The sequence below is a fragment of the Ceratotherium simum genome, chromosome 12, assembly GCF_057802395.1.
Source record: "Ceratotherium simum simum isolate JZ-2026a chromosome 12, ASM5780239v1, whole genome shotgun sequence".
NCBI classification, from domain to species: Eukaryota; Metazoa; Chordata; class Mammalia; order Perissodactyla; family Rhinocerotidae; genus Ceratotherium; species Ceratotherium simum.
In genome coordinates, this window is record NC_141911.1 from 33,332,228 (window position 1) to 33,404,316 (window position 72,089).

Here is a 72,089-nt window from a genome sequence, read left to right on the forward strand (position 1 = left end):
CACTACTAGAATTGAAATTCAAAATTGATGTTATAATAGAAAAATAGACTTACCATTTTTCATACCTGAATTTGTGACCTGTGAATTTTGTACCTACCGTCTGTTGGCAGGATAGTAATACCAACTGCTAGCACTGGAAATGAAAGTAGGAGTAACACTGCTAGCTAACATGTATAGAAAAAGATCTGGAAGGATTTAAACATGGATTAATTTTGTTTTGCTTATATGCATTTTTAACTTTTTCACGAGAAAAATGTACTGTTTTTGTAATAAGAAAAACATATTATTTTATTTTTAAAACGATCACCTCCTACTCTCCACTATTCTCTCCCACCTGGTACAAGTCCTCTCAATTTTCGCTTATTTTTGGCACTACCCACATACCCTGGCACTGGAGTTGTTCCTCCTACCGTCTTTCCTAATTCTGTTATAATTTACTATTTCCCCAAAACCTTTGTGCCTTTGTATTTTCTGGTTTCATTGGTGTTGAGGATTTAGTTGGCCAGGACACCATCACCTGTGGATCTGGAAAGTCAAATTAAACAGAAAAACAAAAGAAAAAGCCTTAGACCACTAATATGCATTTATGATTCTGAAGTGGACTTTGGTACAGATATTACGTATTTATGGATGATGTATGTCCTACTTCAAAAATACTGAGGAGACTTAGAAAAAAAAAAGTTATCAAGATATGATTTGATCAAAAACGAAACAGCAGTGGAAGGAAGTTGAGTTCCTTTTAACAAGTGTGGGAGGCCACAGATGAGTAAGACTGGGGCGGTCAGGTGGGGAGAGGAGACCGGATCTTCTTGGTATATCTGATGGGCGTTGTGGGGGCAGATGGAGGAAGGGAACTTAGCCCAGCCTGGGAAGGCTCCCTGGTGGAGATGTCTCCTGAACTAAGTCCTGAAAGATGAGTTAGAGTTCACCAGGGAAAGAAATGTTCCTAGAAATGGTAAGGGATCTGGGCTAATGAAAGTTACGTGACCAAGCTTTACTTTTAGTTCAAGCCTTCCTGGGAAACAAGGGAAAAAAGGGAAAGATGATGTGCTATTTATTTCTTACTATTTGAAAAAAGGGACATACCTTTCCAGGAGCTAAGAATGAAATTCTAGGATGGTGATTCTCAAGTTCTATCGTGTATACATATCCCCCCAATCATTAAAAATGCAGAGTTCCGGACCTCAGCTCCAGTGATTCTGAATCAATAGTTCTGGGGTGAGGTCCAGGGCTCTGAATTTAACAAGCTCCCCAAATAATTCTGATGTAGGTGATCCTTCTCACTTAAAAAATACTGCTGTCAAAGGAATTTTTATTCATTCATTCGTTCATTCAAAGAAATATTAAGCACTGTCCTATATACTGGGGATAGACTGGAGACAGAGCAGCTCCCAGCCTCCAGGGAGACTCTGGTCAATTAGAGGAGGACCACTGAGTCTGAGGTCCTGCCTCCTCTCCCCACCTGCTCCCCAAAGGGACCTCCAGACCAGAGCTCTGCACCTTGTCCCCCATGCCAGTTGTCACTTCAGCTCCTAAACACAATCTTTCTCAGTTTCATTTTTAGTGACTAGGCCATCTGCCTAGTTCCTGGAGACTCTGTCATGGAGGAGGTCCAGGCTGAGGCCTGTGGTGGAAGCCCCTAGGATTCTCCAAATCCTGCAGCAGCTTCCCCAAGTGACCAGCTGAAGAGTGTGTGACCAAGGTTGGCAGCCAGGATGCAGAGATAGAGACCACTGAGGGTTCTGACTAGTGCAGAGGGGCTGGTCAGGATGAACCTGGGTGTGTAGGCTCCCATCTTCAAAGGCAATATGAAACAAGTGGCCCTAAAATTCAGATGTTGAACCAATATTACCAATATGATGGTAATTGGAGATGGGGCCTTTGGGAGGTGATTCAGGTTAGCTGGGGTCATTAGGGTGAGGCCCTCATCATAAGATTAGTGCCCTTATAAAAGGAAACTCCAGAGAGCTTACTCTCTCTCAATGCCATGTGAGGACATAGCAAGAAGGTAGTCATCCATAACCAGGAACATGGCTCTCACCAGAAGGCCTAACCATGCTGGCACCCTGATCTCAGACCTCCAGCCTCCAGAACTATGAGAAAATAAATGTCTGTTTAAGCCACCTAGTCTATGGTATTTTATATGGCAGCTGAAGCTAACTAAGAAACAGAATTGCTGTCAGCCCCTCTCCTGGCTGTGGCTTCTCTGCACACTCTGGGATTCAATTTAATCCTTCTGTCCCCACCCCTGCCCTACCCACTTATCTCCTGGGCACTCCTTCAGAACCTGGGACCTTCACCTGCTCCCTGTACCCTCCTAACTGGCTTCAGAGTGATTTACAGGCCCCACCTGATGTTACCATTACCCTGTCTGAGGGCCAGCCCCATTGTTGAGCAAACACTGCAGAGCCATCAATTGCCACCAGCTAGCATTTAAACAGAGAAAGAATCCCCAGAAAGTGTGTACAAGTGTGCCATTGTGGGTGTGAGCACGTGTGTACATTTATGAGTATGTGGGTGTGTGTTGAGAGACTGAATATACGAAAGGACAATGGCCAGATGATATATACATAAAAACAGAACTCCGACCCACAAGCTGCAGCAGACAACCTGGGAAGCCAGCCTGCTATAAATCAAACTTGTAGGAAGTCAGACCCTATCTCCAGCAACTGGTCCAGGAAGCTGAACAAGAATTCCTGTAACAATCGTCCCTACTCCCCCCTACCCCCGCTGCTTCCTATTTAGGAGAAGCAAATATGTACCCCTAAGCAATCCCTAGAACCAATAACTGGAACTCACTTCTAGCTCCCCATGCCAACACTTCTCATCAGGGCATACCTGAAGCCTTCCCCTTTTTCCACTGTAGAGCTTTCCCTCCTCTGCCTGACTTTGAGGCTCTGCCGAAAGGTAAGTGATGGTGGCTGTCTCCCTGTTATAGCAAGCTCAGCATAGATAGCCTTTGCTGTTCTCATTTGGTTGGTCTTCATGTATTTCCCCAGTGTACATGAATGTGTATGAGCATGTGTGTGAAAGAGAGCTGTGTCTACTTGTGTGAGCGTGTCTGTGTGAGTGCGTGTGCCTGTCCCTGTGTGTTGGGAATGGCAAAGTTGGGGGCTCAGGGGGAATGCAGAGGGGGAGGCTCCTCTCACTCTAAGATCTTATCACCTCTGGGTTTGCTCCCGTGGAGTCCCTCCTCCCTTGGGGCTGAAGGGGAGGGAGGAGAGGGTGAGGAGGAGGCAGGAGGGAAGGGAGGAGGAATTGGATTAGAGTCATTTCTGTAACACAGAGAGTTGATTGTAAAAGCCAGACTCTTGTGTAAAGTAATAAGGAGTCCCTAGACCCAGTAACAGGTTCCTCCTCCTGCCTTCCAGAGCAGGAGCATGACGAGGCCTCAGGGCATTTCCTAGGCTCCATACTTCATCCCTTCCCTTCCTCCTTTCATTGTTGAAAGCCAGTGGCAGGGCCGAACTGACATCACCCCTGCCTGTGTGCCTGCCATTCGCTCTAGAGGCTCCCCGGGGCCTCGTGGTTGTGACTGGGGCCCTGACTTCCTGCCACGAGTGTATCAAGATTTAATCTGAGGCCAGGCAGCCACTTGCCAAAATTAATGGTTGGTAAAATTAGAACAAACAGAGGTAAATAGCCCTTTACCTAGCACACAGTCTCCCTGTGGTTTTAACTGCAGCAAGATCACTGAGGTGCTACCATTTTTTGATCCATGATGGTAATTTTCTGCCCCCTAAGATCAGCTTAATCATGCTAAGGGTCTTAGAGAGCACAGGGGTCAAAAGCAAATTACATGGTTGTGCAGAATTTCTCCACGGCCAAGATTTATTCTGCACATCATTCTAACTGATGGAGTGTTGCGCTGCTCAGAAGCAATGCATGGCACACTTGTAGAAAGTGTGAGGAATGGTGTGGCCACACCTCAAGGCTCCATGGAGGACTATAGAGTAAGACGGTCTGTGGTCCAGCCACAGATACCTACTCTGCAAAGCCTCCAGCAAGCTGCAGTTTTAAAGTCAAAGAAACGGAGGCTGACACCTTGCCCTAGCCAAACCCACATGTCTCAAGCCTGAAATCCAACAATGGTCATAATAGGGAATAAAGGATAAAACAAAGAGAACTTCCAAGCCCTGGACCTTCTCTCTTGCATGTGTGTTTCGCAGCTGGAGAAATGCATATTAGTACAGGAATAACTGCCAACCAATCTCAGAGCTAGAGGGTCTCAGAGCCAGCGGTCTATTGACTTGCTCAGTGAGAGTTTGATTAATAATTCTTGCCCTGCTGTTTTCCAATCAATCATCCAGTTTTGAACTCGTCTTTTTTCTTCCACTGTATGTTCCGTATTGTCACCTAAAGTGCAAAAGCATATTTTATCAGGAGTTGACTTAATCGCCAGTTTAAAACATTAAAGTGCATACAGTAAATCCATTAACAAACTGATCATTACATGAATCACCAACCTATTTCTTGTGGATAAGGACTGAGATAAACAGTGACTAATGACCTTGAAAAGCAGCAGTGTGCTCAACAAAAAATGAACGGCTATGTTAGAGGCTGAGGAATTCCAGTCGCCTCGTGTGTTTACGCCAACCAGACCACTCAAGATGACACCTTCCAGTTGGTGGGGACTCATGGGGACCTGCAGGCAAGCAGTTGGAGATGAGATGGGTGTCTGATGCCTCTATTTGCTATCTCTCTTGACACCACAACAAGCAAGATTATGAAACTGCATTCTGCAGTGCCTAGGCCCTAAACCTAAACCAAGGGAAGGACTTCAATTAAAATACAAAAATCTAACACTCTCTAATCTTCCCTGCATACTGGTCTAAACAGACACCTCCTTCCTGCGTTGTTTCAATTGGGTGGGATTTCTACCCCATTCTAATCCAACTCAGTACTATTCTGCTTGCTGTTAACAACCTCTGAGAAATTTATTGCCATGCAAGAAGAAAGAAAGGTGAAATGCAGATTTTTTTCCCCCTGAGAGCATATTCTGCTTTGGAAATGGGCCCTTTAAAAGATCATTTCTCTCTTTCTTCTCTTCTCTTTCTCTCTCTCTCTCTTATCTTTCTCTCTTGGTAAGAGAGGTAAGCTCCCTCTGTCAAGCTCTTTGGTATTTTCCCAAAGGAGTTGAAAACTTATGTCCATACAAATACTTTCACACGAATGTTTATAGCATCTTTATTCATAATTGTCAACGTTTGGAAACAGCCAAGATGTCCTTCGGTAGGTAAATGGATAAACTGTGGTACATCCAGACAATGGAATATTATTCAGCACTAAAAAGAAATGAGCTATTAGCTATGAAAAGACATGGAGGAACCTTAAATCATATTACTAAGTGAAAGAAGCCAATCTGAAAAGGCCGTATACTGCATGATTCCAACTCTATGACATTCTGGAAAAGGCAATACTATGCAGATAGTGAAAAAATCAGTGGTTGCCAGGGGTAGGGGTCTGGGGAGGGATGAACAGGTAGAGCACAGATGATTTTTAGGGCAGTGAAACTATTCTATATGATACTATCACGGTGCATTTGTATCATTATACATTTGCCCAAACCCACAGAATGTGCAACATCAAGAGAGAACCCTAATATAAACTATGAATTTTGCATCATTATGATGTGTTAAGGTAGGTTCATCGATTGTAACAAATGTATCACTTTGTGGTGGATGTTGATAATGGAGAAGGCTGTGCATGTGTGGGGCAGAGGGTCTATGGGAAATCTCTGTACCTTCCTCTTAATATTGCTGTGAACCTAAAACTGCTCTGAAAAAAACTGAAGTCTTTATAAAGAAAAAAACAAAATAAATAAAAAAAACCCAAACACTAAAAATCTTTTTTTTCTGGGGAAGTGGAGCACACCTTCAGGCACGGTGTAGCATTGCCCTTTATCTTCCTATGAGCCTTGTAGAGAGGGGGCATTCAGGGCCCAGGGAGGAGGAGGTGCCTGGCTGGAGGGAAGTGGCCTGGCCATTTTCCGATGGTGCGGGTGTCCCTGCCATCTGGGCCTGCACTGTCCAACACACAAGCTACTAGCCACACAGAGTTATTCATATTTGAATTAATAAAAATAAAAACTAAAAATTCAGTTTGCACCAGCCTCATTTCAAGTGCTCCTCAGTCTATGTAGCCATGGACTGTGGGTTTGGACAACCCCAATCTGTGGGTTTGGCTACTGTATTGCACAGCGCAGCTTTAGAACATTTCCATCATCTCAGAAAGATCTACCGGATAGCACTGCTCTCGACTCCAGGCAGCCCCGGAGACTCACCTGGGGGTTGAGTAAATCGCAAATTGAGAATTCGTCCAGGACCTCCAGTGGCAGATCCTGAATGACATCTGAGCAAGGGATACTGTTTCCACAGGGACAATTTCAAAAGATGGAGGCCCGTGGCAGGGCCGGGACTGAAAAGGGCTGGAGAGGCGTGCTAACTGAATCAGTGCTTGAAGAGCAACTTCTCTTTTGCAATCCTTGCTGGTCTGACAGGCTCCTGCAGAATTACATCACTTCCTAAAAAACAGGCAAACACCTCTCCTTCAAGTTAGCACCGACCCAAACAAGCAGGAAACAGGAAACGTTCACGTTTCAGGGAGGCTGAAGCCCAGCGCAGCATCATGCCGGAGCCGCGAGAGCCCAGGGGAGCTGACATGAAGGCTCCCCGCGCTGCCCTCGTCCTCGCCCTGCTAATCGCGCTCCTTCGCACCCGCCCGGCTCAGGGTAAGCTCCCTCCAGGTTTTCCACTCCAGGGAAGGAGGATAACGAAGGCTTGTTTGGTGCCCGAGGCTACACAACTCTGCCGGGGAGGGTAACACCCTGAAAAATCTAATCCTTTCCATGAAAGAAGTGGAGAAAATTAGAACTGTCTTTTTTGGAGGGGTGCGGTGGGAGGGTGGACGTGGCTTTCCCTGCAGCTGGCTACTGGCGTTCCAGCCCGCTCACTTAATTTAACCTTCCTGCGGTCTTTGTCTTCCAATATACGTGGGTCCCTGTCTGTAGTTTACCAACTTTAATGGGCATATTAAGAAAACTGTAAACTCTTTGGCAGTTCATGTAAAAGAACCTTTCAATCAGCTGAAACAGAGAAATAATGAATTTGCTTTTAATAATGTGGGCTGAGAAGTCTGCCAGTTCCAAAAACTCCTGGAAAAACTCGGGTATGGAAATTTACTACTGGAAAGTGTACTAAAGAAAAACCATAAGTTAAAAAAAAACAACAACGTAAACAGGAAATTATTTGAGGAGTTACCAGGCATCCACTCTAACTTATCAAGAAAGATCTTTCATCTGCTTTTCTTTGATCTTGTTACTTTGGAGGACAGTTTCTTTGCATTGATTGTTACTAACGAGGCTTTGTTGAAAGAAACAATGTGATTGTAGCAAATCAAAGGTATTGGAAGAGACAAAGTATTAAATCTTGTTATTTTGAGCTAAGAGCAGCAACTGATTTATACACTTTACTGCAGCTTCAACAAGCACAATCACCCGCAATTGCCTCTCAGGTTTTGTTGACTTGCCCTTGGGTAAATAAACTCGTTGGCCATGGTTTCTGTCAACGGATGCTCTCTGCTTCTAGTGTAGGGCAGCGTTTCAAACAGAAGGAAAGTTCTCAAGCTCCAGTTCTTTAAATAGGATGGGGGGCGTAAGGCACTGACCTACCAGATGTGGCAACTTCCTGGAGATTAGCAGTCAGCACCCAGTCACCCCCACCCACAAAGTTCTCTTTCCCTGGATGCTCTCCACGTGGTCTCTCCAGGCATCTGAGGTGGAAAACGGAAAGTGAAAGGCAAACCATTCCAACTGGAAAGATGTTCCGTTGAAATTGAGATTAACGTTCAAAATTAGTTTGGGGGGCGATGTGTTGTTTTATGCACAAAGTTTCGGAGCTGGAAGGGAACTTAAAGATGATGCAGCTCAAGCCTTACCGGGGGAACAGGTGAAGAACTGAGGTGGAGGAGGGTGGGATGTCTGAGTCCCACTGCTAGTCAGCTCTTCTGACTTGGACTCCAGGGTTCTCTCCTCTCCCCTCTGGGGACTGACCACACCCCCTGCAAGACCTCTAGACCAGACTCCTTTCCTCAAACGGTGTCCCTCAGCACCCAAGGCAGCGGAGCCCACCCATCCCACTGCCACCTCTTTTAACACTCTCAACGCGACTACAGGTGCCTCAAACACATCCCTGAGAGTAATATTTAACTTTGCCTGAGTGTTATCTCGAGCTTCTGAAAAATGATTGAATCCAGTGTCTGCAATTCAGAAGATGCAAAAGGATAATCTGAAGAGACTCAGTAAAAGTTCTCTTTCTGATGCTCATGTCTGATCATGTGAGTCTTCCTCTTAAAGACCTTCGGTTGCTCCTCATTTATGGCCCTTAGTCTCTCACTTCAATCTCCTTTCCAGTGGTTTCTCCTTCCATGTGCCTTCCCACTCCCCAGCCACAGTCCCCTCTAGTCACACTGAATGCAGCTACAGGCCTCTGTGACTCTTGTTGAAAGTGAGCGACAACTTCTCTTTTTTCTACTTAGTGAACTCCTATGCAACCTTAAAAGGCTCAGACTGAATGTTACCTCATTCTTGATGTCTCCTCTCACTTCCCCTTCCCTGGTGCACTGCTTTTACCCCCTGTTATGCCCCCGTAGACCTAGACTTCTGTAAACACAGCTAATTGCTTTGAATCATCATTGTGTATATGTCCATATCTCCCACCAGGCTGAGAGCACCTCCAGGGAAAACCGTCTTTAGTTTATCTTTGACTTCCCCAAACCCTGTAAAAGCTTAGCATAAATTAGGAACTCAATAATTGTGGCTAAATATTAAAATCATCCTAGAATGGATATGAAGCTGATCACCAAAGACTGCTGAGCCCCTGACAACAGGTAGTGTTAGAATGTCAGGAGAAGTCAAAGACGAAAAGCTGCATTTCAGTAAAGTGCAGGAATATTGAGCTAATCCAACATACTTCCTGGGGCCTGCCTGAATTCCCAGTGTCTGAAAATACACAGAAAGCTGTATAATCAAAGCTTACTACTTTGAGATTAGTCAAGGAAAAGGCTATTCTAAATTAAAGACCAAATATATATTTTTAAATTAATTAATGTATATCTTTTTGAGCTAATGGTGCCTAGGACATTAAGATGTGAGTTAGTTTATGGGTGTCACACTTGTATTTCCTTGAATTCTTCAAAAAATATCTTGGAGATGTTTAGTAGAAGAGTCCAGTCCACTGAACAGCCTGATTCTCTCCCTTGCAAGCATATTCCAGGATATATCTCAAATCAAGCCTTTATTAACCAGAAACAGGCAACATAATCTAATACCTGCAGTTACCTGGACCAGCATCGTTACCTCTGAGTCAGCATCTTTTTATATAGATAGGGAGCCAGATGCAGAATTGATCACTATCCCAAGTAAAATAATCCACTTAGTCATCACCAGGAGAGAAATGAGAAAACAGCTTTTCTGGGATTTTGACCAGACAGATGAGCATAGTTAAAGAAAGGATCTGGGCCTAGGTATCTTGGCCAGTGTAGAACAGTAAGAAAGTTCAGCCTCAAGGTGATATTCTGCCCGTGGAGTGGAATGGAGGGAGGCACTTCCATCTGGTTCTTCACTCCGTGCCCTGTCAGTGTCAGCTTACCACTATCAGAAAGCTAAAAGCAACTTCCCAGATGCCAAAAGCATGAGATTCATTAGCTGCTACAGCAGAATGGTTTGTAGAAATGAGAACTAAAGGGCATGAGGCAAAAACAAGGAGGCTGTAACTGTGCTGGTGGCCAGAGTCGAATGCTGGGTTTCACAGGAGGACTGGGAGGTTTTCTGGGCTATTTCAGAACAGTAAGAACCGTATAATTATTGGATGAACCTTGAGAAGGAGAGAAAGAATAGAAGAAAATACTAGTTGCATCAGTGAAGTTGCACTTTCTGATACTGTTCTTGTTTCAATGAATGTGACTTCCATCTGCTATCTCCTGGGACAGTCCCAATTTCAAGTAGTAATAATGATAATAGCAAACACATTCAGTGCTCACTATATGCCAGGCATTGTTCTAAACACTTTACATACACTAACTCATTTAATTCTCATAACAACCTTATATAGTGGGTACTATTACTCCTGTTTTACATATGAGAAAACTGAGGCACAGAGAGGTTAAGTGACTTACCCAAGGTCACATAGCTAAGTAGTAGATGTAAGTAAGATTCAGCCCCAGGAGTTCATGCTCTAACCATACCCTCTATTACTTCTGGGTTTTCAGGCTCTGCCAGGCTATATGTCTACTTTTAGGTTTGGAAAAATATATATTTGATACCTTCCCAACCATAGATGTATCACATAAACTCTTGGCCGGGCTCTAAGGTTACCATATGTTAATAAAAGAGCTGTATTTATTTGGTTGGGTCAGAGACTGGCTGACAGGAAAAGGGATGGTGAGAGTTGGGTTAAACTTCGGCCTGCAGAGGGGGAAGGGAGGGGCTGAAAGGTGCAGAGTGAGCCACAGAGAATCTGGGGATTAGCATAATTAATACCAGAAGCAGGAAAAACAGAATGTTGAAGTCACTCAGCTAGAGGCGTCAGGGTGTGGGAACCAGGGAGAGAAAGCACAGCCTTCTGTCAGGCAGAGTCGCTGTGGGAGAGCCCTGCTGAGAACTGACCCTGAGGACCAAACACCCAAAAAACAAGAGAGAGGGATTTATTGAGGCTTAAAGTCCCTCTTTGTCTAAAAGGGTGACCCAGGAAACCAGAAGAGGGCAGGATCTTGGCTGGGATCAGCTCAGTTCTATAAAGAAACAATGCAACCTGCAATTTGCCTACCTGTGTCTTGTTTGCACCACCCTCAGATGTTGGCAAAGATGTGGAGCAACGGGAACTCTGCACTGCTGCTGGGAGGGTGGATTAGTGCAATCTTCTATTCTATCCTGCTGCTTAGCCTGTCCATTGGGCTTTTAATTTCAGTTATCATATTTTTCATTTCTAGAAAATATTTTTTTCATTTCTCGAAAATCCTTTTATATGTATATATAGTGTCTTGGTTTTATTTTTTTCTTGTGTTATTTCTTTTTCTGTCTTTTTTTTTTCTTGGTGAGGAAGATTGGCCCTTAGCTAATATCTGTTGCCAATTTTCCTTTTATTGCTTGAAGAAGATTGTCCCTAAGCTAACGTGTGCCAATCTTCCTCTATTTTGTATATGCGATGCAGCCACAGCATGGCTTGATGAGCAGTGTGTAGGTCCACACCCAGGATCTGCCTGCGAACCCCGGGACGCCGAAGCAGAGCACGCGAACTTAACCACTACATCACTGGGCCAGCCCCCTATTTATTTCTTTTTTTATGTTGTTATTTTACACATATTATTATCTATTTGATGACTTTAATCTGAAGTTTATGCAGATCTTATCTTGCATCTGTGGACTCCTGTTCATGAGGGAAATCTTGGGGGCACTGAGGGCAGAACCTGGCACACAGAGGATGGCTCACCCTATTTAACAGAAACCCAAATTTTCTGACCCCATCATCAAGCTACTGTAAATACTTTCCCAATACGGCCTCAGTGCCGTCACCACAAAATAGCGTTTGGAAGAAACGCAGACAGGGATGTGCTGGTCAAGTGCTTGGACCTCAGGCTTAAAGCCCAGCCTTGGGATGGGGAAGGGGACAGCCTCAAGGGTCAGCCTCCAAGAGTCGAGTGAGGAGGTGCCGAAACCTCATTAAAGGTGCTGGTCAGCAAACCAGAGTGAGCAGTGGAGCCAAGTCGGTAACCAGAAGCAGGTAACCAAGGAGACCAAAGTGATTGCCAAGGAGAAAGAAGTAGACAAAACCAAATGCAAAATCAGAGAAGGAGCCAGGGTCCAGATGTCAGAATGATGGTGAGATCAGCCTGGGCTTGGCGCACCTGACTTTGACTTTGAACTTTGCCAAAGTCATTGCAACTGCTTTTCTTTCTTTATTTTTATCCATGGCCTGTGTTTTGACCCAGTAGATGGACAGGAGCACCCTGAAACCATTATATAGCTTCTTACACTTCTGAAGGCCCAAAAGCCTTGTTCTAGGAAATCCCCGTAGGTAGATGAGGCTCTGAATTTGAATTTCCTCTACAATCTTTTTTTTAAACTGTTTTTGGGGCCCTGGGGATTTCCTTCTTTTGTTGAGATTTCTTTATGCATTTAAAAAGTTGCCTCATATTTCATCCACTATTTCTAGGTGTTGCATATTGGGAGAATTTTTCAGGTTATCAACTATTCCAGATTACTGAAAAAGGAAATTTTTCTAGACAACCATTCTGAAGAACAATTTGGAAATATTTAGTTAACTGAAGATGTTCATACCCTACAACCCCAACAATTTACTCCTAGGTATACTACTCCCAGATCACTCACAAATGTGCAGCAAAGAGTCATGCCCGAGAATGTTGATTGTAGCGTTGTTTGCAAAAATGGAAAAAATAGAAACAACCTAAACGTCCATTAGCAGAAGAAAAATGCATGAAACTTGGTATAGTTGTAGAATAAGATATCATAGAACAGGTAAAATTAATGAACTAGAGCCAAATGTGTCAAGATGAATCAGTCTCAAATGTGATGTTGACCAAAAAAGCCAGTTGAAGATTATTATGCACAGAATAATTAAATTTATTCAAAGTTTTAAAGACATTCCAAATTATGCTTATATTGCTTAGGGTCATAGGCATATTTGAAAAGTGTGGGACTGATACACGCTAACTTAGGAGAGCAGTTACCTTTGGGGAGAGTGGGAGAGGAATGAAATCGGGGAGGGGTATGTAGAGGGCCGCAACTATATCTATAATGTTGTGTTTCTTTCAGAAAAAACATGGTAGTCCAGGGGTCAGCAGTCTAAGACCCATGGGCCAAACTCAGTCAGCTTCCTGTTTTTTCCGACCCTTGAGCTAAGAATGGTTTTTACGTTTTTAAATGGTTATATTTTAATGGTTATATAAGAACTTACACAATAGCCTGTATTTTGCCTCTTGGCCCACAAGATCTAAAATATTTACTCTCTGGCCCTTTAAGAAAAAGTTTGCCAAACCCTGCTCTAGCCAATATGGAAAAATTGAGGACGATTAGTGGTGGGTACCCTGTTATTTGTTACATTATTCTCTATTCTTTTTGGTAGGTATACGTGCATAATGAAAAATAATGAGAGAGCCTATGAGTTCTGTTCTGGCTCTCCGGAGTCTCCCTCTAGCCTTCCTCCATCTTTCCTTTCCATAACTCCCCATCTCTTTGAAAGACAGTCAACATGTCTTCATTTTCTCCCTTCCCATTCATTTCTCAACCCACTGCAATCTGCCTTCTGTGTCAAGCACAGCACTCAGATTGCTCCATCTGGGTGACCAGTGCCTCCTAATAGCTAAACCCAAAGGACCCGTTTCTGTCCTTATGTTTTTCTCTGTAACGCTTAACATGGTTAGTCAATTACTGGAACTCTCCTCTTCCGTGGGTCTTATGACGCTATTTTCTTCTTGGTCTCCTATGCCTCTATTTCTTTCCAGTTTTTGGTTATATATCTTTCTCTTCCATCTGCTCATTTCATATAATATTTATCTTTTCTTTTCTCACTCCTTACATCCTTCCTGGGCCATGACAACTACTTTCATGGCTTTCATCTTACTCCTCCGCCAGTGATTCCCAATCAATCACCTCCAGCAGGCCTATCTGTCCAACTCTAGGCCTGCATTTTCATCATCAGTTCTCCTTGGATTTGTCACAGGGGCCTTAACCTCAGCAAGTCCCAAACAGAACACATTCTCTGCTCCCTGCCAGTTTAGACTCTTGTTAGCTGTCACCTAGGTTACTTCATTAACTTTTTGACTAGTCTCCTTGTCTTTAGTCTCATGTCCATACATTTTCACATAACCTTTAGAGTGATCATTCTACAACAAAAATGTAATCATTTCCCTCCTGTACGTATCCCTTCAGTGGTTTTTCATTTCCTTGCGACAGATTCCAAACCCCTTGGCATCATTACAAGGCCCCTTATGAGCTGGTCCTGAGTTCCTTTTCCACTTAACCCTTGACACTTCCCACCGTGTGCCCTATGATACAACTACCTGAATGTGCCAAGCTCTGTTGGGCCACTAAGCCTTTCCATGTGCTGTGCTTCAACTGTAATGCCTTTCCTTGCCATTTTCTTGATGAACTCCTGAGATTCAGTTCAACGGTCACCTTCTCTGTGAAGATTTCCCGAATCCTCCCCCAGATGCGATGAATGCCTTCCTCTCTCACGTCCTCATGGCACTCTGTACACAAACCATTATGGCATTTATTAAAGCTGTATTATATTTATTGATTTGTGTGCCATTGTACCTGCTTAACAGTCACTTCCCTGGGAGGCAGGGGCCTGGTCTCATTCACCTTTATATCCAGGGCCTAGAATAGTGCCTGGTATATAATAGGCACACAACTGACTGAATGAATGAATGACATAAAATTTATCCTGTAGCCGAAGACTTACTTGTATTCATGACAGATTATAATCAGTAATCCTTTAAATAATGAAATGAAAGTATGATAATACCTGGATAAATGTGATTTTTAATTAACTCAGTTTTATTTTATTCCAAAATGTTACCTATCCAAATCTTTTTACTGATGAATAGTTTACTTCTATCTCCTCAAATCAAAACAGGCAACAATTATTGTTCCCCCTTTCTGTAGAGAATACCACGTAGCTGTATCTTGAGTGGCGCCAACAAATGTTATCCATCTTCCTCTCAAAATATAGATGGCAATTTGCATGATAATTCGAAGAAAGGCGAGGTAGTTACATTTTGGGGAGACTTTTGAAAAGAAAACAAAGGGTATACAGTTTCCATAGACACTAAATTTCAAGCCAGTAAGAGCTGATTTGAAAATTTGAAAAAGAAATAAAATTTGTGTAACTTAAAGCTACTGGAAAAATCTGCCTTAGGTGGTAAAGACAACACAGAAACATTTCCTGAGAAATTGAAGATGGTGGTTCAAAAGGAGAGTTATTTGCTAGAGCAGGGTTTGGTTGGTCATGTCGTTTGGTTTCTTTTCCTTAAAACAAAACCAATTAGTCTAGTTTGTTTTCAAAATTTGAAATTTTTTCTGTTTCTTTGTTTCATATGAATTGAAACCATCTTTATTATTTCCTACTTCCCACCCCATTGGAGTTTTTAGAAACAGGAGTCCAGTGGTTACTAGGGTTTGCTGATATGTTCTTTATTCCCCCTGACAACACTGTTTACTAACTTAAAAATTTATTTATTCTTTTCTAAAAATTATGATTGTTTATTTATGATTAAGATTGCCAGATGTAGCAAGTAAAAATATAGGACACCCAGTTAAATGTAAATTTCAAATAATTGTTTTTAATGTTAAGTACATCCCATACAATTTAATATAAGTATAGGACACACAAATATTGCATGGGACATATTTATACTAAAAAATTATTTGTTGTTTATCTGATGGTCAAATTTAACTGGGCATCCTATATTTTATCTAATAACTCTATTTATGATTATGATTATCTTTTGTCAATCAAAGACCATCCCTATACTGGTTCATCACTAAGACCTCAGACGTATTGACTATGTAGCCAACTATCAAATATTAGAAGAATATTTAGGCTGAGTCCTAGATCATTCAAATAACAAGTAAAGATATCATCACTGGAAAAAAAAATAATAACCAAAGATCAAGTAGAATAAAACCAGGAATCCAAGAGTGGATCAACTTTAGAGAATCTATTATTAATGTAATTTATCGTATTACAAACTAAATGAGAAAAAAATTATGGGATTATATTAACAAACGCAGAAGGAGTGAGCATAGCACGTCAGTAGCTCAAGCAGCAGTACTAAAATTCTGAGGACTTAAGGCCTGGTAGGCTGTCCAAGGTGGAAGGGCAGGATTGATGTCTTTCAATGCACAATAGGATCAGAAACTAGCCAGCCTTAGAGAGCTGTTAAGGGCTTTGCTGACCCTAGAAAATCCGACCACCATTTAGCTCCCCTCAGACACCACTTCAAAGACCTCAGGAACTTGCTTCCTTCTTGAGCCTCGTGTAAGAAAACCTCAAACAATAAGCAAACTCTTGCTCCCTGCTCCCCCATAGGCTGGCGATGGGGAACTCTCCCGTCCCTCCTGCCACTCATGGCTAAGGCGCATTGGCCACGGAGAAGACCACATTTCCTTTCCCTGCTTTCTTGGCCTCTAATTTATCACAAACATATATCTACCACTGAGCCCACCTGGCTTATCCAATGGGCAGGCATGTCTCTCTTCCCTAGTCAGAGGGAGGCTGACGTAACAGTCCAGAGACAGGCCAAGGGCATGGCGAGGAATACTTGTTTTCGAGTTATTTTTTTTAATTATCATTTTGAAATTGGTTATTCAAAAGAGATATAGAAATATAATAAAAATAGAAAAGTTAATAGTAATAATAACTTTATTATAATGATAACTTAATGATTAAAAATTATTAATGGTTAATATGATTAATAATGATAATAACTCATTTAATAAACCTTTTAATTATGTTAATAATGATAACTATCATTTAATAATCCTGTTTTTCATTTTAAAGTACTTTTCTGTCTATTATCCCAATGATAGTAGAAAGAATTTTTATGTTAAAAGTGTATATGCATTCTGTCCCATAAAGATACGTACATTCCTTTAAACCGTCAAGTACTACGGGCCAGAATAGGATTCCAGTGCACAACAAGGTAGTTGGATGGTCAAAAATGCAGCTTCCCCAGGTGAGTGACTTCAAACCAGAGACAGCCTTAGGGTCTGGGCAAGTCTGATGAAATATGAGCAAGCTTTCTCTAAAAAAGTCATGGAAATAAAAAGATTAAAACAAAAAAGACATCAGAGCATTGTAGGCCCCATTGTGGGATGTGTTTTAATCTGATAATAAATTGCCATTGCAGGTGTGCTTCTCAAGGCAATGAGGTAAAAATACAACCAGAGTTCACAAGTAAATTCCCAGAGCAGACTGCTGCATCAAAGCGTTTTACCAGACGACCCTCCTCCAAAGAAGTGAAAGAAACATTTCTTAACATTCTTTCAATGTAAGGCATTGTCGCCTTTAGTCATCTGAGGGCTGAAGAGAAAGGGTGTACAAAGCAGTTTAGCTTCACCTAAAATGCCCTTCCATGCTTAAAATCTGCTGTTAATCTTCAACACTTTTGCCTTACATCTGTTAACCAGCTATTTATTCTGACCATATCTTCTTCAAGTGAGTAAGTCAGGAAAAACACATTAAGTGAATATTTTCACTTAATAAAAATTGTCAAATACATAGTACAACAGAGCTTACAAGGAAAACAAGAATCCCTCCACTTCCCTAGTCCTGCTCCCAAAGAGAATTGTCGCCTGGCCTTCACATGTGGGAGACCATGTGAAACACCATGAATCCCCCTGCCGAAAAAAACAAACAAAAAAAACTAGAAACATGAAGTTTCTTCATTGGGGATTCAGAACTCTACACTAAATAATTCCTCTCATTCCCCCGTATTTCCTTTAAAATTCAGATAGCTTTTGAGAGAAACCCACCTTAGATCCCTCTTCTCTTTGTGACTAAGAATACACTGTGTGTGTTCCTGGAAGGGGCTTAGGGTTAGGATTAAGGTTAGGGATACTTAACAGATACAGGGAGGAGGAGATCAGACTCTTGATTAAAAGGTAAGAAGTATACTAACATTTCACCTCAGACTAACCTGGCCTATTTCACATTTCCTAAGCAACGTTTTATGGAATGGCTGCTACACAGCAGACAGGGTTCCAGGTGCAGACAGGGATAGACATAGTACAAAACAGTGGAAGAGACAGAGAATAAACAAGTACACGAATGAAATGATTTCAGATATAAACAATAAGTACTGTTCTGAAACCAAGTAGACTAGAGACAGGGCAGAGTACTTCATAGCTCCATCTGCGCTCCCTGCAGGGTGGTGTCTCAGTGGCCCAAGACCGAAGAGCATCATCCATCCACCTGGTGTTAGTTAGCGCTCCTTGCATCAAGCACTGTTATCCTCCTACGGCCAGGTGGGAGCCTGATGGGTCTGGGAAGGGCATTTTTTCCCATTTTGTTCCTGTTTTGTCCCTGGCCATATCACAGCTTCCACAGATGCTGAAAATTGATTTTTTAGAAGATATCAGAGCTGAAGAGATAGACTATTTGATGGGTGCATATGCCTATTAGTTTTGCTCCCAAAGCCTTCTTTCTGTGCAGGGTTCTCCAATTGCCTTAAAGCTAATAAGGACTGTCTTCCTGAATAACAGCAAATTAAAATAAAGCCAACTGAGTTATGATTTAACTCAGTAATTCTCAACCCAGCATACGTACTTACTGGAATCATTTGAGGAGCTTTTAAAACATATCATTGCCCAGGCCACAGCCTTAGATATCCTCAAGTAACTGATTCGAGTGGAGCTTAAAAATCACCAGATGTTGGCGCACAGTAAATGTTGAGAACAGCAACAGGTGTGACTCATAATTAAACATAACTAAACAAGATTGTTTGGCCAAATTAAACCATTGGTTCTCAAACTATGACCCCCAGACCAGCAGCATCAACATTTTGTTAGAAATGAAAATTCTTGGCCCCATCCCAGACCTACTAAGTCCGAAACTCTGGGAGCAGTGCCCAGCAATGTGTTTAAGAAGCCCTCCAGGTGATTCTAATGCAGCTAAGATTTGAGGACCACTGATTTAAACTTCCAAGCTATTCTGTCAACAGTGACCTTTGCTGGAGATGCGGGTTTTAAACTCCAGCGTGCATCTCTCTTATTCAGACTTATTCGGGAAGGCATGATTGTTACAGTTCTCTCTCAGTATATCCTGGCCAGAGTCTCTCAGGCGCTCAAGGCTTCAGTGATGATTTTTAAGCTATTGCGTTCCGGTGTTAGAGTTGGCAGCTGCTGGGCAAGCCTTTGGCGTCCAACTCCCTGATCTCTAATTCTTCTCCAGTTTACCATGGAGGAGCAAAGAGAACAAGAGGGGAGAAAGATTTGGGGTGGCCCAGGAGAAGGCCAGAAGTGGGTAGGGTCTGGAGCAGTGGTTTTCAACCTTGACTGCACACCAGAGTCACCTGGGGAACTGTAAAACTAATGGGTTCACCAGAGGCCTGGGTTCACCCCCAGATATTTTGATCTAAATGTTTGGGTCTGGGCATCAGGAGTGTTAAAATCTCCCCAGAGGATTCTGATGTGCAGCCAAGGCTGAAAACCACTGGAGGCCTCTAGGTTTGGTTGTATCTCCTCCTTCTAAGGCTCATCTGGCTCTTTGCTGTATACAGAGGTACAGGGGGGAAGAAAAAGTTGGCAGACTTCTTGGGTTTGGTTTCTTTCTTCTTTTTTTTTTTTTTTGAGGAAGATCAGCCCTGAGATGACATCCGTGCTAATCCTTCTCTTTTTGCTGAGGAAGACCAGCCCTGAGCTAACATCTATTGCCAATCCTCCTCCTTTTTTTTCCCCCAAAGCCCCAGTAGATAGTTGTATGTCATAGTTGCACAGCCTTCTAGTTGCTGTATGTGGGACGCGGCCTCAGCATGGCCGGAGAAGCGGTGTGTCAGTGTGCGCCCGGGATCCGAACCCGGCCCGTGCCACCAGCAGCGGAGCGCGCGCACTTAACTGCTAAGCCACGGGGCCGGCCCCGGGGTTTGGTTCTTGAGCATCCTGAAATTCATATACTCCAGTTACTCCACAGAGCAGGACAGAGTTTGAACGCCTGATGCCTGACTTGTGTTTTCTTTCATTTCACTATCTGAATTATAAAATCACTTAAATAATTTGTGCATCGGGCCGGCCCTGTGGCTTGGTGGTTAAGTGCGCGCGCTGCGATGCTGGCGGCCCGGGTTCGGATCCCGGGTGCGCATCGAGGCACCACTTCTCTGTCCATCCTGAGGCCGAGTCCCACATACAGCAACTAGAAGGGTGTGCAGCTGTGACATACAACTATCTACTGGGGCTTTGGGGGCAAAAAATAAATAAAATCTTTAAAAAAAAAAATAAAAATAAAAATAATTTGTGCATGGAGTCTACATGACAAATGAAAGAAAGGGGCGTCTGATTGAGGTCCAATATACTTCACGATATCCTGAGTTTAATAACATCCTCTCATCATTGCTCTGTTTTACAGTGTAACATCAGTGTGGCAATCTTTCAGTTGGTATATAATACTTTTTTTTTTAACTTTAAAAACTAGAGCTTGGTTGCACATTTGTTCCACTTTCAAAAAAAGAGGAGTTCGCTAGTTTGTTTCACGGAGAAGCAGGGCCATTTCACCTAGTGGTGATGCTTGGAGCTGTGATCAAGGGGCGCCGTGCCTGCTCTGCCACGGGAGCTCCAGGCTCACCTCAAGCATTTCCCTGCTTTCCCACTTACAAGGATTCCCCCAGGGTCCTCGCCAGATGTGTGAAATATCCATCCCAGGTGCGTTTGCATGGTTATTGTCAAAAATCATTTGTAAGTGACTCCGTACACTGTGCAGTTTATTGTCTGGTAATTTTAGGATTAAAAGTAGGTGAAGTATTGTAGCTTAGTCTCATCATTCACCTGACCACTCACATTATCTCTTTATAATGCTCCATTATCTGAGCAGAGAGAGAGAAATGGAGAAAGGGAGAATTCCTAGAACAGTTTGCATTGGGGTCGCTTGAGATAACCGTGACTGGGCCACTCGAAAGGAAGACAGGGCTTCTGCCAGACCTGCCGCCCTGAGCCCTTGCACCCAGTGACTCCACAGGCAGGTCACGTGCAAGAAGCCCACCAGTCCCACCTTCACACAGCCCTTCTGCTCTTACCGTGTTGTCCGCTTTCTTTCTTGGTTTCTGTGCTTTTGCTGGCTAACGTCTCTCTCTTTTTGCTCTCACACTTGATCTTCTCTGTCTTTATCTTTGACAGCTTCTCTAGTTTTACCCTCAGGCCCCACCCCTTTTACCCCAAAATATGTCCAAATTTAGATAAGAAGATACAACAATAAAATGAAGAAGTTGTACCAGGCAGATCAGTCTCCCGGGGAACAGCAGAGAAACAGATAAGTCTAGAGATGGGGAAAGAGGATGGGTGGAGAACAAAGGAAATAGCAGATCTCCCAGCACCCGTGTGTGCTCAGCACTTTCACAGCTATGATTGCCTTTGCTCTTCATACGAACACCGCGGGATAGGCAGAGCTGATGGCCTCCTCTCTTGGCCTCTAGGAAAGGGAGGGCTGGAGAAGTGAAGGCTCTTCCCAGGCCCCACGGCTACAGAGGGCAGCACCCAGTCTCAAACCCTGCTCTTCTGAATCCAAACCCTTCCATCCATGATACCATGGAGATGCCCATGAAGTCCACGGGCAACACAAGAAATGGTCCTGCATGTTCTGCAGGGTACATGCTCCAGATTCATTTCCTGAAAGAGAGTTTAGGCTCCTCCCTAGGGGTGCTGGACCCCTAAATTTGTACAATGTCACTTTTACCCAAGAGGCAGAGAATGGCTTCTACGGGTAATGACTATTGACTATTATGGACCTAGGCAAGTGTTTCTTAGAGAAGGCTGGGCCCACAGGGGTGTCTGAGGCCGTACAGTGGTTTTAGGGGGCCCCAGGTCCATTGAGTTAAGAGTTACTGGTAGCCCACAGGCCAGGGGAGGAACCACTGTAATGCTGGACGGAAAGTCCGCTATCCCCCTCCCCGGCTCCACTCCCATTCCTGTTCATCACCTCTGGCTCCTCTCTGGTTTCCACCTTGGTTTTGTCCGCCTCTGATTTTCTTCCTAACTCTCACCTCTGTCCCCTTGGTGACCCCCTCCTGGTTACTGATTTGATTCTATGGCCCACCCCAGTTTTCCATCTCCCCGTTGGATGACATTTGATGTTCCTGGCACAAACTCTTGAGGCTGATCTCCAATGTTTTCAACTTCCCCCCTTCCCCATCACAGACCCCCTGCATACCCTGCCCTTCCTTGACTTAGTTTCTGCCACTTCTCACTGTGTGAGGACTGGGCTTGAGTTGTCTTGGAGAGGTCATGCGGGCAGACCACCAGGAATGGCCTGGTACTGTCCCCCCTTCCTCTGCACCCACACCCTCTCCCTCACTCTCCCCACCCTTGTGATCCACTGCAGGAGATGCCTGCATATGTGCACACCAGAGGATGCACCGGCATTTATAGCAACATCGTCAGAAATACAAAAGAAATAAGCTAAATCTCCATCAATAAGAATGGGTTATGATACTTCCAAATGATAAGAGGAAAAGACAGATTTCTATACACAGACATGCAATAATCTTCAAGATCAAATTTTAAGTAAAAAAAGCAAAGAGCCGAACAGTATATAAAATTTGCTACCATTTGTGTTAATAAAAGAAAACAGGAAATGATACTTATATTTGTATATGCATAGATTTCTCTGGAAGGCAGCAGAAACAGTGGTTAACTCTGGGGAGGGAAACCAAGTCCTGGGGAAAAGGGTGGTGGTGAAATTTCCTTTAGTCCCATGTGGATAGTACCTATTCAAAAATTTTGTTTAAAAACAAGATAAATGCTTTAGAATCAACACAGAGATGTGGAAACAGATGGGAGCTTGAGGATCGCTTCTTAGTTGTACAGATCAGAACATTAAATCACTAAGGGGTAAATAATTTGTCCAAATTCCCAAACTACTAAGTGATAGAGCTATGATTAGAACCCTCGCTGTCATTTGGCACCTCTGCTCGAGGGAACGCAGCTTCAAAACCCTACATATCAGTAGAATTTACAACATAAATGACTGGGTTGTACCCCAGGGTGAGACATGGAAGACTCAATTTCTTCATCTGTAAAATGGGAACAATAAAATCGTCGTGAAGATTAGATTACATCCTGCATGTTTGTCCCAGCACCTAGCACATACTAAGCATTTGATAAATGCCAGTTACTGTTATTTATTATTTTGAGGGTATGATGGAGTTGGTGGGGGCAGGGAGGGCTATGAGGAAGGTTGTCATAGGAGTGTCTGGAAATGAAGGCTTGCAGGGTAAAGAAAAATAAAACACACAGAGACAGAACCCTTGATTCTCATTTATTTAAATAGTCACTAGAGAATTTGAGAGAGTAAATGATGCTTAACACGGAAAACATACGTTACGGTGTGTGTGAGGGATATTGTGGAGAGAACTTCTGGCCTTTTTACTCAGAAATGCCACTAAGGGCCACCTGTGACCAGCATTGTCTCTCATGCTGAAAAATAAATGTACACAACTCAGGACCATCTGGTGTGCTTCTTTCCATTTCTCTTTTACTCACGGTTGTTGAAACGCCCTCATTATTCTTGCTAGCTTATTTCCTTTCCTATTTTCTCCTCTTCTGGGGCCACGGGTCAAGTGGTGACTCAGAGCACTAAGTGTTTTGCTGGGAACTGGGTTCGCCTTCCTTGGAGAGGCGCTGACAAGATGCTGTCGTGCGGGGCTGCTTTGCCCACAGTGTGTCTGGCCTGAGGAGCTGAGTGGGAGCCCCTGCAGAGCCAGGTTTCTGGGAACCGTTCCCCTCCCTTCCCCTTTGTGCCGGGAAGCCCCCTCCTTACAGGCTGAGGGGTGAGAACATGCCGTTCCCTCTCTTGTTCACCACTTCATGATATTACATTCCTGCCTGATTGGAAGGAAAATATCGAGTGAGGTTCAAAGCTCAGGTTCTGCCATCGGCCCTTCTGGGTTCAAACCCTCACTCCTCCATGATAGCTCTGTGATCGTGGGCAAGTTGTATAACCTCTTTGCCCCAGTTTCTATCTGAAAAAATGGTGAGGACAAAATGAGATCATCTGGGTAAAAGGCAGAGCACAGAACCTGGCTCTTAGTAATTCTCTATAAATGTTAACCTGAAATAGCAGAGCAGCTGCGACAGCAGTAGAAGTAAGCAAAAGAAACATAAGGGAGGTCTGGGTGCTAGGGAAGGTCCACAAGTACCGACCTCAAGGAATAGGGTCACTACCTCCAACTGCACGTGGGTGTGAGCCACCGCCCATCCCCCACCCTGTACCCCCACCACATATGTCCAGTCATCACTGGCCTGGGTCATCAGTGAAGAATGCTGTTTGGTCCCAATAGTTCTGCACACAGGATGACATTAATGAGGAGACTGTCCTGGTGACAAATAGCTTTTCCTGATCCGGGGTGATTCATAACATCTCAAAGCATTTAACGTATGTGTGAATACATTATTGACTTACCTTATTTCAAAGACATAAATAGAAGACAAAGTCACTTAACCCAGAAGGCAGAGGTCGATAAATGGCAGATATGTTTTTAATTCCTGCTTTTGGTATATGCACGTGAGGAACATCAGTTAGTTATACTCTGCAGTTTGTAACTGATTCTGATGGTTTGGGGTGACATTTACCAATGTGATTATCAAGTGGATTCCTGGTCTTGGGGGACACTGAAATGTTTATCTATATAACCAAAATAATTATACCATGCTCAAATGAATATTTTTATAAATCAAATCAGAGGAATCCATTGTCATAGAGTCATGCAGATAGCGAAGGTATTGAGTTGGCCCTGCAGTGGCCAGTTGGGTCATTCTGTGGAGTGGTGGCCTGACCTGTAGTAACAGGGCATGGTTAAAGCAGCAACTTCTCTGTTTGCATCGCACCTTTCACCTCAGAAAGAACTTTCACATAAATGATCTCATTTGATATGTTTTCTGTAGCCTAAACTCGTATGCTCTTTTCCTCAGTGGGCCCCATCTGAATGGTAGGCAGTATTATACCATGATGGGACAAAACCTTCAGCTCACCTTACCATGATCACTGCACAGCCAGGTGAGGAAAGATTTTTCAAATAATCATCAAGCTCATAAACCTTTCCCACCCTGTGATGAGCCACAGGATGGTTTTTCAACACAATCTGAAATTCAAACAGAGTAAACTTGCCTATAGCTTATTAATAGGGAAAGTTCTAAAGATGCATTTTATTAAATAAATTTGAATATTGGTACAGTTTCCCTGGTCTCTCAGAAAACTTCCTCTTGAGAATTTCACTTTAAAAATGAGATACACATTGTATTTTTATTTAGAATCCAGGAAGAGTTCTGTCAGCTAATCTCAGACTCAGTTCTTTGCAGAATGTGAGACCTGACACTGAAATCTAAGCAATCACCCCAATTTCAAAGAATTTTTCTCCATTGATAGGTAACTTTTTATCAAAAATTAGGACACAGTGCATTCCTTTACATCTAAAAGTGTCATGTGGCAATTACTTAACTTTCCATAAATGTGAATTTAGATTTATTCAGAAATGTTATTAAAATATCATGATGCCCTACAGGAGGTGTCCTGGAATATCACATTTGACACGACAAAGCTTCTCGATGCCCTTTGCTTAAGCGTGTCTAACGTATCTGGTCAAGGCTCAACTGCTTACATTTGCGGGAAGTTTGTCTCTGGCCTCTGATTCCATGTTCAATATACTCCCAGCTTGAGCCCCATTTATGTTCAATCAATACTCTGTGTCACACTGAACTGGAAGACCAAACACAGTGGATCAAGTTTATCCCTGCATGCATGTAGGATAAATTTAAAAATCATTGAAAACATAACATACTAGCTTCGTCTCCCTGGCAATCTCAATTTCGTGTGTTCCCACAGGTGATCTTGACGATCCGGAACAGTCAGCAGATATGCCCCAGGAAGTGGAAAGAACAGATGAAGAGACTACTATTCTAAGCACATTTGCTGCAGTGACCACAGAAATGTTAATTACAAATACGAGTTCTACCCACATGGATGAGGATGAAAATCAGTTAGAGTTTATACTAATGGTGTTGATCCCGATCATGTTATTGGCCCTCCTATTTTTATTAGTGATAATCCTTGTAACATACTATAAAAGAAAAAGAACTAAACAAGGTAAATATTTTGTGTGTTCCTATTTCCAGACAATTGCTCCATGTATTAATGAACAATCAATAAAACAAAATACTTTTTGCTTCTACACAGAGCCTTCTAGCCAAGGATCTCAGAGTGCCCTACAAACATGTAAGTATTGTACTAATACCCGCCTGGATTTGGGGATAGGGTAGGAGAAGGAACTGAGAGGTTTTAAAGTTAAGCAACAAGGACTACATAAAATAGTAAGTGATGAATGACATATTTCAATGAAGTTTTCCAGAGTTTAAAAATGCCATATTCCTTTCTTTTTTAAAAAAAGAATGTTTTCAGCCTAAATTGAAATTTAAAATACACAGCTGCCATCTCTGTGCCTAATCCAGAAGAAGCCCCTATATAATCTTGGCCAATAGGTCAATGTGACATTTCCCTACTGCTGAAGAAAAGAGGAAGGCTCATGAAGCAGTGGGTCATCCTGGGGTTAGGAATGGGAAGGCTGAAAACCTTGGGGCCATCTCCATGAGAAGAGGATTCTTGCATCTATGTTTTTGTCACAGGTATTGTTTTCTCCCCTACGCCACGTCCTAATTTGATCTTGAAAAGTCCTGAGTGAAGCATTGTTCTTATTCCCATAAAGCTATGCTAACTTTTATAATCAAATTCCTAATTGCCTAAAGATTACTATCATCAATCTGAAACCAACCTAATAGAAGATTCCCTAGGTCAGAGATACACTTTGAGAGTATTCAGTTCCAATCAGGGTAGTTCTAGGTCCAAACCAGACTTAGGTACTTTTGTCTTGTGCTGGTAAAAATGACTCCAACTAGATTTTTAAGTTGAAGTCTTTGGTCATTCCAAAAATCACTCAAGGGAAAAGAATTTCTCTAATAAGATACATATTCATAAGTGCATACAAAACTCACTCTGTGTCCCTCACACCCACTAACAGGGCAACTCTGGCTTTGAGATCATGCCCTTGGCCTGGGGCCTTGCTCACTGTCCTTACACCAGGAGAACCTTTCAGCTCTCAGCAGGAGCTGTAAATGGTCATTCTCCATTATGCCAGCAGGTACAGAAAATGTGAGCCAGGAAAGAAGCACTGAAGTGTTATCTCCTCTCACAGCAGGGGAGGAGATAAAATAGATTACAAAGAAATAGGACATACACATGTTTCTCCATGGATTGAAATTTCAGGGTGACCTAATAGCAGTTGTCACGTGGGAGTTCCTTTGTAAGCCAAAGAAAAAGAAAAAGCAAACAGAGCTGATTAGACCCCAATTTTTTTAAAGTAGAGAAAGTAAGAATTTCCCCCCTAAACCATAGCACACAGCTGGTCTTACCTAATGGAGTCATGGAGTTGGAGGGAGGTTGGAGGTGTCCAGTCAAACGGTCATGCTCTTAGGCTCAAAATCCAGAAAGGGGCTTTTCATTGAACTTTATCGTGAGAATTTCAAAGTTCAAAAGCCATTCATAAGCGAGAACTGGCCTCATTCTCAGATGTGGCCCACGCATCCTACACTGTAGCCGGGCTTGACGTTTTTGCTCTTCCTGGAACATGGCACTTCCGTGATGCCTCCATGCCTGGTTGATGCTATTTCTTCTGTCCAAAATTTCCTTCCTGTCTGCTTGGCAAACTGCCACCCTATTCTTCAATGCCCCACTTCTAAAGTTTTTATGAAGCCTTGAGTAATCACTCCCTAGGCAAAATTAATCACCTCCTCTTCTGTGCTCTCATAGACTGTGGTCACACTTATTGTGCACAGCATTTACATTGGCTTTAAGTTGGTGACTTGCCCTTTTTTGGTCTTTCTTTCTTACTAGGCTATGTTCTCTTTAAGGTCCAAGAGAACCAAGAACTTGTCTTATTTATCTTGTTTAACAGTGTGGCATTGACGTTGAGAGCACAGACTCTGGAACCATGCCACCTAGTAGGCTTTTGCACTTCCTAGCTCTATGACCTCTCTGGTTCAGTTTCCTCATCTGTAAAATGGGCAAATTCAATACCTATCTCATAGAGTTGTGAGAATGAAATGGATTCATCCATGTGAAGCACTGAGAAAAAATAGTACCTGGCATATTCTGTCAGCTTATCATCAGTATCCCTTTTACCTAACATAGCACCTGGCCCAAAACATATGTTAGCCGCTCAATAAATGTTTGTTGAATGAATGAGTTAATGAAAGAACATTAGAACTTTTTGTAAAGAACACCTATTCTCAGAAGTAAAAAATTTGCACATTATCTTTAACACAAATTGGCACATTGTTTTTAGTTTAAATATACTTCACTGTAACACAGAAAACTTAGAATTTCAAAACAATTGCTTATTACAAAAGTTTTTGATAAAGAGCTTTATTTGAATATTTTCTTTTACTAGCCACTCCTTTAATACAGATACAGATCATTAACTGCTTACCAGATGAATCTCTCTTCAGGCAAACTATGCTAAAAGATGAACAACCTGAAGTGCATTCATATCTAACATTATAATGCAAGTCAATAAAAGGAGAATATTTAAATTAACAAAATTTGGCTTAAATAGATTTTTTTCCCAGGAAAAATAAAACTCAGACTAAGTCAGACCAGCATTTTGCCTGGAAATTTCCCAAAGGAGTGTTTTGTGGGAGGGCATGGGTGATATCCCCTCAGAAAGTTAGGGATAGATGCATTGTTTCTTTCCCCACATGAAAATTCTTCTACATCAGGAAATAAGTCTTTAAATTCCACAACTGGGGAGGACTTGGCCAACATCTTTTGAAAGAACGCTTCATCTGATTGAAAATTACCTTTTTTCTTTGGGCCTGTCGGTTTCACATCCAGGAAAAGGAAAGCACTGTGTAGCAACTTGATGTTCAACTGTCATTCTTCCTCAACCTCCAGGCATGAAGTTTGCAGTGGTCATTATTTAATGTTTATTAAGTGTCTTGATGTGCTGTGTCTCTCTGAAAGAGCTGCAGCGAAAGCAGCTGGCAGTCAACCCTCACTTTAAACAGGCCGTGGCTACGTGACACCTGGCTCTGCTCAGTAAATCTCTAGAAAGAGACTCTCTCACTCACTGTTCAGCCTGGAAACAAGATATGCAAACCTGTCTCCTGCTGGGCTCCTGCCCCATCCCCCCACCACCTCAGCAATCCCACCAAGTGCGCAGAGGACAGCAGCTGGAAGGGCGGCATTGTGGGGCTAAGTGGGTGTAATGTAGGAACTGGTGGAGGAGGACAAGGTGGGTAGGAGGATATGAAATGGAAGGACTGTAGGAGGAAAATGGAATCAAGTGGGGGTGGGGGGCTATGTAAGAGCTACATTTGCCTCCCAGTTGCAAGGGAGTAGGTGGCTATTAATAAAGAGATATAAGCCAGGTGGAGTGGAGCGGGCAGGGCCTGACTGCTGAGGACGAGTAATTGGTCTCCCTCCTGGCTTAATGCTCTGCTCTGGCGCGCTCTCCCAGATGTTTTTCTGTTGCCATGGTGGCCAGGGCAGGGGTAATGGCTGTCAAGCAGGGGAGACGAGGCCACAGAAGGCTTTTTGCTCTGTTTGAATACTGATTACAGGAGCTTCACATTTGGTGGATCGGGAGCACTTTTGTAACGGGTTTTTTAACTTTTCCGTCATTTGCGTGCAGGGCTAGCTTTTGCTCACTGCAAAGCCTGCGGGCACCCAGATTATAAAGATAAATCCATGCCCTCAACAGTGGGGCTGTGGGGCCGCTTGCTCTCCGAGAAATTTGTGGGGGTTTATTAAGCAGAGAAGAGCAGAGGGAGTGACAAAACAGGGGGATGTTTATGGGTCACCTGTAGGGGAAGTTCAGTTGTATAGGGGCTTTATTTATAGTAAAATCCCTTAAGGAAATAGCCTGTATGAGAATGAGAATTAGATGAAAAATGTATATATATAAAATATAAGATGAATACACCCCCCTTTCCCCAATCTAAGTGTCTGACTAGTCAGGCATCTGCAGGAAGCTTCAGATTCCTACTGCGGGGCAGGAGAACAAAACCTACAGCCCCTCGAAGGTAAGCAGTGATGGCATGAAACTTAATCTGTGCCCAGCTTTCCTGGATTAGCAATGGCATTAAAGCTTGCCAACCCACAGGAAATTACAGTGGCTCCCGGCTGCCAGGAGCTCAGTTCTAGGTGCCTGCTGGTTGTGTTCCCTCACTGGGGATCCGCATTTCTGCAGACCAGGCAAAAGGAGGCCTCTGAGTGCCAAGGATCAGGAACAGCTGACTATTCGGTGGACAAAGTGGTTTGCTTCTCAATGTTTTTCACATCATAAAAGGCACAGTGGGCCTATGCTATGCACTCATGTGACATCATTGCCTCATTTCTCTGGGTGCGTTGGTCCCCCTGCCAAACAAAACAGAGCTTGAGCTGGGGCACTGGGCTCTGTTCTTGCCACGTGTTCATTTGGAGCCTGATCTGCATTAGAGCCATTCTGCAAACTGTTAACTGATTCTCACCTCAACCAACAGCAAGGAAAAGCAGACTTGTTGGAAGTTTCATTATTATGACAATGCTAAGTCCAAAACATTGGGATTGAATTTAACCCCAGGACTGGACAATCCAGATTAAGACCTAATCATTTATTCCATAAATATTGACTGGGTGTTTACTGTGCTAGCTGGATGGGAGGTGGATGGATGAACAGGACAGATGTGATCCCTGCCCTTTTGGAGCTATGGTCTAGTGGGAGAGACAGACAAAAGAATTAAACAGATGAATTCATCACTGACAAATCGTGGCAAACGCTATGAAGGAGCAAGCAAGGTGCTGAACTGGAGAACAATAGGAAAGACAGGCCCTACTTCACAGAGAGGAGGTGGAGAGGCCTCCCCCAGGAAAGAGCGTGAGCTGAGAACAGAAGGATGTGAGGGATTCGGCCATGCAAAGAGCAGGGTGACAGGAGAGTTCCAAGGGGAGCCCTTGATGGAGTACCCCACATCCTCCTCCAAGACACGGGGACAGTGGCACAGTGTGTCACAGGAGATAAAACAGCAATGTTTTGAACTGGGACATTTTGGGGCTGGGGGCCAAGGAGGAAGCCCTCTTGTATGATCCTTCCTTTCTTCCCCTCTCCACTGTTCTCCTCTTGGTGTGGATAAAATAAAGAGAGGAACATCTGATCTGAAGTGAGCGCTCTCAGAGCACCATTATATCTAAAGAAAACAGAGTTCACTCGGATTGGGATCTCATTTCAATATGGCGATCTGCACTCGTTTGACTTAGAGGTTAATTATTGCTCCCTTAAAAACGTGATTTACTGCCAGTCATTTCTTCTCCTTGTAAAGGAGATTTCAGGTGTTGATGAAATGACAAGTTGTTGCGAACAAATCTAACATGACCTTCATATCTATTCTCTTTTAGATGAACTTGGAAGTGAAAACGTGAAAGTGTAAGTTTCCACTGCCCCCAATCCAGCTCAGTGTGGACAAAGCTAGTGAGGGAGGGGAGCAGATCAGAGAGCCACCTGCCTTTTCAAGAGTTCCTGTTCTAATAGGCCGTGCCCCAGGAGATGGCCTCCTGGATTCGAATCCCCAAACCTCAGTCTAGAGAGGAGAGAATGGTTAGGGGGTGGAGGGGAACCTGAGGACAGGGTCCTCTGTTCAGAAAAGAATTTTTTTCTGACTGCTACCAATTCCACATGCATAGTAAATATTATGCCCCTGGGTGTATTGCAAGGACATCGGTTCCTTTATTCTGGTTAAAAATTGTATCACCAGGGAAGCTACTTTCGCTTGTGTTAGAGGAAGAGAGTCCTAGAGAAAAGATTCCACCCAGAGGGGTGTTCTGGGGCGCTGTCCCCCGCACCCCCACCGCCCTGCAGCCTTACTCATTTAGACACTTGGCTCGCTTCCTCTACAAGGTGTAACGCCCGCGCGGCCATTCAGAGCTGGTGGTCCCCCTCCCCCAACCCCATCTACACTAACCGGGGGCTTCTTTCCGATAACTGTGCGCTCTGAGCCCTCGCAAGTGAGGGCAGTGGATTTCAGAAAGCAATGGCTCCATTTCTCCAAGACAGAAAAGTCTGGGAATTGACGGGAGAGGTGATGAAAGTAGCCTGTTGACAGTGGCCTCTGGACCTGGGGCGCTGATCAAAAACCCCAAAGAAAGGGAAGTGAAATTAAGCAAGGCGAAAATGCTAAATGTGGCAACTCCCTCGAGGAGCACCACGGTGGAAGCCTTGCAGGCTCGACTGTGCCTTCAGCTAGCAGAGGCTCCTGTGTTCCCTTTCAGCCCGCGCACGGGGCTTTGCGCCTTCCATGTTTCTATCAGTGATAGACGGTTTGTTCTAGTTTTGGTCTTTCTTCCTATTAAAGCTTGGCACGCTTGCATAGTGCAATCCCCCAGGCTACCCTGGGGTGTCAGACACTGAATCAGGTTCGTCTTCTTCAGAGGCCACATTCTAGGCTCTCCCCACATGAAACTCAGCACACCATACCTTTTTTTTTTTCAACAAGCTTTTTTGCTCTCTCTCTCTCTAGCCCTATTTTTGAGGAAGACACACCCTCTGTTATGGAAATAGAAATGGAAGAGCTTGATAAATGGATGAACAGCATGAATAGAAATGGTATGTGGTACCCTGAAGTTGATTTCTCTGTCCTCTCTTATAAGAGAAAGTGGCAACAGTTTTATAGATACCCCATAAATCTTGGAGGGTGACAGTGTGAGCCCGACCCACATTAGATCTGGTACGTGCAGAATGTGCATCTGACCATCCTTAAATAGTCGGTTTAATTATTGCCTCAGTTGTTGCCACTTGTTTTTATTTTCGTACAAGTTTTTCAAATGGTCTTTTTCAAGAAGAAAATGGTCTTTCTTCCAGCAAGGAAATCTCTGAGACCAAATGATCTGGAAAAAGTATCTGGCATTACCTTTCATATTATAAAATTTAGAGATCTATGATTTTAATCTGTATAGGGATGTAAAACTTTATCAGATAGAGTTTACATAGATCGGTGCTGTCTAAGACACTAGCCGTATGTGCCTATTTAAATTAAATTTTAAATAGCTAAATAAAATTTAAAATTTAGCTCGTCAGTCAATCTAGCCACATTTTGAGTGCTCAGTGGCTACTATATTGTACAACACAAATCCAGAACATTTCCATCAATGTAGAAAGTTCTATTGGACATACTAATATAGATAGTAATATAATATCCCCGTATAACTTAATTTCCAATTGATATCTGGCAGTAATTGTAGTATATGTTTGTTACTTTTCATTAAATCAATATTTGGACTTAAAATGATGACAGCTGTTTTTTCTTTTTTTTTTAATTCCTTTAAAAAATCAATACATTATTTTAATGCTCTGATTAAATTAATAAAACGCACTATTTATATTTTCATATCATTTGTATTTTTAACATTTATCTTTTAAAAAAGTACCCTGGGGTCTGTCAGATTCAACAATTTACAATGGAGTTGTCAAATCCAGAGATTTGTTATTAGAATTATTGTTCCAAAGGCTTCTCAAGATGAGCTTTCCAAAAGATTCACTCAACCAACTTATAACAACAACGTTTAACAGCTTTTTGTAGTCTAATATTGAGGGAAGAATGGCTCTGTAAAGCATTTGAGGATAGCAGTGGGTCACTGAGATAATCCTTAAAGTAGTTTCATTTTGTTGTTTTTAGTCTATAAACATACACAGTAGAATTTGGAAAAGGCAAAAAAAAAGTAGAAAGAAGAAAAAAAATTCCACCACCCAAAAACAACCTCTCTTAATATTTTGGTGTGTTTCCTTTTGTGCCTGAGATAATTTAACACAAGATCATGATCCTATTATACTCACGAAACCCAGAAAACTGGAAAAAGGCATTTCTGTGGGACAACAAGAGCAGAGAGTTGTTCAACACATAGGTGATAGATCCAATGGATTTTTTTTCCCCTTAAAAATAACAGTGGTGTAACAGGAGAGAACTCTGAAGACTCTTAAGAAGGTTAGTTGCTCCCCACTTTACCTGCTTCTCTTTGATCGTGCGTTGTGACTGAGGTCATTCTACAGACACATCGGGACCTCAGATGAAGCCATTTTATTCCAGTGTCTATCTTGAAACACGCAGATTCTAGCTTTTGGAGCAACAGTGGGGTCCTTCACGGACGGAATAACCAAGCAGTGATGAATGGTGCCCTTTCCACCAGGGCCAGAGGCACCTGGAAGTCTTAAATTTGTACCATTAGCGCTTTTTCCATTTCAAGTGTTGTGCCATCATTAATCTTTTAACCTCTGGAACTCCCTGGTGAGGCCATTTCTGCAAAACCACACAGATCAGGGAAATGCGATACTCAACTGTATGAGTTTTGTGGATAGAAAATAGAATTTCAGTGATTAACACTGAGTTTGCTTTTATTCTGTCCTAGCCGACTATGAAGGTTTACCTACTTTAAAGGAAGAAAAGGAATCAAACCACAGCCCAAGGTACTTCCAATTTCCACCACAGATTATATGTTTGGGGGGGAGGGGTCTGGAGACCACAGTAGAGTACTTTTGATGGCCTTCTCTGTAATTTTATGTGACAATTTACATGGGTGCGTATGTGCGTAGTGTGGAGAAAAGGCAGTGTCAGTTATGGAAAATAGAAAGCTACCAAGTAAATATCTTAGTGGCTCTTTATTTTTAGAAATAAATTAGTATTGACATTTTTTTTCTTCTAAAGACACTGTTGAGTTGGCTTCTGTTTTAGTCATAAAACTTTCTGATCATAACAAACTGTAGGTTTGTTTACCCTGGAAGAATAGATATTTGGTAAAGAAAACAGATGGAGGCGACGGTCTCAAATGGGGTAACAGTAAACAAAAGGGAGTGAAGTAAACATAAAAAAACAAAACAAAACAAAACCCCACCTGGATTAGATTGTTATATGAGAGGAATTAAATGAGAATTTTGAAAACCATATTCTGTTCTACCACTAGGTGGCTCTGCTTGATAGAAAATTTTAGTGCCTTCTGGGCTTGGGTGTAGTGTAGGACTCCACGATCTCATTTCAATTATATTGCCTTTGTGAGGACAGACATGACCTCACAAAATCAGAGAATTGTTTGGTCAGGACGTGGGAAGTGCTCACAGGAAATAGGACTGATGATTCAGCAAGTTGGGGACTTGCTGCACAGAGCACCGCTGTGATTTTGGGGGCACCGAGTTGTTGGCAGGGGTGACTCAGAGGTGACCAGCGAGCAGAGAACTTGAGCCCGTGACTAAGATATAACACTTCTGTCAGAACAAACAGAATAAACTTTCAGAGCAGGATAAATCCCACCGCCATCTCTCCCTCCATGTTAACCGGAGGTCCTGTGTCAATCATCTTAAATACCGCCGGAGTGCGGCCACTTGTCATTGGGCAGTCCCTGGGACGAAAGCATTGCAGAGAAAGACTGATTATTAGACAGTCACTGGGGCAGCAGATGTTTGTCTTCCAGACCCTCCTTCATCCTCCACCTACACCTTACCTAAAGTCGCCATCCTACATCTCTCCCCACATCACCCCACAGCAATCTTACTGAGGCAGCCTCAGCTCTGATGGGGAAGTCTACACCGTACTGTAGATTTCAGTCATCGTTCTCTCCAGATATTTGCATGTTAAGATTCATTACTGGTTCAGAAAAGAGTCTATCCTATTTAAATGAGATTCCAGGTATTAACAAGCAGATGAAAGAAAAAAAATGCTAGGGAGAGTATTACAAAAGACATTACAAAGGCATATTTTCCCCACGTTTTTACCTCACCTAAAAATGAGCCACTACAGCGGCCGGCCGCTGGTGTACCGGTTAAGTTCGTGGGTTCCACTCCCGTGGCGGCCTGTGGTCCAGATCCTGGGTGCACCCCGACGCACCGCTCGTGGGGCCATGCTGTGGTGGCATCTCACACACAGAATAGAGGAGGATGGGCACAGATATTAGCTCAGCACTGATCTTCCTCAGCAAAAAGAGGAAGAGTGGCAATGGATGTTAGCTCAGGGGCCAATCTTCCTCACCAAAAAAAAAAAAAAAAAAGAGCCACTGCATATGTCCAGTATGGGGCTCAGATCACCACAAAAACTCTACAAATGTCTTATTACTGTATATGTGATGGGCACCCTCAAATGTTGCAAAATGTCATTGGTTTTTATATACCTGCCTCTTGTTTCTTGAAATTGTTGGCAACATAGAAGAAACTTAATGTTAGAGAATTATGTGGTGCTGAAGTGTACGAGAAGCTTCTTAAAAATCGTATTTTTGGAGCATTGAAGGGTTGGTCTTTGAAAAACCTCAGCTCATTTCTGCCTGTAAGGCAAAAAGCCTTAACCTATTTGGAGAGCTACGTTATGCTAAATTATTGTTTTTAAAGGGAATGTCTATGTTCCTCTGTTGTTCCAGAACTAGTATCTAGCTTTAATTCACAAGACAACTGTCAGGGTTTCACCTCTTTCCCTCTCTGTGCAGCCAGCACACAGGCACTTTCTGATTACTTCAAGGAGTATTACAATATTGCAAAGCAAAGTTAACTTTTATTCACTAAAATCTTAGAAAAGTACAAAGCACTTAGAACAAAGCCTGGCACAAAACAAACTCTCAATAAGTATTGGCTATTATTATTATTATTAATAGGTTAAAACTGATACACAGAAACTCACTGCCTTTGGGCTAAGGAGCTGTGTCCTAAGGCCCAGGAACATCTATGTTGGTGGGTGGAGCATTATTTTTTGCCCCTGGTTTCTCCGGTGACTTCTTTTTGGACCTCACCAATCCTGAGAAATCAGGAATTTGTTTGATCTCCAAGGAATGATCTGGAGACTTCCAATTCCTCTCCATTACCAGGATAGGCCCATTAACGTTGGTGATTTCAGAATAGTCCTCTTAGCAGTCTGGAGTTTTTGAAAGGGTAAAGAGTTTGGATAATCTTATAGTTGGGGTAATCTTTCTTTTCTGTCATGATTCATTTACATTTCTTTCTCCTGTTCTTTTAATTACATTGATAATTGGTGAAATTTTTACTTTGCATATCTAATCCAGGATAGAAATAAGATTTTTTTTCTAAAAGCTTGTGAATCTTTAGAGATATAGGTGGAGAGTACATTGGTCATTGCACTTAGGATCAGAAGACTAGTTTTAAGACCTGAGTTGGATGCTCATTTGTTCTTTATATTAAGACTGGTCACTTTAACTCTGAGTTTCAGTTTCCTCATCTTGAAAAGTGGAAATAATGACACCTGTCCTTCTAGTTTCACAGGATCATGAGAGAGAATAAAACCATTTTGTAAGTTTTAAAGCACCATGCAAATGAAACCAATTCTTTTATGCTCTGGCAATAGTTCTCTCCCCTCTCCCCCACTCCCTAATTGGCCTTTTTTAAAAAGACTTTATATTTTTGAGCAGTTTTAGGTTCACAGAAAAACTGAGCAGGAAGTACAGAGTTCCCCTATACCCCTTGCCCCAACATGTGCACAGCCTCCGCCACTATTGACATTTCCCACTGGAGTGGTCCATTTGATAGAATCAATGAACCTGCTTTGACACGTCATTATCCTCAAAGTTCCCCATTGGGTTTTACTTCTGTGAGTCATCCTTCCTCTACCATTTAAGGTACAGTTGACTCTAAAGAAAGTATGTAACAGTTGCTGAAGATGGAACTTAGTGGAAAACACACTTCCCCATCCTCTTGCTAAACTAAGGTTTCTGGAATCCATTTACAGAATTCAGCCCTTCTTGATGCTAGAAAGACACCCTGACATAGAACCTCCATTACACATAAAGTTCTCCATGCTTCTGAGAAAAAGCTGTTGATCTGGTCAGCATCCTACCCTTAATGCACCACATTGTGTGCAAAAACTTCAAAGGAAAAGGAAAAGACAACAAAGAAATTGTGGAGGAAGAGGAGTTCTATTTTCTTATTTCCCACCTTAGCATTTTCCCCTATAATTCATCCCTGTTGTGTGCCAGCCATTGTAAGAGGCACTGGGAATAGTGTCAGTGGAATAGCGTCCAAGGGGTGGGGCAGGGCGGTGGGAGGGCTCTGCCCTAGAGTTGAAGAGAGTTTCATCACTGACATTGTTAAGCGTTGTCAGCTCATGGTGATAACAAAACACAGATCCATTGAGTTGGTCTTATTATTGTTTTAGTTCTCTGTAAAGAATGCACTCCCTTCTTGTCTCCTCCTACCCACACAGCACCTTCCACTAGATAGTGGTAAAAGCAAGAAAGATAGAGTCCCTTTTATTATGATGCTTAGAATCCAGCCAGCCTCTTCCTTCTTCCTCAGGCCTTTATAGTTAGACGGTTTCCTGAAAGCTTGGTGTTTGTCTCTGCAAGCTTCGATGAATAACCACAGAAAAGGAATTGCAGATATTAGCCATGTGCCCATCTTCTTTCCCTTTATGCCTGTTGGCCACAGTGAGGATTTTACATTGAGTAACAGCATTGGGAAAGATTAGAGAAAGAATTAGATTTGGTTACATGCAAGTGGGTTTATAACGTTGAAAGTACCTTAATAACAACAATAAGACATTTATATAGTGTGTTCTATATGCCAGATGCCTAGATGCTATTACCTAGGAAATTAAGTCAGTCAGAGAGGGTAAGTAACAGTAGACCTGTTCTAATTGTGTGATAATTCTATTGTTTATTCTATGATTCATGCCTAAGCTCAATGACATAAAAATAGATCACTTCAGTATTTCTCAGGAAAATCTAGGTTATTTTAATAGAGAATTCTGTGAATTTCTTCCTGTTTCTCTCTTCTCTTTGTCTTTTTTTTTTTTTTTTTTGGTGGGGAAGATTAGCCCTGAGCTAGCATTTGTTGCCTATCCTCCTCTTTTTGCTGAGGAAGATTGGCCCTGGGCTAACATCTGTGCCCATCTTCCTCTACTTTACATGTGGGATGCCACCACAGCAGGGCTTGATTAACTGTGCATAGGTCTGTACCCAGGATCTGAACCTGTGAACTCCGGGCCCCCAAAGCAAAGCACTCAAACTTAACCACTACACCACCGGGCTGGCCCCTCTCTTTGTGTTTTGTCGGAGAAAGTACAATTGTCGATGTTGTTTTTCAAAATATATCTATTAAGCACCTAATATGTGCCTGGCATTGTCTACATCATGCCAAGACAATCAGTTAAAATGAAATAATCTGCGTAAACTTGGAACTCAGAGAGGTTAAGTGATTTGTCCAAGTTCACACAGCAAATTTGTGATGAAGCTCAAACTAGAGAAGAGTTTCTTTTAAAACTGCATTTCTCATTTTCTTTTATTAATTAGTTAAAATAAAAGGGATATTCCATAAATTAAAAGTCCAATTAGAGATGAAAAAGAGAAAAGAACACTTAGAAGCAAGAAAGCCAGCCACCTCGAGGCCAATATATGAAAGTATTTGATGTATGATGTGTCCATCATCTAGCGCAGTCATTGACAAGACTGAACCCTTAATTGCAAGAAAACAACAGTTTTGTGTGAACCATTCTGGCCTCTCCACGCAAGTCAATCTCCATGGCCACTTCCAATTATTTTCTTTGTTTATGAATTTCTTTTCTCTTTTCCTCTCTAAGTCATTTAAAAGTCATTAAAAAGTCAACAAGTGTTAAGTGCCAAGTGGTTTCCCTCAAATCTGAGCTAAGTATTTTGAGGATACAAAGTAACAGTTTATAATCCTTCAGGATGATAACCTGAAATAACATTGTTAAAATGCAGGTGTGTGTGTGTGTGCACGCGTGCATGTGTGTGGTAGGTGAAGGAAGATGTACTAAATTTAATAAACCACAGCATTGCTTGAATAGTGGCCCAGATTATGTCTACACTGTGGGCATGATCTATGTGTCTTGGACTAATTCTAGGCCTGGCTCTGATATTAGCCAGATGCGTGACCTGCATAATCCACCCAGGCCAGGCCTCTTTCGGGAAGGAGAGGGACGTTATATTGATGAAGAGAGAGGGAGCGTGATCTAATTGTTACGTGACTTTATGGTAAACTGAACTCTGCACTCCCCAAAAACCAAGTTAGAGAGCCTCATGACTCAAGAAAGGTTTAGTGTAGGTTTATTGCCATCTTTGGAGATAGGGAACATTAGCTGTGGTCATAAAGAGGGCTTGTTACAAGATAAACTGGTCAGGAGAACAGAGATGGCTTATCTGATCCTGACTGCAACAAAGGGGCAGTTATGAAACACGGTGTCGGGGTTGCATCTGTCCATATTTCCCTGGTAGCATTCCAGTTAAATGCTTAAAAATAATGAGATGATGCTTTTTAATCAATTTGTTTTACAGTTTGTAGGCTGTTACTATACGGGCTTTGGGAAAGTTGTCCCACATTCTTAAAATATCTATACAACACTCCGAGAAAAATTACTAATGCCGCTGTCACAGATAAGTTACTAAAACCGTACGAATTAACGTCGAGGCAGCAATCGAGGTTTGAAGCGAGATCGCTTATTCTATTTGTTGCAATTCTGTGGCAGTTTGCCAAGATATTTTTAACAGGGAACTCTAGGATTTGCCAGAGTTAAAAATGTCTGGGCTTATTTGATCATTTCACAGCGATGATAAATAGCCACCAAGACAGCAGCGAACACGTCTAACTAAATAAAGGAATGAGCGGGAGAGAGAGAATGCCTCCAGGCTCAGGTGGTGGGCCAGATCCCAGGTTGCTGACTTACTATCAGGCCTGATGGCTATCGCACCACCGCTGAAAATTCACATGTGAGAGTTGCAACACAAGGAATGACCTGATGTCCCACAGCTGAAGCAACTTGTACCCACATTGGGACGGTCTCTTGTGTGGCGGGGCCGGTCACATTGCTCACCGTCCACAGAGCTGTAGCAGTAAGCGCCATGCGTGAGCTCCTGCGCTCTTTGGTGCTTTGAGTAAACAAGTTCTGGTTGGTGGACAATGTCCCATGTTAAGCCTTCAGAATGCTTGTAGAGTGTCCTAGACAAACCACATTTAAGGATCTCCTCCTCAGAAATTGAAAGTTTGTTTTGGAAGATGGTTTCTTAAAGCCTTTGGATATTTGAAGCAGTGTTCAAGCTCACGTTTAACTGACAAACATTTGCTAGTGTAGATTCTGCAAAATAAGAATAACGTACATTCACCTGTCTGTCGGCCTGTAGCATAGTACTTTACCTACACTTTCTCATTATTCTTTACAACAACCCTATAAGATACATGGCGTTATTATGTGTGTTTTGCAGAGGAGATGAGAACAGAAAACTTAGACTAAGAAAGGTTAACTTACCCAAGGTCACACAGCAAGGAATGGCTCTAGCCGTTCAAGCTCTGGCCATCTGACCGAGTGCTTTTATCTACTGGCCTAAAAAGCCACTGTTAGCACATACCAGCATCAGTACTACCATAGAGGCAACACAAGATGTGAAATACTCAGGCATAAACGTCACCAAAAAATGCATGGGGTAATATAAAAAGAAATTGTTCAAATTTTAATTGAGGGACATAAAAGATTTAAACAATGGAGAGGGACATACTGTGTTCCTGAATGAAAGACTCAACAACTTAAAAATTATCATTTCAGATTCAACCCAGTCTCTTAAAGGTCCCAAGGAAGGTTTCATCTGGAAGAATAACTGGGCACAAATAGCCAGGACAATTCAAAAAGAAGGAAGATGAGCAATAGTGAGATGAGCGGGTATTTGCAGGGAACATGCTCCAATAATTAACTATGTACACTCAGAACCAAACAAGAAGTATTAATGGAATAGAATAGAATATTCAAAAACAGCCTCAAGTATATGTAAACATTTAATATATTATAAGAGTTGCATTTCATAGCAAGTGGATTATTCAATAAATAGTCTTGGGACAACCAACTAACATTTAGGGGAAAATTTTAGAACTCTGCCTCGCATTTTAGATTAAAATAGACTCCAGATAAGTTTCAATGTTAAAAAGAAAGAAAAAAATCCAGAAAAAATATAGGTCAATATTATTAGAACTTTAAGGTGGAGACTAATTTGAAAGTGTGACACACAGTCAGAAACCATATCAGAAATAGAGTTAACTGCATTAAAAACTCAAATTTTCTGTACTTCAAAAACACAGTAAATAAAATTAGAAGGAAAATGATAAACTGGGGAAAAATATTTGCAATATATATAATGAACAAAAAATTATTATTCTTAGTTCCCAAACCAATAAAACATGTAATTGTCCCATTTTTTTTTTATTATTTTTATTTTTTTTTGTGAGGACGATCAGCCCTGAGCTAACATCCGTGCTAATCCCCCTCCTTTTTTTTTGCTGAGGAAGACTGACTCTGAACTAACATCTATTGCCAATCCTCCTTTTTTTATTCCCCAAAGCCCCCACAGATAGTTTTATGTCATAGTTGCACATCCTTCTAGTTGCTGTATGTGGGACGCGGCCTCAGCACGGCCGGAGAAGCAGTGTGTCGGTGTGCACCTGGGATCCAAACCTGGGCCGCCAGTAGCGGCGCACGCACTTAACCGCTAAGCCACGGGGCCGGCCCCTAATTGTTCCATTTTAAATATGAGCGAACAATATCAATAAGCAATTCAGCAAAGAAGAAATTAAAATTACCAACAGAGCTTTGAAAAAAATGTTTATTCTTCCTAGTAATAAAAAAAAGTTGTCAAAGAAAAAGTAAAGGTAAATATGATACTATTTTCACCTATTGGATTTAAAAAAAAATGAAAATAATAATATCCAGTACTGGAGAGGATGTGGGGAAAAGGATATTTCCCAAAAGGAAAGTGTTGGGAGAAGGTAAATTGCACAAAATTTCTAGGGAAGGAGGATAATTTCACAATAGGGTAGTCAAGCTTTAAAATGGCATACATTTTAACCTAGCAATTCCTTTTCTAGATATTTATGCAAAGATTAACAATTGGAAGTGTGCAAAGATGTAGCAATTTTATAATAAATAAAAACTAAAAATTGGAAATAGCCTAAATGTTTAACAGTGAGGATATGGCTAAAAAAAAAATTTGAGGGGGGTGGCTGGCCCAGGGGCATAGTAGCTAAGTTTGGTGCACTCAGCTTTGGCAGCCCAGGTTCGTGGGTTCAGATCCCGGGCCTGGACCTACACCACTCATCAAGCCATGCTGTGGCGGTGACCCACATATAAAATAGAGGAAGATTGGCACAGATGTTAGCTCGGGGCAAATGTTCCTCACCAAAAAAAAAAAATTTTTTTTGGTGTAGTGAGATGATGCAATGCTCTGTAGCAACTAAAAAGGTATTGTATGTTTATTAGCAAGGAAAGATGTCTGCATGTAAATGAGAGTGAGAAAAGCAGATTACAGCACAATATGTATAATATGATCCCATTTTTGTACAAAAAGAATATATATCATTATCATAGAAAAAAGCTTAGATAAATAAATACCAAAATGTTAACCATAGTGAAAGTGTTAGTATTTTTGTTTTGCTTATTCATATTTTCTATTTTTCCAACAATGAATATGGATTGGTTTTATAATAATTAATATAAAAAATCACTTCTGTTATAACTGCTGGACACAGATCAGTTTTGTGGACAAAAGAGGGATTGTGCCCATTGCTATTCAGCTTTGTCTTATACTCTGCTTAGAGTAGCTGAAATTTCAAGATAAGGCCGCAAAAGGAAAACATGCAGTTCAGAGAACTATGCTCTGCAGAGATGAAGTCCTGGATCTTAGAAATATTGTCTTACTACCACCCAATTTCCAGGAAATGAAACCTTCCTGCCCAGTTGAGTTGTTTGGGATGACTTCAGCAAAGTGGGTTGTTACATCTACTCTTCAGATAAAAATGTCTTAATTTTCAATCAGGTTTCCATTTTAAATTAGTCTTGCTACAGAAATTGTCCATTTGTTCACATCTACCTTCCCCCTTCTTTCCCACTGATCATCCTTCCTTATAACAGCCTCTTCCCCTGACTTTACAACGCAAACACAAACACACAACATACACACGTCTCCCTTCCCCTTTCATGGATAGATCTATGTATCTATCTGTCTATCTGTCTGTCTGTCCGTCTGTCCGTCCATCTGTCCGTCCGTCCGTCCATGCATCCATCCATCTATCTATCTATAAGTTGCTTCAAAGTCCTTTTGGAAACATGGCATTTCACAGAGCAGGAGAGCACTGAAGTAGGAGTCAGATCATACACGCCTATGAGCTAAGGAGATACCAGGTCATGTTGATTATTATCAGTTAGGCACTTCCTTGGAGACAGAGGTCACTTCCAGTGGCCTGCTTTCCAGGAGTCTTGGGTGGAGGCATGGTCTTACTGGGAGAAAGCCGCAGAACTAGATATGTGGCAAAGATAGCCAAGTTAGAAACAAAAGCACCCATTAGCCAGCCACCCCGGTCGTGTCCAAACCATGTCCATAATTTATGTCAACTCACACCTCAGGTTGCCTGATGATTGAATTCTAGATGACACTGAGAAGGCACTTCTAGATCCTTTGTGGATATGAACAAAATGGGCTTTTGAAAACGTGCCAAGACCAGAAACTCTTGAAGGAAAACAACACATGGAAATTTTTTTTAAAGGAAAAAGAAAAAGGCAATTTGGCATCTATTCATAGAGAATGGGATAGATTTAATTAAAAGGGGAAACCCCCAACTCCATCTGGTTCTCTCCATGTTGGCACTGCGGAGGGATATTGGAAGAAGAGCTAGGGATTATTTCTTGGCTTTTGTGGTTTTCCTCCTCAGGGGTCAAATATAAAATCCAAACCGACCTTTGTTTTGGAAATGGTAAACTGGACACTGTTGGCTTCCTGACTGTTTACGCTCTCTTGAGTCACCTCCATAATGGAGTGACCAGCTCTCACTGGCTTCTTGGAAATATACTGTTCTTCTGTTTTTTACAGTGACAATGAATCCTAAAAGTGAATGGTGCTAATGTTTTCCAAGAGAAGCAGCCCTAGAGGGAGCCTACTGGGCCTGCCAACAGAGGATGAAGAGGATACAAATTTAATGAATTTTAAATCAACACAAACACCAAGAATCTTTTGCTGTTTCTTCCAACACCCACTCTTCCTAACGATGGCATCACCTGTACTTGGAAGAAGGAGCCATTGAGAAGCACTAGGAAAAGGCCTGGCAGACATCCATCACTGAGGGTGGAGGAGCCCTATGATGTATTCACCTCTAATCAACGGGTGTTCCCACCTCTCAGCCAACCTCTAGCTGACTGGACTCACTCTGGCCATACTCTCTAAGTCCTTGTTACCTTTCTGCTTCATTCCTTAGGGTTTAAATCAGGAAGCTGTCTTATCTATGGTTTCCTTCTGGGTCACCTTGTTACCTAACTAGCTTTGGATTATTTCCTAGGATTTAGTCAAGTCCTCTGCTAGGTCAATTACCTTAAGCAGGAACTTTTCTCAAGGCAAGTTATGGCATGGAAAAGACAGCCAACAAAGCGAGTGTCTCACTGTATACACCATCCCAGGGGCTTGGTAAGTTCATTTCTGCCTGCCAAGGAGACACAGTGGGAGAGTTCACAGTCCTGAGGAGAGGTGTTTTGTCACTTGTGGACACTGAGTTGCCCAGATCCAGTCACGCTTGGGAACTTCTCGGAGAAATGGGAATCCTCAATGAAAGTGCAAATGTTTTCATTTTCAGCTAAAATCACCTACTTTTTCATGTTTCCCCAAAGCTCATTCTTGTTCTCACCACACCTCCCTTGCATGTGATATGTGGGGAGGGAGTGTGTGCAGGTGGGGGTCATCTGTCACCCTTTATGTCTCTGAGATCACAGTCGTTTGAAACAAACTGAATAGGAATAGGAAATATCTGTGCCTGTGGCAGACATCACTCACCTCACTCAACATTCTTTCCTGCCCAGCTGGGACAAGCCTCCAGGCCTTCTCAACACAGCGCTCCAGGAGGTCATTGTCCTTCCGTCAGAGATGACATTCTATGTGATATTTGTTGACATCCTCATCCTAGAAGCAACAGTGCAAAATGCAGAAGGGCCTGTTTATCACTCCCACTCACGTAAAATCAATCTCCATTTAATTCTTAGTTTTCTAATTCTGACCTTTAAAGCAATCTAGCAAATTGGGAGTTCTGAGCTCTTCAACGACACCTGATATTTTATTCCAGGAAAGAAACAAAGAATAAAAACTTTACTTATTTTATTCCCCATGTATAAACTGAGGGCAGATGAGATTTGCCAAACATTTGCTGCTGAATTTGGGGGTCTTGTGTTTGAAAGGTTGCCTTAATGCATAACAAAAACTGCCCCTCTCCTCCCTTTCAGAATCCCTTTAACAAGCACTTGCCTTCTGAACTATGTCCATTATTTTAAAGGCAGAGTTCCAAGCCAGGGAGGTCTTTCCACGCAATGAAAGATAGAATTATCTAGTTGTGTTTAACTACTGCTATTATACCATCCTGGGACTGCAGAGAGCTTTGGCAAAAGACGGTCTTCATGGTATATAACTTCAACAGATTTGTCTGTCCGATTCTCGTTAGCACACCCTAATATGGCATTTTTGTTTTCACTGCTGTTCTGCGTATTCGTGTTCTACTTATGGTCCACAGTGACTCTCCAATATTTATGCCAAAATTGCCATTTTCTGATTCATCATTTGTGCCTAATTTGTTACTCTAAGTTTGTTTCTCATCAACATTTTCGCTGTCAGAAGTGTCTCAGTTTGCTTCTTTCTCTCTCCAGGTATCTAAGATGTTTGCTGAACACTTAGGTCTATAGGCTTCATCCAACCCTATCAAATAATGAACTTTAGAAGCTTAGAGAAGTATAAGGGGTCTTGGAATCTCACTTTGATGAAGCAGTATTTTATGATATGATGAAAATATTTTCATTCAGTATTTAAAATAAATCAAATACCAGAAGAAGCAAGCTTCAGCAACACGTCATTGAGTTTATATCTGAAAAATACACTAACTTCTATAATTGCACAGTGGACAAGGCACTTTTTAAAAAGATCGTTTATTCTGGCAAGATATATGAAGTTAGTATGGGGTCAAAACAGTCAAGGGTCAGTTCTAGCATCCTGTATCTTTTTGTTACTGTCCAATCAATAGGCATCATAGATTGATGATAATTTGAAGAATTGTTTTTAAACCCAAGCTTAATTTTCTGTTTCAGATTATTATTAGTAAAAATCTTAACTTTACTTAATTGTGTAGCCAATCAGAGCAAAATCTGACTTTAGAATATTTTAAAGATGGATAAGTTTTATTACATTTTTGTACATTTTATGCAAACTAGGTTAACAACATTGCCTAGTTGAACTCCTCAGGAAACTTGTTTTAATAAAAATGTAAAAATATCAATCTTAACTCAGTTATGTGACTCCTTTCTCTGGGAAGGTCATTGTTATTCAAATACAAGCACACAGCCTGGATCAACCTTGATCTCCACGGGGTGACAGATGCTTTTGCTGATCACCTTCATAGCTCTAACAACGTAAATGCGTGCTTTAAAAAATATCTTTGTCTATTCTTTTATTTTGGTTGTTTATTTTTTTTAAACAATTTTTATTTATTTATTTATTTATTTTTTCCCCCAAAGCCCCAGTAGATAGTTGTATGTCATAGTTGCACATCCTTCCAGTTGCTGTATGTGGGACGCCACCTTAGCATGGTCGGAGAAGCGGTGTGTCGGTGCGCGCCCAGGATCTGAACCCCGGGCCGCCAGCAGCAGAGCGTGCGCACTTAACCCCTAAGCCATGGGGCTGGCCATTTTTTTTTTTTTTTGTGAGAAGATCAGCCCTGTGCTAACATCTGCCAATCCTCCTCTTCTTTTGCTGAGGAAGACTGGCCCTGGGCTAACATCTGTGCCCATCTTCCTCTACTTTATATGGGACGCCGCCACAGCATGGCTTGACAAGCAGTGCATTGGTGCACGCCCGGGATCCGAACCCGTGAACCCCAGGCAGCCACAACAGAGCGCGCGCACTTAACCGCTTGCGCCACCAGGCTGGCCCCTTGGTTGTTTAAACTACCAATTTCTATCATCTTTAGAAGAAGGCCCTTATATTGAGTAAACATAAAATGTAGACTTTAGTTTCAACTTCTGTCAGAATGAGTACAAATTCTGAAGAAAGAGAAATGATAAGACATGGTTTCACACTGGGAAGACTGCTGACATTCTCATTGCAGGGAAAACATTGACGTTTTCTACTAAATTAAATGTACACGTGCTACTTTTTCACTCTCAGAAGGCACTCAGGATGAATTCTGGGGTTTCCATTATAACAGGCAGTCTGGAGCTGCTTCACTCATAGGGTACATTTCTTTGATCTTACAATAACCAGAAGAGTCACTGTATGTTAATGTGGAGTGGAATTAGTCAAGTTGGTTATTAACAACTGCAAAATTCAAACAACCCATTGCCTGAATTATTTATTTTTTGAGCATCTCTTTGACGTTGATACTGTCTCATCTGGCACCAACATTTTATTTTCCTCTTATTCCTTTTCCTTTTATTTTCCTCTTTTCCCTTTATTTTCCTTCTTCCTTTGGGGATGGTTATTTGTAGATACCTGGCGGGATTTTTTGGTTTGTCTTATTTGTTGCCCTCTTACCTTTTCTGAATAATATGTCATGTTCATGAGCTAGGAATCCATATAATTATATAAAATAAAACTTTTTTTATCAACTCTAGAGATGCTCTAAGCTCTTTTTGAAATGATATTTTAGGAAGTTCAATTCCTAAACCAAAGTGCTTGCAGTAACATGAAGACTTTCATTTCAGTGCTGTAAAAGATTAGAAATATAGTGTTGACCTATCTAAGACAACCAAAGGTGGAGGCGTTCTTCCTACAGTTAGACTTCAGGTGCAGAGGGCTCAGGTAATCATACTCCTCAGTTCATGTCACGTTATCATCACTGGCCTTTAGTACTTTATAAATAAGTAATTGGACTTTTTACAAAAAGCGTATTCTTCACATTTTTCACTTTTTTGGTCTGCATGGAAAGGATTAAATGAATGATATGTAGATACAAAATACAGTAAGCAACATTTTTTCCAGTGTAAAGATCAGTTGAGAGTAATCACTGTATTACACTGACTTAGGTGAAACCCCCTGAAATTATAAATAATATCAGAAATATATGAAAAGTCTGCAGGTTTAATAAATGCCAGTTTTCAAAAAGAGCAAGGATTGTAGTTATTCAAGAAGTTAAACAATAATCTGGTAGATCAGTCATAATTTAGTATGTGTGTATCTTGCTTTTCAAGTTAGGTAAGAATAATGTAAAAAAAAAAAGTACTTTATTAGAATCTCTCATATTACAAGCAGTGAAAAGTGTTTCCTGAGGAAGTCAGTAAGATCATCAGATGTCATGTTTATCTCTGGGCTTTCGTCCCAGCAACATATAAATTCTATCTTGTAAGCTTCTTGTGAGAAATGGTTCCATTGCTACTGATTAGAACTGATTTGAAAAACTATCAAAGTTTTAAGACTAACTGAAGGTTTTAGTTTTTTTCTCCTACCTTGCATGCTGATAATAATATATATAATAATATTTTTCCTTTATGACTTATGGCTTTATAAATGTCAGGTATGCATGTATGTATGTATAAACTATTCTGTTCTCAGCTGCATGGTTTTTATAAAAATAAGTAAGTACATACATGTTTCTATGCTAAATTGGTCATTCAGCAGTGATAAACTGAAAAACGTTTCTAAATTTAATTGAAAAATAAAGCACTATAAGATAGGAGGAAAGAATATTTTCTGCATTAGTTTCTACATAATTAATCTATATCAATATTTAGAATAAAGGTTTATTTGAAGGTAAGATATATGTTTACTAAAATGTTGATTACTAAAAGTAGTGAATTATGCATCTTTCTAAAGGAAAATTCTTTTATTTATTTATTTATTTTTTTGTGAGGAAGGTCAGCCCTGAGCTAACATCCATGCCAATCCTCTTCCATTTGCTGAGGAAGACTGGCCCTGGGCTAACATCCATACCCATCTTCCTCCACTTTATGTGGGATGCCGCCACAGCATGGCCTGACAAGCGGTGTGTCGGTACGCTCCCAGGATCTGGACCCGGGCTGCCAGCAGCAGCGCATGCGCACTTAACCACTATGCCCCGGGGGCTGGCCCCAGGAAAATACTTTTAACTTAACTTCTATGACTATGAAAAAGAAGGATTATTACCTTCATAATTGTACTCTTTTGATCCATAAACCTCTTTAAATAAATGAAGCAATACCAATTCAAAAATTCTTATAGAATTGAACTTGCTTCATACACAATTGTCTAGACTGAAAATTAATGGATTTTCTGTGTATCTAAAAGATATTATTAAACATTCTTGTCTTTTTTCCTCCTTACAAAATATTTTTAAATTGAGGAGTAAAATTTTAATTGTTTCTGGGAAGGTAAATTTTTCTTGTTTTTTGCTGAGGAAGATTGGCCCTAAGCGAACATCTGTTGCCAATCTTCCTCTTTTTGCTTGAGGAATATTCACCCTGAGCTAACATCCGTGCCCGTCTTCCTCTATTTTGTATGTAGGCTGCCACAGCATGGCCACCAGTGAGTGGTGTAGGTCTGCACCCAGGAACCGAACCTGGGCCACTGAAGTGGAGCACACCAAACTTAACCACTAGGCCATGGGGCCCTATGGGAATGTAATTTTTAAAAATATTTTTAGTAAAAATGGAAAAGTCTTAGAGATAAAACAGTCTCTTTTTCCTGATTACTCACTTTTCTTCATGGCTTTAATTCTAATCTGATTTTCCACATCTTGACACTATAACAGTTAGAGCAAGGCTGACTGGCAGGTTCATAACGTGTGGATAATATGAAGACTTCCTTGAATAAGGATGCATTCTTGAAGACCACAAAAACTAGTCAGTACTTTGACAAACAACGAGCAGAAAGATTCCTCCTCATGATCCCAACTAAAGTAAGACCTGGTCAATTATGGCATTGATACACCCCAAGAGTGTGCTGCAGTGTGTATTTTCTTCCTCTTTTAACCAGAATTGCTAAGTGACTAAAGTGGGGGGACAGATCAGCCTGGAGATGGCTTGGACCCAAAGAGCAGACAGTCCCGTAGAGTTACGGAAATGATGCTAGAAGAGAACAATAATTTTGACTAACATTTATTACGTGTATCAGTTAGGAATAAAGTTCAGCCTCTCATACTAGAGACACAAAATAAAATTGTTTTAAACAAGATGGTTTTTGTCTTTCACATGAAAGAGTACAGAGGTAAGCTGGTTTGGCAACTCCATGGTCATCTGGGACTTGGGCGCCTGCTAAGTCTCCCCCACCTCCATTAGTGCAGAGCTTCCACCCTCAGGCTCGCCACATGATCCAAGATAGTGGCTCTAGCTCCAGCATGATATTCACAAGAAGGAGAGAGAGGGGACCAGCATCAGGGTGAGCCTCCCCACGAGGTCAGCTGGCTTAAAGAGCTTTCCCGCCAACCCAGTGAAGTGACTTGGCCTGCATCTCCTTGGCCAACCTATCTGCAAGGCAGCAGGGAACTGTAGTCTCTATGGCTGGCACATTAGCACACCCAACACTAAAGGTTTTGTTTCACCAAGTGGTGAGAGAATATTGGGTATCCAATGAGGTAGCAATCCTGGCCGTTAAGATGCTATACATTTAACATGTCATCTTATTTTAATGCTCACACTATACTTTTCGGGTAGGTTTAGAGAACTTATAAAGTTGTCCCATGTCTCCCCAACTCCGAAGCACATGCTTGCAACCAGTAATAAGCAATAGGAAAATGTTTAAGAAGGTGTCAGTCATTGACAAGGAGGCCTCAAGGTGGGCACAGGCTGAGACAAGATGTAACAGAAGCTGCAGAATGGCAGTGGAGGCAAGACCTCAGGGCTGGTGGAAATGGTATACCATACTGAGAAAAACCCAGGGCCTGGAATAGGGGTGATAAGGAAAAAACCTAGTTTCTGGACCTAGGTGCTGGTAAGGGTATATTTGGTCACAGGATGAAAAAATAAAATTCCCACTTACTGGAGCTGAAGTCAACAGCATAGTAGTTGTACTGCTTAAGGTTGCAATGGAGAGGCATGCCCAGATACTCTCAGGAACAGGTGTTCAGCGCTAGAATTTTAAAGAATTTAAAGTGACCTGAAATATCACCTTTTTCACAGCCGTAGTCATTCTGGCTTTCAGAATAACCAAGCCTAGCGTATACGTAGGACTTGTGTAGAACAGGAAAAGCAGCATTGTTGGCGATTCAGCCTGAGTTCAAGAGGCCCACCTCTGGATGCATTCATACTTCCCAAGAGAGAAAATCTCTTGGATTGGTGTTTAAGCCGTTTATCACTGCCTAACAAACCACCTCAAAGCTTAGCAGCTTAAAGCAGCAACAATCATTTATTTTGCTCATGAGTCTGCAGTTTGGGTGGGGCTCAGCTGGAATGGCTCATCTCTGTTCCACATGGCATCAGCTGGCCAGCTCAACTGGGGCTGGAGGATCCACTTTCAGATGGGTCACACATATGGCTGGCAAGTTGGTGCTGGCTGTTGGATTAAAGCCCAGCCAGGTCTGGGGGCCAGGGGCCTTGGTTCCTACCACATGGGTCTCTCCATGGACTTCTTGGGCTTCCTCACAGCATGGCAGCTAGGTTCCGAGAGCAAGTGTTCCCAAAGAACAAACTGGAAATGCATAGCATTTTTATAAGGTAGACTCAGAAGTCATATACCATCACTTCTGCCATCCTCTATTGTTTGAAGCAGTCACAAAGTTCAAGGGGGAAAGGACATAACCTCCACCAATCAATGGGACAGGTGTGAAGGTCACATTGTGAGAAGAGCAAGTGGGATAGGAGATTTGTTGCAGGCATCTTTGGACAATATGATCTGACAAAATTGATGTGGCCCCATGCAATATGGAGGAAATATATTAGGCAACCTCACATCAAGTGTCCTCAGGAATAGTTGACCTCCCTTGAGTCCAGTGCCTGTGTGGCTGTCTTTGGTCTTGGTCATAGATCCCTGGTCCAATAATTTGTGGTAGGTGGTAGAACCTACCACAGGTAGGTGGTGTGAGCCATGGCACAGAACGGATGGTTGGTGAGTCAGACACGGAGAAGTTATGACTACTCTCAGTACATAAGGTTAAAATGGGACCAGATTAGATTGTCAGCACCTTGAGGATAGGGATTGTCTTATGCATCTCTATATCCTGGGCAGCACTTGGCACTAGTAGATGCTCATTCTTTATGGAAAAACCAATCATCTACTGAGCTAAGAGTCCCTGTACTCCCCTTACTCAAGTACCTAATCGGTGTGTATTGTCAGTGGACACAAATATAGAATTGTTCATTTTCCATCACCATTTTGTCCCCAAGCTTCCCAGCTTAATTGTGTTTTTCTTGCCTTCCATCTAATGGATTCTGATATCATTTTTTATCTTTATTTGAAATTGTCCTATCGTATGAGCATTTTATTTTTAGCTACCTTAAATCCAACCTGGAAGGAGGCAGAGAACAACCATAATTGAAACAATAAGCAAGTGGAGATGGAGGAGATAAAGTGGCCCCGATCTGGAGGGTGAAGGAATAGTGGGGAAGGAGCCCAGCAGATCATTAAAATCCTCCCAGAAGTTCTTTCTGCCTCAGCTCTAGGCTTCTCTTCTTTGCCCTCTGGAGGGTCCATGGGGAAAAGAAATACAGGGTTTTTTTTTTTTTTTTTTTGGTGAAGAAGATTCGCCCTTAGCTAACAACTGTGCCAGTCTTCCTCTATTTTGTATGTAGGGTGCCTCCACAGCGTGGCTGATGAGTGGAGTACATCCACACCCAAGATATGAACCTGCGAACCCAGGCAGCCAAAGCAGAGCATGCAGAACTTTAACCACTCTGCCGCGGGACTGGCTGCAGAAATACAAGTTTTATTAATAAAAAGGGTAAATAATCTATTTTAGGTGATGATCCAAGCACAAGATATGGATTGTTTCTTCTCTGGGCAGGAAGACAGATTAACAAAATAAGAGATGCTGTAAATTCTTGAAATGTTCCCCAGCCAGTGCTGAATGTAGATGAAGCCAACCAAGCCAGTTAATGAGGTAAGATAGTAAACTCTGAGACCCATTTACTTCTCACCTCCAGAAATCAGTACAGAAATTCCTCCATCTTGTTACAAGTGGTGACTGATGACTTTTTACTTTGTGTGAATGTGCCTTTCTGTTCATAACCCACCACTGTTCCATTCCAGATGGACCTCCATCTTTCCTCCTTGCTCATACTGCCCAACCCTCTGCCTTCAGGGAGCTGGGTTAGATACATCTGGGGAAGCAGCCAAATGAATTAATGTCAAGATTTACATTCTGAGTGGGGCTAGAGCATGAGCGAGGAGAACACGGTGGGCTGGGGGTGGGGAGAATGTGAGGAAAATTTCTTAGGGAGTTCTCTGGTTAAACAGGAGAAACCAAGATTAGTTGTGAAGACCAAAGGGGAAGGACAGGAGTTAAAATCTGGGACACAACTTAGAGGTAGATGATAGATAGAAGAGGACTAGAAAAGGTTTGGAGCGAGGTGAGGTGGGTTCTGGGTGATTTCTACAATGTTGCCCAGCTATCCCAAGTCTGCCTTCATTGGCCACATACACAAGGAGTGGTGGTCAGCCTGGCCTAGTGGTGGAAGGGTGGAAAGGTCACTAGACAATCAATACCTTCTCTTTGTCAGAGTTGCCCATCCTCCCTGTTCATTTGGGAAACCCAGTTCCAGAGAGACAATGTGAATAACAGACCTTAGGCTAGGACTCATGCTCTCACAACATTGGGGCACGTACCCTGACTCCTAACAGAGCTGTGAGAATGGCAGGAGCTAGCTGGGTACCTGAGGGAGGGGACAGGCCACCAACATCTCTGGCCAAGTCCAGAGCAAGTGACATGAGGCATGGACAGGGCAGAGCCCAAAACTTTCCTTTGAATAAATTTTTTAAAAATTATCCTAAATAAATACACTTTTCCTAATTTTCTCTCCTTAAATGTCATGTTGCTGTGTTTGTTTAAACAAGACTCTTGGTTCCAGTGAGAAAATACTTATGGGCTCATGTAAATTGGGCAAGTGCAGGAAGTTGCTTCTCTCAGGGCCAACCAGAATCAGGTAAAGCTAGAACAAGGGACAGCCAGACCAGGGATTCAAACACAATAAGTCTTCTTCAGTTTTTTGTTTTTCCTTCATTCTCTAAGACAACTTTCTCCATGGGCTGTAACTATCGCAGCTAGTGGTTCCAGGGAGCTCATCTTTCCGTCTTTCCCACCTGAGTCGAGGAGTTTCTTTCTTTGCCTCTAGTTAAGAAAAGTCCCCCAGAAGGAATTAGATTAGACTGTCTGGGACACAGTTTTATGCCTAACCCTGTGAAAATGGGTACTGGGACTACCTGGGATTGACATTTCCCTCTACTACCACAGGTTGAAGTGTGTGTGTGTGTGCGTGTGCATGATACACGCATGGGTTGGTTGGTGGGTTGGGTGGATGGTTGGGTGGTTGGTTGGTTGGTTGGTTGGGTGGGTGGTTGTGGGAAAGAGGATGCAGGGGGAAGCAGTTTCTATAGGGAATCAGAGTGCTATGACCAGATGTAGGGCATTGGGGACCAGCCAAGCACCGGAATATCCACCACTACATATGTTCCTCTTTCCCATTCCACTTCCTTATCCACATTCAGAGAGTCAGAACTCCAGAATGTGTCAGGTTCTCAGGATGGAGGGTTTACTGATGCCTTTCATTTCTTTCTTTGTGCATTTTTTTTTTTTTGTGAGGAAGATCAGCCCTGAGCTAACATCCATGCTAATCCTCCTCTTTTTGCTGAGGAAGACCGGCTCTGAGCTAACATCTATTGCCAATCCTCCTCCTTTTTTTTTTTTTTCCCCAAAGCCCCAGTAGATAGTTGTATGTCATAGTTGCACATCCTTCTAGTTGCTGTATGTGGGACGCGGCCTCAGCATGGCCGGAGAAGCGGTGCGTTGGTGCACGCCCGGGATCCAAACCCGGGCTGCCAGCAGCAGAGCGCGCGCACTTAACTGCCAAGCCACGGGGCCAGCCCTCTTTGTGCATTTTTAATATTTTTCTAGATGTTCTACAATAAATATGTATTACCTTTGTAATATATGTTTTAAAAAGAGAATAGAGTGGGTAAGTTTTCATTAACCAAGGCAGAAATATTAAGAAGCGAAACATAGAAAAATCCTAATTTTAGGTCTAATATTCTTACGGCATAAATGTCTTTGGAAACTTAGTTGCAAAACTGAATGAATATATTTAGATGTATGTGACCAGGACCATTTTTGTAGGAAGGAGAAAGGATTATGAAAGGAGGGGTAAGAAGCCCTCAAAGACGTGCTCCATGGTGTGGAACAATCCACATGCACTCCTGTAGCCCAGGCTGAACTTGGGCGTACTTCGCCCATTTCCCTTAGGGGACCATGGGGGAATCAGGGCAGTTCTTAGAAGTCTCTATTTACCTTGTGGATCAAGTCACCCTTTAGGACAGGAGTAGAGAGCAGTAAAGCAGTTGTCAAGACCCTGAGAAGCTACATGAGAACAAGGTAGAACTGGAAAGATCTTCTCTCCCCATAATGCATAATGTCCAATCACTTGGGTTCTTCTCATTTTCTTACTGTAAGGATCACTTAACATTAAAGAAAATTTTAAATAAAGGGCAAAAATATCCTCCACTTTAAATTCTCTTCCTTGTGCACTTCTGTAGTTGACAAAGTTTCTACAATTAATGTGTTCAGCTTTCATAGAGTAAAAATATTATTGAAAATGAAGTCCAGTTAAAATTTTTCCCCCAAAATTATTCTTAATTCCACCTGCCTAACCAAGCAATTTTTATTTTTAGGAGTGTTTTGGAGTCTCCATCTATCTCTTTCTAAGAAAGGGAAAGTGAGACAAGGGCTGGGAGTAGACCACAGTGTGGGGTCACACGGGGTCACTTCCTCACGCAGCCCGCGGGAGCATGGTTTCCTGAAAAGAGCAGAAGCATTTATCTGCCGCTATTGGAGGGTTTGGAAGGGTCAATGGAAGAGGAAGCCAGTCAGAAATCTGGGATAGAGGAAATATTAGAAGGCTTCCTTGAAGATGTCACTGGGATCTATTCACTCAGCAAACATTTATTGAATACCTACTATGGGCCAGGTGTTCAAGATACAGAGGGGAGGGGATAACGTAGAAAAGCCCATAGCCCCTGGAGCTGGACTGGCTGGGTCTAAATGCTGACCATGTGCCTCCGGGCAGGTTACCTAACCTCTCTGTGCCCTAGTTGCCTCATAAGATTTTTGGAAAAACCACATGAGTTGATCCAAGTGAATGCTCTGAACGGTGAGTGTCTAGTGTGTGGTAAGAATTGTATAGTGCTGGCTGTTACTATTATGGTCTCTGCCCTTAAGGAGTTCAGAGGCCAGAGGCTGAAACAGCACAAACCGGACGTCTGTGCAGCAAGATGAAGGGCCTGCCAGGTTCATTGTGTTAAGACGTGGAGTTGCTGGGAGGCTCCCCTGCTGAACAGCTTGTAGGAAATCACCCTGCCCAGGACTCTGGCCCCAGGCACCATTTTGTGTGTCATTGGATCCCAGACGGCATTCTCATCTAGGGAGAGTCATTCTAAGTGGAAATGAGAGATGAAAATGAAGACTTTTATTGAGTACTTACTCTGTGACAGGCACATTTCTAAGTATTCCATGTGAAGTAACTTACTTAACTCCGCAGCTAGGTATATTATTTCCCCATTTTACAGATGAGGAAACTGAGGCATGGAGAGATGAGGTAACTTGCTCATGGTCAGACAGGTAGTATGTGGTAGAGCTGGGATTTGAACCTGGGTAGTTTGTTTCCAAAATCAGCCTGCATGTTACCAGGGTCACTGTGCAGACCTGCCATTTTCATAGACTATCAAAAAAATTGTGCAAATTGCTATTTGCCCGTTTATTTGAGTATCATTCATTTGTTCCTTCAGTTGACCTTTACTGAACCCCTTGCTCTAAGTAGGGCACAGTGGGACCTGTCGGGTGCAGAAAGGAAGCCAGGGTCCTCCCATCAAACTGTTTCAGGAGATAAGGCTTATGCCCAAATGCAGAGAACGACACGTTCCTGGTGAGGAGCAGATATAGGGCTCAGAGACACAGGGGAGGAAGGATGACTGGGTTGGGGAAAGCAGGCAAAACCTCAGGGAGAAAGTTGCCTTGGAGCAGAATCTTAAAGGACAGAAGGTTTTGACAAGTGATCAATCAAGAAAATGACATTCCAGTTCCTAGGGAAGAGCATGAGGAAAGGCTCGGAGACAGGGAAGCCCAGTACAGTACAGCTTGGCTGGAGCACACAGGTATGTGAGGGAGAGTGGCAGGTGATGAAGGCTGCTGGCTTGAACTCTGCCTTAGACGTTGGATTTCATTTAGTAGGAAATGAGGAGCTCTTGAAGACTTTTGAGAAAGGGAACAAAATGATCAGCACTGGATTTGGAAGAATGATCCTCAGTTTGTGGAGGGTGAGTTTCGGGAAGAGAAGCAGATAATAGGGAACCAGCATAGCCGCAGAGGGAATTAAGAAAAGGGGAGAAGAGAAATAGGAAGGACACTGCAAATATGATCAGGTCACTTCCCACCCTCCTTTTGTACTTAAAACCCTTCAAATGGCTTCCTATTGACCTTAAAAGGAAGCTCAAAGTCCTTAACATGGTCTGAACACTTCCCTTGCCTCTTGGATCCCTCACGGCTCCTAGTGCTTCAGCCATCAGCCTTCTTTCAGCTCATGGAATATACCCTGCCCTTTCCTTCCTTCCTCGGGCTTTCTCACCTGCTACTTCCTGTGCCTGAAATGCTACCCTGCCACCCCACAGCCCCCTATTCTTTGCTACGTTAGGTCCCATTAATCCTTCATGTTTCAGCTCAGTCCAAGCTTTCCCCATCCCCCACTATAAGTTCTCAGTACCTTTTCTTTGCAGCACTTGCTGCCGTTGCAATTTAACATTTGTTTGTGATTAGCCAACTAATGCCTGTCTTGATTATAAGCTTCATGAGAACAGATAAATGCCTGCCCTTGATTGCCAGCATCATGAGAACAGATAAATTTCTGTTTGGCTTCCCCTTGTACCCAAGCACCAATCATCGTGTGAGATAATATGCCCTCAAAACGTTAGATCGATGAATGGAGACTCTATAGGGTTTGGTAACTAATTGAATAAGAGGAATGAATGATTACACCAGGCTTCTGAACACAAGTGACAGGAAAAGTGGTGTTGCTATTTACTGCAACAGGGGACACAGAAGAAACCGTTTTCCGGGGGCAATTATGAATCCAGCATTGTACATATTGATTTGGAGGTGCCAGCAGGTCATCAATTTGTCCAGCAGTTGGTAGCAAATTTAGCAGTACAATTTAAGGGAAATATTACAGCTGGAGAAAGAAAGAGTGAAGAGTTTGTAGGTATATCAGTTAGGACTGGTTTGCCTGCATACAGCAAAAAATCCAAAAGAACATAGGCTTAAATTTGAAAGGGTTTGTTTTTCTTTCACCTAAAAGAAGATTGGAGGTGGGAAGTCTAGGGCTGGTATGGGGGCTCAACAGTCATCCAAGAACCATGTGCTCTCTATCTTTCTGTGCCACAATTCTTAGCATGTGGATTCTACCCTCAAAGTCACCTTTGGCCCCAAATGGCTGCCAGAGCTCGAGTCATCAAACCTGTCTTTCCGGCAGCAGGAAGGAAGAGGGGGAGAGTGAATGGCCTCCCCGGAAAGCCTGATCCACTTACATCTCATTGGCCAAAACTTAGAAAAGGAGTACATCTTCCTTTAAGTAAAGCTGGAAATGTAGCCTTTTAGATGGGCGCATTGCTATCCCAAAGAAGGTCAAGGATTCTTCTACTAAGAATAATGTATGTCATGTGGGCAATGGCTGATTCTACCATAGGAAGCAACAGCCTAAAGGAGACAGCTGAGGTCATGAGGGAAATGTGAAGTTTCATAAATGGTCCCCCAGCTGAGAGGAATGAGTACCCAGTAACAGATACGTGGAATTTTAGAGCAGCAAGGAATCTCGGTAATCGCCTAGTCCAGTCCCTGCATTTTGCTGTTGAAGAGACTTGACGCACAGAAACAAAGAGACTTGGCCAACATCAGATAGCAAGTGGGCAGCAGAGCTGGATGAAGTGATGGAACAGTGTGGGGCGAGTTTGTAGCAGGCCGACCTGAACATGCCTGAATAAGGGCTGACTTTATGCAACATTACAGCGACTCAAAGCTCCGGCAGACATGGAACAGGCTTGGATTTGAATCCCAGCTGTGGGGCCTTAGACAAGTTACCCAGCCTCTCTGAGCCTCAGCTCCTCATCAAGTAATGGGGTAATGGCACAGAGTGGGTACTCATAAATGGTAGTCATTATTATCACTATTATTAGAAAGCAACAAATATTTTTGGAATCATTGTATGAATCAGTGAACATGAATGAATGAAATTAGAACAGAGAGCTATCCGCTTCGGATGGTTTAGCTGTTTGTTTGCTAAGAGATATAAAGTTGGATAAGTGGCTTCTCACACACCCTAGCTTTAAATTCTATCACTCTAGCTTCCCACATTTGCCCTGCTACCATCGTGCTTCCTTGGACTCATTGTGGCCTGCCTGCCAGACCACGCCACTCTCCTCTGTGACAACTGGTCCCCTTCTAAACACACCAATCCTATGAAGTAGACGCTGGCTTCCTCCACTCCTTGATTTCATTTTCCTCTCTGACCCTCACATACCCACGTTCCCACTATTTTGCCTTCTCCTCAACTTCCTCTGCCATTCATCAGGCAACACATTTTGAGAATTTACGTAAGACTGAGCTTAGTGTTGTGGGACAGTCTAAAGAAGACAATAGTCATAGACACTGGCTTTGAATTACTTACAATATGATGGGAAATGCATGAGCCATAACATCAATTTTCTAAGACATCATTACTTTGAAGTAAGGTACAGATATCTGTGCTGTAGCTGTATTTCCCCCACCTTCCTCTTTATCACTGACATTTTCCCAACTCTGTCATTATCTACTCTCTGCTACTTTACATAGTTTTGTGTTATTATTAGTAATTCTTGTGGAATTGAAAAGACTGGGAAATAGTTATACTTATGGTCTTTTCTTTCCTATTAAAAAAAAATGCTTCATCAATTCCATATCAACATTCAAGGTAAAATAGCATTAAATTGCCCTATGAAACATGCAAAATCCGTAAACACTATAAGTGAGATCCTCATTAAAATTAATTTATTTTCATGGGACATATACCAGATTCTAGTTTTATTTGGAAATGCCCAATTTATGTCTGTTGTAAAATATGGCAATAAGTCCCACATTTCTGTGGCCAGGATGGTACGCCAGCTGGAGAGGAAATGGAACGCAGCATTTGCTTGTTTGGGAAGGTTTTGCATCCAGAGAGCCTGAAGCCCTCTCTGCAGTGGGAACACTCCCGCATTTCCTCTCCTACGGGTTCTGCTTCTACCACTGACTAGCTGGGTGACTTGGGAAAGCTGCTTCACTTTCCCAGGCCTCAGTTTGCCCATCTGCAAAATAAAGAAGCTAGATTAAATCATTTCCAAGTCAACAGTTTTCACACTAAATTGTGCATAATAAGCATCTGATCAGCTTCTTAAAAATGCAAAGTCCTGGGTCACCACCCCGAAGGCTAATTCAGTAGCCTGGGGTTTGGCCCAGGAATCAGCAGTTTTAATGAGCACCCCAGAAAATTCTCAAGCTGGGAATCTGAGGACCGCACTTTGAGAAATCCTCTCTAAGCTTTTATCCAGCCTCAACATGCTGTCTTCCTCTGAAACGTGTTGCAAATAAACTCTCAAAGAGGAAGGAGAAGGAGGAGGAAGAAAAAGAGAGAAGCCTATTATCCCTGAGAAAAGAGGCCTGAAGGATAAGGGATGACGTGGTTCCCAGGGCTGAGCTGTTTGCACTGACTTTACCCTGAGCCCCTGAGCACTCCCTTCTAGACCACACACTGGGGAGGTTTGATCAGAGGCTGCCTTGTATTTTATCTAACTACTCCCTATGAATGAATGCCTTATCGCCTTCAGTGTGAGTCCACCAGGGGCAGGTCTGCTTTGACCTACTGGGTGTGTTTCGAAGCCCCTGCACAGTTCCAAGGGAGCCCCCCAAGGCTTGATGATCTACCAACACATGTGGGGCATGACCAACTTCGAGTCCTGGAGGTGGGAAAACCTTCCTCAAGCATTTCTCCCTCAGCCCCCAGGTACAATGACCTTCAAAGACCACTCCGTTCATTATGGATCAGAAAGGGCGAGGGGAGATGCATAATTTCCCCTGACCTGGTCTTCTTTTTCCTAGTTTAGGGTAACAGGTACAATTGGGCATTTCTGGGCATTTACATCAGGAACTGCTTAGTACAGGAAGTTGAAATAATAACAATGGTGGCTAAAACTTACTTTGTTGCAGGCAAAGTTCTAAGTATTTATCTGCACTCATTCATTTAAACCTCCCAACAAACCTCTGAGAGTGGTATTCTGATCATATTCATTTCCCAGAGACTGAGGCACGAGGAGGTTAAGCAATTTGCTGAGGGTCGCACATTTAGTAAGCAGGAGACCCCGGACTCCACGCAGGGCAGTCTAGCTCTGCAGCTGAAGTTCTTAACCACTTGGCTCTCCTGCCTCTTGTATATTTTGAGGAGTCTCCGCTCTCTCTCTTAGCTGTGGCCTGGGACCCCAGAGAGCTCCTTAACCATCTCTTTCCTGATTTTCCTATTTGCATCTTTGTTCTGCAGGAGAGTGGTGAGGAGGGAGAGCCAAGCCAAGAGGAATAAATGCTCCGGGGGTTAACGGATGTCAGCCTTGATGCCCTACTTCACCTTCATGGTAAACATTCAGAAACCTGGAGAAAGCAGAGCATCTGGTGGGCACAGCAGTGAGGATCAGACCCTTGGGGGTCCTGCTATAAACATACACGCAATTGCAAGAGAGGCTAGGACAACCACAAGCCCCTCTCCCCTCTGCCCCTGTAACTTTTAAGACGAAAGTCTAGTGCATTTTCCTTTGAGAGCTGTACTTTATTTTTTGCCCAAGTAAATATGCTCCTCTTATTCTTCAGGTGATTAGATGACAAAGATAAAATGCCTTGTGCATATCAAGTTTCCTCCTGCAGGAGGTGAGTGGATGGGAGAGAGTCCCTATAATGATGAGTCACTGCCTGGATTTGAAACAAACACACCCACTAAGACACACAGGGTGTAGACTCGGTAAATAACCAGCTGACTGGCCCTTCTGAAACCAATTTCTACCACTGATTTGTTTTCCTAATTTTTTTTTCTCTTCATTTTTCACTGCTTTGGAGCTGTCTGAAGCAGCAGCCTGCTCATTCTCTCCATTAAAATGCAGAGCTCTCCTTCCTCCTCTACCTTCAGAGTCCTGGGAACCAGACTCAATACAGAGGGGAGAAATGAGGGCAGGGCTAAAGAGGAACATATAAAAAATAAATGAGCCATTCATAAAAATGCATATTATTACCAAAAGGAGCCGTCTGCCAACATCTCTGTGTATATATTAACTCAGCTGCTGAGCTCTGTAACAACACAGAATGAAGCCAATGCATCCTCTTTTTAGCAGTTGCTCACTTGATCCTCTATTAACTTGAAACAACCCATTGTGAAATGAGCGCTTCTCTTTGCCATAACGATGATGAGCCTTCGCCCAGCACTATTTTTTATAACGTAAGCTTGAAATTTGGTAAAATAAATTCAGCTGTGCTTAGTACCCTCTTAGAGATTTCCAAAGAAACCAGATATTCAGGTGTGGGAAAAACTGCTTGACTCAACCAGCTTCATGAAGTCATTTGCACAAATTCTAAAAACTGACTTGATTTTTCTTTAACTTAGCATATCTTTCCCTGAGAATCCGAAATGCCAAGATGTTGGGCTTTTTGCTGTCTGCATGAGCAATGGCAGTTGGCTGCTTTTTCTTCACACTGAAAGACAGACCTATTGGATGGCTGTCTTTTCCTCTGAGGCCTGCACGTCTATCTAGTTGACAGTATGAAAGAGGTCCGCAAAGAGCCTTCCTGTTGACAGCATGGTCCCGGAGACAGTGAACACCTGTTCCTTTTCTTGCATGGCGTTTTGCTGGGTCGCAGGAGTCTTTTTGTTCTTTGCTTCTCACAGTCGGTGTTGCACTCCGTCCCCTCGTGTAAGTTGTGCCTCTAAAGAAAAGCGGATTTCCACACGTGGCTTGTGGAATGAGTGTCATTACTTTGCAGCCACACCTTGTAAATCTCTCCAGGCTACAAGCTTGTGTCTATCCCCTGCGGTTCCGAGAACAATCCGCAGCGAAGGCTGACAAGAAGGGCCATTATGGTCGCTGATGTTCTCACCATCTGGAATGGTTACAGTTGTCAGGATCGGAGATGACTCACTGTGCCGAGGCATCATTTCTCTAATGGCAGCACTAATCAGGAGGGAAAAAGCCGTTGCTAAGTGCCGCTGCGTGAAGAAAATACCCTGCCAGATGAAAAGGAAGGGCCGTTGACTTGCTCTTGCCCATTTGAAAATAAAGTGGCATGGAATGTCATTCTTAGTTCCATCTAATAACAGCCATCCTTCATGTCAGGAGCTGGCTCCTGGGGCCAGCCTTCAGGAGTCTCGGCTGTTTCCATGGGGAGAGGACCTGCACCGAGCTCTCTGTCCTTCCTCTGGTGGCCAGCTGTGCCCTGAGGAGACTGGGCAATTCTCTGACAGAGGCTTAGCAGTGTGGTGTGGAAAGGGTAGCATAAACAGATGTGGATCCGTTTTTTTATGCAACCCCTCCCTCTAGCATTTCCCAGTGCTGTTCTGTGTAAACCTTAATCTCGCTACAGGCACCCCACTACTGTCGCAGTCGGCCCCTGTGGAAATTCTCATAAGCAGCTGGAGGCTCTGAGGGGGTCACCAAGCTCATCCTGGAACTTAACTGTTGCCTCCAGAAGGAACCAACCTGACAACCCCTTGACTTTGGAATCTAGCCTCCAGAACTGCAAGAGAATAAATTTGTTTTGTGCCAGTCGATTTGTGGTAATTTGTTATGGCAGCCCTAGAAAACTAATACAGTGGGGGACCAGCAGACCTTATGTGTCACAAGAAGAAGATGCCAGATGGGAGCCAAACAGATTCCCCTTATGACTAAGGGTTTTCATCAGCTCCTTTGTGAGTTGCCTCACTGAATATCCTTTAGAGTGTGTGCTTAAGTTCACTGTATTGTAAAATATAGCAAGTTTTCATTCCATGGAGGGTTGATTTATTTGAATCCACTCCTTTTGTTACCATCAAGGAGTCCTGAGTCCAAGCTGAAAGCTCACCCCTCCTTTTTTCTCCATTGGATGGAAACAGGATGCTATGACAATTTCCCCTAGAGGTGACAGTTCAGGGTGTCCTTTTTAACCATTTCACATCCATTGCCATGTGGATGTGGAAGACCACATCTTCCTTTTCTCTGACTTTTCCCCGTCCTTTCTTTTCTCCTTGGCCTTGCCTTACACAGCTGCTCACCCGTTTCTCCAGTGATCCTGAGAATCTTGTTGTCAGGAAATCCACCAGCAACCTTAATCTTAAGATAAAAGCTAACACTTAAGTAGTATTTACATATTATCAAATGAATTTGTTTAATCCTTACAACCGACCTGTTGCTATCCTCCTTTCACAGATAATAAAATTGAGGCCCCGAAAGGCTGTGTAACTTGCCCAAGGTCAGTAACCGATAAGTGACAGGACTGAAACATAAACCCATGAAGTCTGACTCCAGAGTCCTCTGCATAGCCACTATGCAAATTGCCTCCAAGGTTGGCAATAGAGGAAGAAGCACCACCGCAGCTGGCAGCCAGATGCCATCTTCTGCTTCCCAACGTTCCCCATCCCTTTGGGACTATTCCACTTGAGACCCACGCTCCCCCTTGTACCACGCTGACCCTAGTGAAGACTCACAACTCTCCCTTTAATTCCTCATGGCACAAGCACGACTGAGCTGAAATTGTTAAAGGAAGCCTAAGCGAAAGCCACAGAGAGTAACGACACGCTACAATGTCCACTGGCTCTTGGGACGTGCCTCACCACATTGCTCCCAGGCTGTCTCCACCATGGAGGCCATCTTATTCCCTCCCCCAGAGGGACGGGGTTGGAAAATTGTGTCTAAATCCTGGCCCAAGGGCAGGGGGAGCCATGAGAAGAAAGCGTTGCCCTTCCTGTCTGCCTGCCCTGCCCTCCCACTTCTAGCTCCCTACTGAGGACCAGCCTGCTTCCCTGGGAATGACCACACATACACCCACACACGCACACACCACCACCACCACCACCAGGGAAATTCCTGCCTCTACCCACAGGAATGTGGTTTTACCCTATACTCTCAACAGGACCCCCAGATCCTAACACAACACAAAAAACCTGGCATCACACCCTGAGACCTGTAGGTCCTAGAGCAAAAGGAGGGAGTGTCCCTCTCATCCTCTCTACCATGGAGGGGGCAGTTTCTGGCCATGAGAATAGTCGTTTCATCCCCCTGTAGCTTGTCCCCATAGACTCGTTACTATCTCTATTAGTCATTTACTCATTGCCATGATCAAAAAGCCATTCCGTGAAAGAAGTGAATAAGAAAAAAGGAACTGAATTTACTGAGGAGTGTGAGGAACGTCTGTTTCTTGTTTCATGTATTCATTGTGAGGTGAAGGTGTTGTGGCCACAGTGGATTCACAGCGTTATTCGATTAGCCCAAAACACTTAGAAAATGAACATGACAATGACACTGCAGTAAAAGTCAACACCTGGCTTCCAGGAAGCTGTCCTGAGCCTACAGGCTTTATTTTATGGGGTCCATACTTCCAAAGACGTTAAGGCTTTGCAGGCACTGACTTCTGATTTCTGCCTGTGCCGATGACGCCAACAGTTAACTCAATGCTAGAGTGTGGTGTGTTAGAACGTTATTTCAAATTTAGTGGCATTTCAGCACTGGTCAAAGGCCGTGCACACTGCAGAAGTGAAAGTATGGGTTTTCCTTTGGGGACAATCTGCAGTAGACTTTCTTAAACCACTGCCTGATGAGAAAAAGAGGGTTTTTTTTTTTTCTCCTCAGCAGAAACCTATTTTTGATTTTGAAGTAAACACAAGTTGTATGTTGTGTGCTAAAAATGAAGTTATCTATTTTTTTTTTTTTACCACTTCTGGTTCAAAACAGCAACTTGCTATAGTGATTATGATAGCGTTTTAGGATCAAGTTCTTCAAAAGACAAATAAGATATTCCCAAATGTTATTATATTGAAATATTAAACATTCAAAGCTCAATTTACCAACAGTTCATAGTCTGCTTTCTATGAAAGCAATCGAGTTGACCATAGGGCAGCCTGCAGCAGAATCTAGAAAGATGCTTAGAAAATGAAGGTTACTCATTTTTTGAGTTAAGAAGCAGGAAGCAAACTTAGTGACTCAACTTCTTATCTTGAAGATGAGGGGAGAAAAAAGAGGTTTGTGGGTAAGTTTGGAAAAATTCATCAGCCCCCAGAAGGGACCATTGTTAGTCCTGTGAAGCCTTTGCATCTGGCCTCTGAGGCGCCTGTGCTATATATGCAGAGTCAGGGGTTATTTCTAGTGGCTGACCCGAACTGAAGGCCACCATGAACCAGACAAGGGGCTCGCCGTCGTTTTTAACACCTCGCTTGCACTTAGCTCCCGTCCAGCTCACTTAAGATTGGAGATATTTCACAATTTAAAACCTCAGGGCTGACAGATTGCACTAACCACGGCCCCCACATCCCCGCTCAGTCTCCCCAGTGGTGGGGAAAGTCTGGTATTTACAGCATCCATTCTTGTTTGCTTTCTCTCTTTCTGTTTTTATTTTGTTTTATCACTAATTAAATTCCTCTTAACCTTCTAACTGGCTTCGTTTTGGCCTATTTCCTAAGTTAAGAACTGGGAGGCCTGGATCTGAAGCTTAATCCCATTGTTATAGAGTGGTTTGAATTTAGAGTTGTCATTGAAACTCCTCTGCACCTCATCTCCTCATTTGCAATACGGAACTCATGAACCAAAGAATTTTTAATTTGATGAGATCTTAGATGCTTTTTAGTACAGCAAAATATTTTTTCTCTCTTTCTTTTTTGCAGATGAAGAAATTAAAGATCAGGGAAGTTAAATGAATTGCCTGAAACTACCACCTCACAGGATTGAGAATAAAAATGAGGTAATAAGCAAAGAATATTACAATAACTTATTTAATACTATGAATTCATAGTTGCCTTTGGCAAAATATTGAGGTAGATAAAGCCTGTTTTCTTATCTTGCCTTTCAGCTCCCCACTTATCTCTGAGCACCATTTAAATTTGCAGCCATCGCTTGCCAGGAGGGACTGGTAATGCAATCATAGCTTGTCTAGGTGGCATTTGACATTACACTTAAGGACAGCTGTATTTGTATACTTCAGGAAATATATCACGGGAAGTATTGTTAATTAAGCAACTTTCAGAAGTATGAAGGTACACGCTGGTGACTTCTCAGTCTTAGCCTTTTACTCCTGTTACAGAATGGAACATAAAAAGATTCGAGTGCAATGAGACAATGCCTGGAGAGAAATGGACATGACGTTGGCAGCTTAGAAGACAATTTCTGGGTATGAAAATCATTCTCTGTTCTTTCTTCCTAAAAGCTTGACCATTTGGAAGGCAACCCAATATGAAACAAAGTTAATTTAGAAGTTGGATGTGAATGAAAGGTGGCTAACTTTCAAATACCTTCATTTCAATATACTTTGGCTATTTTAGTTAAAAAATCTTGGCCTAAACTCTTAAAGCAGACCTAGAAGTACATCTTGGTTCAGAGCTGCAAACAAGAGTCCCAATGCCAGGGGTTCATTATAGACATTGGACCAACAGCATTAGAATCACTGGGAAACTTCTTTAAAATGATGATTTTCCAGGTCCTCGCTCTAGATACTTTGAATCAATTGAAATGGAGTGGAGGCTGGGCATCTGCATTATTTTACATTTCCAGGTGCTTGTCAGTATCTACTGTGGGATGCACTGGCCATATGACCAGGTACTCTGAGAGGTATTCAGTTGTTTCAAGCCTAACGTGGAGACAGTTTCACAGCAAAAGTTCAGTGAAAGTCAAAATCCTGGCAGGGAAGAGATGGCACACTCAAGCTGGGTAATTCAAAGAAAGCTTAATAAAGAGAAGAATTACAAAGATATGGTTGGAGTATAGGGAAACCCAGTACCCCAAGACTAGCAGCAGTAGGGAGCCACTACCTCCCTAAGCTTAAAGCGCCAAGGAAGGGAGTGGTTATTGGAACAGAAGATAGCCTATGGAAAGAACCACTTGACAGAATTTACGGCCTTGCAAGAGGACGCAGCCATTGTACACCAGTGTTCTTAGCAGCTTTATTCACAACAGCCAAAAGGTGGAAACAGCCCAAATGTCCATCAACAGATGAGTGGATAAACAAAATGTGGTCTGTACATACAATGGAATATTATTCAGCCTTAAAAAGGAGTGGAATTCTGATACGTACTACAATGTGGATGAACCATGAAAACATTTTGCTAAGTAAAATAAGCCAGACACAAAAGGACAAATGTTATATGATTCCCCTTGTAAGAGGTGCCTAGAACAGGCAAGTTCTCAGATATAGAAAGTAGAATAGAGGTTACCAGGGGCCGGGGTGAGGGGATAACGAAGAGTTATTGTTTAATAGGTATGGAATTTCTGTTTGGGATGATGAAAAAGTTCTTGAAATGGATTAGTAGTGATAGTTGCACACCATTGCAAATGTACATAACACCACCTAAAAATGGCTAAAATTAGGTATATTTTGCCACAATTTAAAAAAAGGAGATAAAGATTTAAAAAAACAGGATGCAGCCAACCCACAGCATTCTTCAGGGAGCAGTCTAGGGGATAATAACCTGACTTCTTTGTCCTTCCGCCCTCGAGTCCTTGACCAGAATCTGTCATTGGTTGAACCCAAATGAAATGCACAGAGCAAGGGAGACCAGTGGTGTAGTTGATGAAGATCAGTCGTTCAGAGCGCAAAACAGGGTGGAGAAGAGAAGATCTGAAGGGACAAAAGGAAGCCGCAGGGGCCAGCCCTGTGTTGTAGTAGTTAGGTGGGCGCGCTCCCTGCTGGCAGCCCGGGTTCGGATCCCTGGCGCGCACAGATGCACCACTTGTTGGGCCATGCTGTGGCGGCGTCCCATATAAAGTAGAGGAAGATGGGCACGGATGTTAGCCCAGGGCCAGTCTTCCTCAGCAAAAAAGAGGAGGATCAGCATGGATGTTAGCTCAGGGCTGATCTTCCTCACACACCAAAAAAAAAAAAAAAAAGGAAGCTGCATAGCGTGGGTCCCCTCCCTCAATCCTCTATTCTCTAGAGGAAGTATCAAACCTACTTCCAGAACAACATCAAAAAGGTGTTGGAATGAGAAAAGCTGATGGCAGGTGTTTTTTCTTTACCCAGAAACAGCCTTACACAACCAATGAACACAGCGTGTGTTTTCCAATTAACCCAGAAAATCTTTGTTTCAGTGCCATGATGTCCATTTACACCTTTGAATCTAGAAATCCCACTTCTAGGAATCTACCTTAAGGAAACAATCAGAAATGTAGACTAAAAGGAGATTCACTGAAACATCATTTATCATCCAAGAAGAAGCCACTAAAGTCCAGCATGTACAATATAATGTTAAGTGAGAGAACAGGCTACAAACCGAATATATGGCGTAACGCCAATTGTGTAAGAGGCTGCAAAGTACGCGAAAACATTAGAGTGGTTATCTGTGAATGATTGAATTAAGAATGATTTTTTTCAAGCTTTCTTATTTTTCAACATTTCCATATTGAACACAATTTAGTCTGATAATCAAGAAAAAACAGCACGTTATTTTTTAAAGCCTCGTGTCTGCCACACATGATAAATATTCCCAATACGGAGACCTACAGATTCTTCTCTGCCATCCTGTGTAAAAGGCATTGATTACCTGCTGGCTGCCTATTAATTGAAGAGGAGCAGTCAGGGGTAGGGCAGCCGCCTCCCTTGAAATAGTGTGTGTGGCTGAGGATGCAGCGTCCTTTGATGGAATATTGCTAAACGACGAAATTCTATCTCCTGCAAGAAATGATTTCTGCTGACTGTGCAAACGTCAGGCTGGAGCCTGCTCTTGGAGAGGCGGCTGCATTACTATGTATTTGTAAAATCAGCAGAGCCCATGCGTGGACGGTCACAGTGGCTGATTTTACAAGCTACTTATGATAGGCATCTGCCGGTAGAAAACCAAAGCTTGGAGCAGATTTAACCTATTGTGATTCCCTCTTATTTCACGTTTTGCCATTTTGAAAGGGTGTTGTTTTACCCAAGAGAAAATGCTCTTTGTGTAAAACGACTTCGTAGACATATGAAAATACAATATATTAGTTTAAACTTGGTGGATTCTGGCCTGCCTTTTGTGCCTGGTTTAACCACTTCTCACCCTTGCACCACTCACACTCTGAGGCAGCGACCTCTTCATCAGCAATGCCAGGTGTGTGCAGGAATGTGTGTTTCCAGAAGGAATTGAGAACTGCTTGGAAATGACAGCTCTGGAGGCCCTGCTCCATGGATGTTCAGCCTGGTTCTCCCCAAGGCTTCAGGGGTCCTCTACAGGTAAGGGGACACCTACACAGCTCAGAGGCCCTGCTAGGTCTGCTCAGTGCTGCACCTCTACACTTAAGACTGCATATTAGTGACAATGGCCAAACCAGTATTTGGTGACACAGAGGCACCTGTCTGCTGCTGGCTTGACACCAAGTCATTGCATAAAGTCAGCAGATGGTGAGAGTTTTTAACCCACATAAACACTGCTTCCTTCAAACTGAAAGTTGGTGAACTCCCTAAACTTCTCATCCTGTCTCCCTTCCTCCAAGTATCATTTGCTGTCGACTTTGCCCTTCAAATCATCTCCTAAAGTTGTGATAGTTTAACCAGGGAAGTTCATTTTGCCATCCGCAAAATCAATAAAACATTACAAAAAGTTACAAAAGAAAAGGGCTTTAAATTTTAGAATAGGAATTAGAATATTTAAGTATCTTTAAATTTTAGAAAAAAATAGAATACAAAAATAAACCATGGAGAAAAGTCCTTCTTAGCCAATTAGGGTAGGCACGGCAAAAAACTCGTGGAGCCTTTTTAACAAACTGGGTCATGTCCCCAAAGATTCTGATCTAGTAGGTCTTGGGTGAAGATTGCACATCTATATATTGAAAATGCTCCACTTGAGAGAGATTGCATTAGAAAATTACTAAAAGAAATGAGGCAATTCTGATAGCATTTATTGTTAGTAGAATATCTTTTGAAGGATGGTATATATT

At 42.5% G+C, this 72,089-nt stretch overlaps 1 protein-coding gene across 1 annotated transcript; it reads left to right on the plus strand.

Moving 5' to 3' along the window:
• Positions 1-6,491: 6,491 nt before the first annotated feature.
• Positions 6,492-47,085, plus strand: TMEM154 (transmembrane protein 154). Its single transcript, XM_014780216.2, has 7 exons — positions 6,492-6,730; positions 25,605-25,865; positions 25,956-25,994; positions 31,206-31,233; positions 32,324-32,409; positions 34,206-34,263; positions 44,646-47,085. Exons 1-7 carry the CDS (start codon positions 6,628-6,630, stop codon positions 44,659-44,661), a joined length of 591 nt encoding a protein of 196 aa, XP_014635702.2. The 5' UTR covers positions 6,492-6,627; the 3' UTR covers positions 44,662-47,085.
• Positions 47,086-72,089: the final 25,004 nt, after the last annotated feature.

Coding starts and splice junctions, on each gene's coding strand:
- TMEM154 (XM_014780216.2), top strand. CDS start 6,628: ATGCCGGAGCCGCGAGAGCCCAGGGGAGCTGACATGAAGGCTCCCCGC. Junction 25,995..31,205: donor TCAGAGTGCCCTACAAACAT/GTAAGTATTGTA, acceptor ATTCTCTTTTAG/ATGAACTTGGAAGTGAAAAC. Junction 31,234..32,323: donor GGAAGTGAAAACGTGAAAGT/GTAAGTTTCCAC, acceptor CTCTCTCTCTAG/CCCTATTTTTGAGGAAGACA.